General features: G+C 35.5%; 1 pseudogene; it reads right to left on the bottom strand.

The window, feature by feature from the left end:
• Nucleotides 1-53,911: 53,911 nt before the first annotated feature.
• Nucleotides 53,912-57,794, bottom strand: LOC123637475 (annotated as a pseudogene).
• Between the last annotated feature and the right edge of the window lie 14,295 nt (nt 57,795-72,089).

The following is a 72,089-nucleotide window of genomic DNA, read 5'->3' as shown; positions in this document are numbered from 1 at the left end:
TTGTGTATTCCCTCAGATCAGGGATCATGTCATGGATTTATTTTTAATTTCTATTTGTCCTTTATTTCTTGGAACAATTTGCAGCATTACTGGAACAAAAAAAATGCTTTATTGTCTGACCAAATATTCTAAGCTGGGTGGGAGGTAGGAAAATGGCTGACTAAAGCATGATTTGTTTATTGTCTCAAAGCCACAAAAATTTTTCATCACTCTTCTATTTCCATTTTCCCCCACATTTTCCTTTCAATGGATGGAATTCATTCAGAAATGCCAAAATACAAAGTTGATGTGGTATAGTAGAATGAGCAGGAGTGTTAGGCCCCGACAGCAGGTTTTATTTATCCCTATGTAACCTTGGGCATGTCACTTAATTTCTCTGAGTCTGAATCTCCTCATTTTAAAATGAAAATATTAATATCTAATCTACACACTCTTTCACAGTCTTATTTGTCCATTCAGATCCTAGCTTCATCATATTTCCATATACATACTAGTAACCCACATAAATATATTCACAATCTAAATATGAATTTCTAAATATGAACTTGATGTTGCTTTCTTCTTTTGTCTGTATTTGCAAAAAGCAAAATTCTAAACAAAGTTTAACTCAAAGATGTTGAGAAATAACTCAAACATGATAGATAGCTTTTTCAAAACCTTCTACAAAGGTCAAATATGCACTTTCAATGCCAAAATAGTCTAGAATTGGAAAGTGACACACACATTAGAACACCCACAGAGAAACCTGTTTTCACTTTGGAGTAAATATTTTCTTCTCATGAAAAGATTGCTGCATTGAATAATAGAAAACTGCCAAAACTTAGAGGAAGTTAAGCAATATCAGTATGCAATTAAAAATAAATTAGTCATAGCTGTGATCAAGGGGATTTCCATACTGCACATGAGAAGTTCAGAAAAACTAACATTAAACTGCCATTGCAAAGCAAAAATTAATTATACCATTTTAAATAAGAGCTTAAAAATTCAGTAAAGATATGGGATGATATTTCTCAATAGCAAATTAACCAGTCTATAAATCAGGATATTCTGTATTCAGCAACATTGGAAAGTCTAGAATATTTTAAAGTAAATAAATCATGAAACTTTTAATATTTTACTGACAAGGCAATAAAATGATCCAAACAAGATTTCTTTAACCCTACAAGTAGCAATTTCTGCCATATTAATATTATTTTCCAAATGTACTTTAGAGCCCTAAGGAAAAATTTAAAGGGTGAGAATTGGATTTTAACTTGGAAAAACAGCTGAAACTTATCACTTGGGTGAAGTCTGTTGAAATCCAAGAGATTTTAAAGGAGTTCCTCTTGTGGACCATTCTCTAACTTCCAGTTAAGCCGTTTTGTGCTTTTATCTGGCAGACACCCTAATTCCATAGTTATAAGGAATGCTGGCTGAGCCTGCCTTTCCTGACTGCCAGACTTTTCTGAAGCCACATCACCTTAGGGCATATCCTGGACAGGTAAACCATTTCACTTCTTGCACTGCCTCAGCCCCTGAAGACAATGCCCCATGCCAGATTCTACTCATTCTGCCTTTATCTTTCCCTGAAACTCACTACTGCATCATTGTCTGAACTCCTTTCATTCTTCAGAAATTTCACCTTAGCTGCTGTTGGAGACAATGTGGAGTGACTGTCAAGACAACAGTGTTGAAGTTACATTATCTCAATTTGAGTCGTATTATATTAGTCAGAGTCTCCAGAGAAAGCTGGTAGTGAAGCTAACGGCCTGAAAGCTGGAGAGTCAATGATGTAGATTCTACTCTAAGTCTGAAGGTTTAAGAACTAGGAACACCCAGAGCAGAAGAAGATGATATGTCAGCTCAAGTAGTCAGGTAAAGAGAGAATTCACCCTCCCTCCATCCTCCCTCCATGTTTTTGCTCTACTCAGTTGGTGCCTGCCCACATTGGGGAGGGCCATCTGCTTTACTAAGTTCACTGATCCAAATGCTAATCTCTTCTGGAAATACTCTCACAGACACACTGAGAATAATGTTTAACCAGCTATCTGGGCATCCTGTGGCCTAGTCAAGCTGACATATAAAATTAACCATCACGCCTGACTCCTTCACCTTCTGATGCTGGATCCTTGGGAAAGTTGTTCAGATTGACCCTGGTCTTATTCATCTGTTAAAAATTCAGGTGATAATGAAAGTACCTAAGTGTCAGGGCTATTGAGAAGTAAAGGAGATATTTGATGACCATTGTGTGAGCTCAATCCACATTGTAAAATTAATATCTACTGAAGTAAGTGTATGTTTTGAGCAGTCAGTTTTCTTTTGACCTCCTCCCCAAAATGCACCCATTCTGCATACCATTTCACCTGGGTCCCTCAACCTAGTAAAATAATTGGATCTAAGATATTAATGTCATATTTCCTTTAACATTTTCATTTTAAAACTCCTTTTCCTTAGATGACAGATTACCTCACCCAAGAGGCCTCCAGAGCCAATTTAGGAGTATTTCTGCCTTTATCTGGGCGTCCTTTCATCAGCTGTTGCCTATGCTGTGTATTTCTCACCAAATGATAATAAATACTTGCTTTTCTCTCATATAAAGAGTACAGTGGTCGGCTGGGCGCGGTGGCTCACGCTTGTAATCCTAGCACTCTGGGAGGCCGAGGCGGGTGGATCGCTCAAGGTCAGGAGTTCAAGACCAGCCTGAGCAAGAGTGAGACCCTGTCTCCTCTAAAAAAAATAGAAAGAAATTATCTGGTCAACTAAAATATATAGAAAAAAATTAGCCGGGCATGGTGGCGCATGTCTGTAGTCCCAGCTACTCGGGAGGCTGAGGCAGTAGGATGCTTAAGCCCAGGAGTTTGAGGTTGCTGTGAGCTATGCTGATGCCACAGCACTCACTCTAGCCAGGGCAACAGAGCGAGACTCTGTCTTAAAAAAAAAAAAAAAAGAGTACAGTGGTCTCCCCCTCCATCCATGATTTCACTTTCCATGCTTTTAGTTACCCATGGTCAACTATGGTCTAAAATGATTAAATAAGACATTCCAGAAATAAATAATCCATAAGTTTTAAATGCTACTTCACAATGCCTACCTCATTCACCTTGATTAATCTTATTACATGGAATATACTATTTGAGGAAGGGAAGAAGAGAGAAGACATGGAGAAATACTTGAGAAATCTAGAGAAACAATTATAGATCTACCTCCTCTTCTTCCTCCTCTATCCTTAAAGGAAAACACTAAAGTGTTTTTATCCAGATAGATAATTCAGCAGAAAGGGGAAAGTTAAACATATAAGCAGAGGGATAACCAAAGAGATAAAATTTTGGAGGTGGCAACAGAAAAGTTGATACCAACCTGAGTAATCAAAGGATTCATCTTTGAAAGGTGGAGGGACATCTTTGCAATTGAAATCAGAGAGAGAGAGAGAGAGAGAGAGAGAGACGAAGTTGGAGGTGGAAAGCTCAAGAGGGGTTAAGATGAAAGCTATAAAGAAAGACTTCCTTTCTTTTTTTTATTTCAGAATAGTATAGGGGTACAAATGTTTTGGTTACATGAATTACTTTTGTATAGTTTGAATCAAAATTATAAGTGTGTCCATCACCCAGATAGTGTGCATTGTATCCATTAGGTGTGAATTTACCCATCCCCTCTGCTCTCCTCCCACCTGCTTGATTTCCATTGAATTTTGCTACCATATGTACACATGAGTGTTGATCATTTAGCTCCAATTTAATAGTGAGTACATGTGGTGTTTGTTTTTCCATTCTTGTGATACTTCACTTAGAAGAATGGTCTTCAGTTCCATCCAGGTTGTTACAAAAGGTATTAGTTCACCATTTTGTATGGCTGAGTAATACTCCAGGGTATGCATATACCACATTTTATTAATCCACTCATGTATTGATGGGCACTTGGGTTGCTTCCACGTCTTTGGCATTGTGAATTGTGCTGCTATGAACATTCAAGTGCATGTGTCCTTTTTATAAAATGTCTTTTTTTCCTTTGGTTAAATACCCAGTAGTGGAATTGCTGGATCAAATGGTAGGTCTACTTTTAGTTCTTTGAGGTATCTCTGTACTGCTTTCCATAGAGGTTGAACTAGTTTGCAGTCCTACCAGTAGTGTGTAAGTGTTCCTTTCTTTCTACATCCATGCCAGCATCTGTTGTTTGGGGGATTTTTGATAAAAAATATTCCCACTAGAATTAGGTGATATCTCATTGTGGTTTTGATTTGTATTTCCCTGATGATAAGAGATGTTGAGATTTTTTTCATATGCTTATTGGCCATTAGTCTGTCTTCTTTTGAAAAGTTTCTGTTCATATCTTTTGCCCACTTTTTGATGGGGTTGTTTGATGTTCTCTTGCTGATTTGCTTGAATTTTATGTAGATTCTGTTATTAGCCCTTTATTGGATGCATAACATGCAAATATTTTCTACCATTCTGTAGGTTGTCTATTTGCTCTACTGATTGTTTCCTTGGCTGTGCAGAAGGTTTTTCATTTAACCAGGACCCGTTTCTTTATTTTTGTTCTTGCTGTGATTGCCTTTGGGGGTCTTCTTCATAAATTCTTTGCCTAGGCTGACATCTATAAGAATTTTTCCAACCTCTTCTTCTAGAATTCTTATGGTTTCATGCCTTAGGTTTAAGTTTATTATGCAATCCCCATTAAAATGCCAATGTCTTTTTTTTTTTTTTTTTGCAAATCTAGAAAAATAATTCTATGCTTCATATGAAACCAGAAAAGACCCCAAATAGACAAAGCAACCTTAAGCAAAATGAACAAATTGGGAAGCATCACTTTACCAGACTTCAAGCTATAATACAAGGCTATAGTAACCAAAACAACATAGCACTGGCACAAGGACAGAGACATAGACCAATGGATCAGAACAGAGAACTCAGGTCTAAAACCATCCTAATTTAGCCATCTGATCTTTGATAAAGCAGACAAAAACATAAAATGGGGAAAAGAATCCCTATTCAATAAATCATGCTGGGAAAATTGGTTAGCCACATGTAGAAGAATAAACAGGATCCTCACCTCTCACCTCTCACAAAAATAACTCACGATGGATGACAGACTTAAACATAAGGCAAGACTTCCTTTCTGATGACTTCTGTTTCCACCATAAATGTGAGAGGAGCTTTCCAGCAGGGAATTGGCTGGGGAAGTGAGGTGCTGTGAAAAGATAAGGTGTGTGATTTTAAGGGAAAGAAGAAGAAGTTGTGAAATATTGAGAGCTCTAGGAGAAAATGAAAGTGCCAACAAAATAGAATAGGTTTCAGAGAAGATTTGAAGACCCCGTTAAGAATTGAGAACAGGAATTTAAAATGAGGCTTACCTCTCTGGCCTATAAAAAGTTGGTATCACCTACAAAACCATTTCCATGGCTACAGATGCAGACAAGGGAGAGGAAACCTTTGCCCCAGAATTCAGGAATTCACTACCAACTGCTACAGGCATTTTGCAATATTTGAGGAGAGCTGCAACTACATTATAAACACAACAGGGACAGCCAAGGAAGTCTTCAGATTCCTCTCTGTTTTGGCCCCAGCCTAGTTCAGTGTTACATGACCTTCACCCATAAAATTGCATAAGTCTCCAGAGATCAAGGCTAAATGTCTCCAATCCAACCTACACAAACATATTTAATGCTTTTCCATTGCACTCAAAATAAAGATGAAAAATCCATGCCACTGTCTTAGGGTAATGGATATTTGGCTCCTGACTTCTTCTGCATGCTTCACTTACACTACTTGCCCCTCAGGCTATCACAGTGACCCTTACTTAGAACCTTGTACAAACTGTGATGTCTGTGGCCTCAGGGCCTTTGTCCAACTGTGTTACTCAAGGTTCACAAGAAAAGAATTGGCTCACGTGATTGTGGGAATTGTCAAATCCAGAATCTGCAGAGCAGGCCAGCAGACTGGAGGTACAGGGGAGAGTTGATGCTGCATTCTGAAGTTCAAGGCAATCTGCAGGCAGAATTTCTTCTTTTGGGGGGGACTTTAGTATTTTCTCTCCAGGTCTTCAACTGATTAGATGAGATTTTCCCACACTAGGGAAGGTAATCTGCTTTACTCAAAGTCTAATCATTTAAACCTTAGTCTTTTCAAAAAAAAAAAAAAAAGAGAGAAATTACTTTAACAATAACATTGGGACTAGTGTTTGACCAAAAACTAGAGACAGCAGCCTAGCCAAGTTAACACAAAATTAACCTTCACATCCATGCTGCTGTCTCTGCCCACAATGCCCCTTTTCTCCCCTGCCTCTTGGCTAAATTGTCACTTATGTGCACTTTCTTGATTATATTCTCCCCAAAATAGGTAAAATCTCTCCTTTATGTGCTCTAAGGGGACAGAATATTTCTCCAGACATGATTTAATTCATAATCATGTACTTGATTCAAGTTTAACTCTACCTTCTCATGAGGATAGAGGACATGTTTGATTGTTCACCACTGTGCTTTCTGGCCACATGATGCTGTCTTCCAAAAAGCATATGCTTGATAAACACTGGTGAATTAATGAACACTAATTATGAATACAAGAAGCCTTCATGTGTCTACTGAGTGGTATTTATAATGTGTTTATAACCATCACTTCCTTGTTTCAAATGTTTTTATTTAATAATAATAATTTAGTAATAGATTGATAACATTTATTGGGTGCTGCTAATATGACAGGCTTGCGTCTAGGCACTCAATGTTAACTTATTCTATCAGAAAACTTTTTTGTACCATTTTAGATCTTCTTAGCCTCACTGTATCCAAGGCTGCTTTTAACCACAAACTCCACCTTAATTCTGAACCCTGCAAAACAAATGGCTCTGAGTACAACTCAGGTGCACTTTGCCTCATGCCTCACTGTTACATCTCTCCCTCTCCATCACTGTGGTTTCTTCTCTTTCTGTGGCTGCAGATATATAGTTATTCCAGAACCCATGAGGCTCCCCTACGTGCCCAACCTGGAAGTGAAAGGGAGATAAACAGAGCAGCAAAACTTTGACCAATGAAAGAAGATATAAGATAAAAGTCTTCTCACCCTGCTGCCCCCACTGTCATCCGCAGATTGTCCTGAGACACAGTAGTACACGGGGGCCTTTGGGAGATGAACAGTCAAGGGTCATGACACCCAGGAGTGGCCAGTTGTCAGTAACACATCTCCCATTTCCTCTCCCTCATTCCCTGCTTCACTCTCCTTTTCCTTCATGTTTTCTTTCCTGGCATTGAATTCTTCTGTATAGTCTTAACAAATAAGCTTTTACCATAATCTGTTTCCAAGAGCACCTGGGTTTAGACATTTATTTCATCCTCACAACAGGCGGATAAGATCCACTTTGGATTTTGAATGGGCATGTTGGCTGCAGTGTGCTAACAGATAGAAAGGGGAGAAAAGAAGAGATGGGGAACCTACTTAGGAATTAATGCAATGTTTGCCATAAAAGATAAAGGCAAAGAATGCCAGCTGTAGAAATGGAAGTAAGTGAACAAATTTGAGATCTAGTTTCCTTTTCCCTCCCAGTTCTTTTCCTGTGTACTGCTGTGGGTTATTTACACACTTGCCTATTCACCTATGAATGCTCTGTGTATAGGAATTGCTAGCATGCTGCAGAAAAGTAGTATATTTCTGTAGTATGAATGAGGCAGAATAACAATTCTAAGCAATTAAAGAAACATGCCAATAGGTTGCTTATAAGGTTATGTGGATTAACTTTAGGAAGGAATATATATATATATATACATATATATATGTGTATATATATATATATATATACACATATATATGTGTATATATATATATATATATATATATATATGAGGATATTTTAGAGTAAAAGGAGTGCTATTCATTGCTACACCAGAACAATACCAGAAATAAATCAGGATTGTCCCAGGGAAATATGGATATATGCTCACACTGGGTATATAGCCACTGCATACGCCTCACGAGCAACTTAAAAAGTATAGCAGTCCAGTAAATTTTTCTACTTACCAAGGCTACATCTAATAGAATCTGTGCTTGGCAAGAGTTCATTAGTATATTATTCAGTGTTCTCTAGAGAAACAGAACCAATAGAATATACATAGAAAGAGATTTATTATGAGGAATTGGCTCAGGCAATTATGGAGGCTGAGAAGTCCCATGACATACCATCTGTCAGTTGGAGACCCTGGAAAGCTGGAGGTATAATTCCAGCCCATGCCCAAAAGCTTATGTACCAGGGGGTGCCAATGGTGTAAATCCCAGTCAGGGGAAGATTTATGTTCAGCTTAAGCAGGCAGGCAGGAAGCAGAAGAGGTGCATTTCTCCTTCCTCTGCCTTTTGTTTTATTCAGGATCCTAAGGGATTGAATGATGTCCACCCACTTTGGGGGGGACTATCTACTTTACTCAGTCTATGGATTCAAATGGTAATCTCATCCTTAAACATCTTCATAGACACATCCGGAGAAAAATGTTAATCTGGGCACTCCTTGTTCCAGTCAAAGTAACACATATAATTAATCATCAAAATTAGCCATTAGCTTTTATCACTGAATACAAAATAATATGAGATTTTATTAAATTATTTTATTATCTATTAGAAGAAGAAAACATGGAAATAATCAGAAGAGAAACATTTTTTAACCCTTCTTTGATAGACTAAGCAATTTGGAAAGCAGTGGAAACTAGCTTTTAAGGACTCTGGAGGAGGGCAGAACTTGGCTTTGAAATCTCTCTCTCCATTTACTTTTTACTTAACCATTTAAGCCTCAATTTCTGTATTGTGAAAACTAGCATAATACTACTTGAAAACAGATTGAGTGTCCCTTAGCCAAAATGCTTGGAACCAGAAGTGTTTTGGATTTTGAACTTTTTCAGATTTTGGAATACTTAAACACACATAATGAGATATCTTGGGGTTGGGACCCAAGGCTAAACACAAAATTCATTTATATTTCATATACACTTGATACACATAGCCTGAAGATAATATAATTTTATACAATATTTAAAATAATTTTTTGTACGAAACAAAGTTTTTACTTTATTATGCTTTGTGGATCTGCTTGCATGAAGGAATCTGCATGTAAAGATATATCACAGTGGAAGGAGGCTGGGATGGTCTTTTTTCCCTTGAGAATGCTGAATAAATAAATGTTGTGCCTCTGCATTTTAACTATTACCCATTGCATGAGATCAGGTGTAGAATTTTCCACTTGTGGCATCATGTTGCTGTTCAAAAAGTTTTGGATTTTAGAGCATTTTAAATTTCAAATTTTTGGATTAGTGATGCTCAATCTGTAGTAACAATTCTTTTGGTTGTGACAGAAAATCTACTACTGGATTAGCCATGAGTGCCCATTTTGTGATAGGTATGATTCTAGATATTAGGGTGAGGCAGTGATAAGGCAGATAAACCTACTCTCCACCAGAAGCCCCTTGTGGAAGAAGCAGAGAAGTTATAAATAAGAACCAACTACGTTATATAATGGCAGATATCACTGAATTCAGTGAGGAAACAGGCAGAGGAAAGTGGTCGAGAATGACCCAACACACTTCTTTTTTTTTTTTTTTTTGAGACAGAGTCTCACTTTGTTGCCTGGGCTAAAGTGAGTGCCATGGCATCAGCCTAGCTCACAGCAACCTCAAACTCCTGGGCTTAAGTGATCCTACTGCCTCAGCCTCCCGAGTAGCTGGGCCTACAGGCATGCGCCACCATGCCCGGCTCATTTTTTCTATATATATTTTTAGTTGGCCAGATAATTTGTTTCTATTTTTTTTAGTAGAGACAGGGTCTCACTCTTGCTCAGGCTGGTCTCAAACTCCTGACCTCGAGCGATCCACGCGCCTCGGCCTCCCAGAGTGCTAGGATTACAGGCGTGAGCCACCGCGCCCAGCCCCAACACATTCTTTAGAAGAGTGTCAGGCAGGGATTCCCTGAGCAGTTGATATTTGAGCAGAGAACTGAAGGAAGTGAGGAAGGACGTGATGCAGATGGAGATAGAAGAGAAAAGCAAATTCTATGGGCCGAGTGAGAATGAGTTTGGCCTCTTTAAAGCAAACCAGGAGATGCAAAGGAGTGAGCAAAAGGAAAAGAAGCCTCATATGACTGGGGAGAATGAATGGGATAGTCCAGGAGTAGGATTGGCTTCAGGAAAGACTTGGCTCAGGGTTCAAATGATGTTGCTCAGACTTGTCTTTTCTTTGTCTCTTGGCCCCATTTGCCACTCGTGGGCATGGGATTAATAATATTTTTCTCTCTTGGAAAATATAAAAACCATATTGTAATATGCTTAATCAAGATTAACCAGACAAAAAATAGCTTTTACTCTATAAAGTAGGTATTAGAAACATTTAATTAAAAATAAAAATTTGTACCAAAGGTCTTAAGGTCAGGGAAACTATTGACAGTTTTAGCATTTGATTTAGTTAAGATATACTATGAGAAAAATATCAACCACATAATTCTGTTATATAAAATCTGAAATATTGGAGTACTATTTATCAATTTAGCACTCCTCACAAGTTGGACTAAGCCTGGTTTTCAGATAAAGTTAGCATATTTTCAACCTTATAATATTCATGTATGCGTAAGGCTTACCAATATTTTAAAAAACAAGTTCATTTTTCTCAAAATAATTAAAACATTTTATCCTGAATAAGCACATACTGTAAGCAGTTGAACATTTTAAACCATATCTGTAGTTTGGAAAATTGGCTTTTATACAGTGGTTTGGCTCAAAAATCACATTTTCAGATTCAAGTTTTAAAATGGCTATTTGTGTATATGTATTTGCTAAGTCTCACTTCCCAAATACCATTAAAATTATCCAAGCGGTCTAAAAACAAGAATATATCTATCATGACATTGAAATACAGAATTTCAAATTCAGAAATTTCAAATACAAAACATATTTGAAAAGTTGTTGGAAAATATCAAGCAGATGGAGGCAAAAGAGAAAAATGCCTATTAGGTAGGTGGACAGTTGTCGTCACTAGAATACTGGAAAAATCATAAGAATAGCAGGTGATAGCTAGTTATATAATCTTGAAATGAGTAGTATATGTCAAATTCTTTGTACTTACGTGAATAGCCACAGCAATTTTCTTGAAACTCCTATTGGCATTCAACAAACATGGATGAAAAGGGATATTCCTAAAAGGGATTCCTAAGGGATATTTCTAAAAGCTTAGCTTCAGAGTAGTGTTTACCTTTCCATTTGAAAATTCAATTTAAAACTAATTATTGACCAACTTATAGGCTAGGGTGGTGGGCCAGAAATCAGTCACCTGCTTTAGTGGCTGGAAGGACCTGCTAGCAAAAGAAAAAAATATCCATCCCCATATGCCTTGTGACCATCTGGATTCCTAGTCTAGCACATTCAAACGACAGAAAACATAAACTTTCTCTTCTATTTTGGCAGGAGAACAAAACTTTTAACACAATCTCTAAAAAATAAACCACAAGTCATATTACTAGACAAACAGAACACTCTGTTTAAGAATGTGCAGGTAGAGAAAAATCACCAGGTATGTGAAAAGACTTAATAGTTCAAAAGAAGATGTACTGAAAAATCAGTACAATTCAATCCTGTGAAATAGACTTACTTCATGAAATAGGAAAACAAAGCAAAAAGACCATCTTTTATTCACAAGAAAATTTGAAAATACATTATGTGCATTAACATAGAACAATCTGAGATTAGGAACTCTTGTTTCTGAGGAAAAACATTATTACCAAATATTTGAAAACAAAACTTACATACATGAGAAATGTAAGTGGCAATCTGAATTTATGACTTAGAAAACAAGTAAAGAGAGGAAAGATCAGTTATTGAGAGTAGAGTGCTAAGAAAGCCAATATATTTATAATACAAATGCCAGAGAGTAAAAGCAGAGTAAATGGAAGAGAAATAATAATCAAAGACATCATAGAAGAAAATTTTCCTGAGAGAAAGTACAGCTGTACGGATGGCCGCTGACCTAGGAAGTTTTGACTTGACAATTTTTCTATATTACAATGGGCTTATAGAGATGTAATTCCATTGTAAGTCAAGGAGCATCTATACTTTTAGGATTTCAAGAGTCTAGTGATTATTAAATAAATTAATAAGGAGAAAAATGAAAAATATGTTAAGATATATGTTTGTTTTTATAATTTTGGAGGTAAATAAATTCCACAAGCATCTAATGTAGAGAAAAGGAAGATAAGATATTACCTACAAAAAATAAAAATCTAGAAAATTACATACAATTTTTAAAAGAAGAAAGGCAATCAACAATGGCATAATATTTACAGAGATTTTAGAAAAACGTTTAATCCCCCAAATTTTGTATATTCAATAAAAACAGTGCTCAGTTATATGGCCAGAACTTATAGGTACCTTCTAGTTTCTATTTGCTTCTTCAATTTTATCTTTGCATGTGTCTACATGATAATTTTCTTCCTAATAGTACAATGAGAAATGACTGGAAGTAGTTTGTAAAGTTCAGTAATTCTTCTTATAAGAGAAGAACAACATCGTTTTCTTATCTCTCTCTTCCTTCATTGCCCTGCTTGGAAAGTGACCATGATGACTGGCACTTAAGAACGATCTTGGATCATGAATAGGGATGTATGCTTTAGGGATGGCAGAACAGAAAGCCAAGATCATCAAGAAAATTAATAGCGTACCATATCTGGCCTTGACTTCCTATGCTCAAATTTCTTTTGTGTATGAGAGAAATAAAGTTTACTGTTTTGAAAAGCATTGTTTACTTGAGATTTTCTGATTCTAACTAATATGACAAATAGAATAGAAACGTGATTCTAACTAATTTAACATATGAAATGGCAAACAAATGCATGTAAGGATTCACAAAATAGAGAATCCAAACATCTTTTCTGAAAAAAAATTTTTAGAAGAATACTTTGGCCATCTGAGAAATGAATAAAAATAATGATCTCAAATATGGGCAAAATAGGTTGTAAGAGAAGTAAGTGGCCATAGGCACAGAAAAACTTGAGTTGATTTCTAAACAATTGCTAAAAGGATATAATGCAGATGCTAAATGCATACTGTAACAATTAAATTAATACCAATAATCTGATTCTAAAATCTGGATTGTGCTACATGTGATAATTATGGGATCTCAGAGGAAATACAGCAAACAAACTGCTCATGTAATGGGGAGTAAAAAGTGATCCATTCTAAAATGAATCATTACATTAAAGAAAAATAGAAGTTCAAATGTTTAAATATATAGGCATCTACTACTAGAATAAAAGTAACTAAAGGTTTTATATTTTTGGAGACACTATATAGTAATAGGAACATTGGAGATATAGCAAAAATATGAAAAGAAAAGAGAAAACAGCCAGGCACTATAAATATCAAGAAGTCTATTATAAGATGACAGAAGTAAGACTTCATGAGTCAGGATTATTTGAGATGCAAGGGAGATTAATTTGGCTTCAATTACATAAACACAGTTAAGATTTAGGTCAAAGTGAGGAATTTACTGCCTCATGTTTCTGAAAATCCTAGAAGTCCCTGGGTGCCTATTTTCGAATGAGGAATCTCTTACTCTTCATTTATTCTATCCTCTCTGTAGAATTTATAAATGTTCCCTATAAAAGCTAAAGGGTCTGGATTGAGTCAAAAAATAGCATTTGGCTATTTGTTATATATGAAACAAATTCACTAAAATAACAAAACATAGTATGTAAATAAAGAAGAAAATATATTGAATAAATTCAAATTAAAAGAAAGAACCAGTAATACTAACATATAAAAGAAAGATGAATTTAAGGGTAAAATAATTTAATGAGTAAAATAGACATGATTTCTATAAAATAAAGGTAAAGTCAACAATGATTATATACTGGCTAATGTTTATATGCCAAACAACATAGTATGTGATTATAAAATAAGTCATTAAAGTTAACGAAAAATTGTCAAAACTTTAACTTTAGTAGGAAACATTAAAATTCCTCTCTTGATCTTTGATGGATAAAGTTGGAAAAATATAAATGGAAAGCTGAATTGCATAATTCATACACTAAGTTAATATGTTTGCTATACTTTTAAAGGCAAATATCACAGAACATAAACACTATTTTAAAGTATATTGGACATTTGCAAAGAGATTACACTTTAGTTCTCAGAATATCTATACAATAAATACACTAAATTATAAATTGCACACCAGATGTTGTTTTGTTCTGAAATCCAATAAAATTGGAGACTAATAATAAAAGCATAAATATACTCACAATCTTACAAATCAGACCATTTGTAAACAAACTGAGGTTTTCCTAAATAGAATTTTTTAAAGTAAAGGGAAAATAAAAACTTCACATACATATATATAAACATACAAATTTATAAGATATTAAGTTATTTTAAAATGATAATTTTATCTACATATCTAAACTTGAGGGATGTAGTCACAGCTGTACTCAGAAGAAACTAAATGGGTTTACATGCTTTTTATAGTGAATAATAAAGAAAATAGATAAGTAAACTAAGTATATAACTTAAGCTAGGAAAAGTAATAAAATCAAAGATTGATAAAGTTGGAAAAAAGACATGAGTAATATGGAAAAACACAATAATAAAACTTATTTTTGGAAACAATAATAAAATACACAAATCTACAAGTTGAAATATACACCCTTGCAATAAGAGAGTAGATAGACATAATGACAGATCAAAAAGGCACACAGAATGTATGAAAATAAATGTGCAAAAATAGCAATAAAGTTTGAAAGGTTGATTTTGCAAAAAACTAGAATGCACTGAAAGAGACTTAAAGTAGTAAATCAGATTAGATATACAGATTTTGAAAAATTAGAAAAGTTTTCTAAAATCTAATGCCCAAACAAGGGCATGCCCTCAGTTCTATACATGAATTTTTTCAAGATTTCAACAAACAAATATATACCTTTAAAGGCATTCCAAAACAAAGGAGGGGACAGATTATCAATTCATTAGATAAAACTAGAATAATAATTAAACTATTATTTGAATAAGAAAGTCCAATCAAACCTCTTGTAATCTTCCATATGTATCCATATGTGTGTATATTGAAAAATCCTAGATAAAATAGTATATGATTTAATACAGTAATCCCATTACCCATGGTTTTGCTTTCTGTATTTTCAGTTACCCTTGGTCATTAATGGTCCGAAAATATTACATCACTACTCTTGCACTTTAGTACCATTATGAAGTAAAATAGGGAGTACAATACAATATGATATACAAGTATAAATAAATGACATGGATACATTATATCACTGGATGGGAGAGTCAATATTTCAATGATGTAAAATTCCCTTCAAATGGGCAAAAGTACAAAAGTGTATATAGAAAATACCATAAAGTTAAAAGACCAATTATGAATTGTGCATCATATTAATATATTAGTGGGAAATATATATTGTAGTATATGTAATATATAGTATATATATTAATATTAATTTTATAATTTACTTATTAAGTAATAAAATATATAATATAACAAATCAATATAATATTATATATGATACTTAACTCATGAAGAGATCCTATAACTTAATAATAAAAATATCCAAGTTGAAAAAATAGATTATGAATATGAGAAGATAATTCTCAAAAGAAAAAAGGTCTCATAAACATATAACCTAAAAAGCAAATAAAGGAATGTATATAAATAAGTGCATGAATAAAATTTTTTAATGGAAAAATCCCACCATTACCTCCACCCTGTATTCACTATTGCCTACATCTTGTTTCATTTTTCCTCAAAGCAAAACCAACTTCTAACATACTATATTTTTTAGCGTACTATATTATCTATTCTACATGTATTTCTTTTTCTTGTTTATCTGGTTCCCTCTACTTGACTGTAAGCTCTTGGAAAGCAGGGATTGTTGTTTATAATTATAGCTGATTCTCAGCTCTTAGAACAGAGACTGGATTATAGTAGGCTCTCAATAAATGTTTTTAAAATAAATATCAGATTGTCACACAACGTAAAAGAATGGCAAGGCCTGACTGCACTCCCCATAGCTTCTCACACCAGCTGCTCCACCTGAGAGAGGCCACACTCTCCCTGGTCTCAGCCCACAGCAGCTCAGGCTGGCTCAGGCTGACATTGCTGCAGTGGCTGCCAGGCCAAGGCGGCAGAGGAGAGACTGGCCATGCCCACGCACCCTTAGGACAGTTCCCACTGCTCTGCTACAGATTGCTATGACAACAAGTTGTGAGCAGACTGCACTCCGCCAGATTCTTACCCATGTTGCTCCACCTGAATAGAGCCCTGATCTCCCTGGTTTTGGGCCCACAGCTGGTGCCATTTTGAGCTTTTAGCTGCCAGGGGTCTGCACTGCACCCCTGGGCTGGGCTTGGACTGATACTGATACAGCTGTCACCGGGCTGATGAGGAAGAGGAGAGACCAGGCAGTACCACGCACTCATAGGACAAATCCCACCATCCTGCTACAGGCTGCTGTGAGACTAAGAGTGGACAGTCTGCACTCCCCACAGCTACCTGCCCACACTGCTCCAGCTGACACATAGACAATGGAAAAGAATAGAGAACCCAGAAGTAAGCCACATATTTATAGACAATTGATCTTTGACAAGGCCCAGAAGAACATACACCGGGGAAAGGATGCCCTTCTTAATAAATGATGCTAGGAAAATTGGATTGCCATATGCAAAAGTGAAACGGGACCTCCATCTTTCACTATATATATATATAAAAAAATCAACTCAAGATGGATTAAAGACTTAAATGTAAAACCCAAAACTCTAAAAATACTATTAGAAAAACTAGGGAAAACTCTTCTGTCTATTGGTCTAGGAAAAGAATTTGAGACTAAGAACACAAAAGCCAGACAACAAAAACAAAAATAGAAAAATGGGACTTAATTAAGCTAAAAAGCTTTTGCACAGCAAAAGAAATAATCAGCAGGGTGAACAGACAACCCTCAGAAGGGGAGAAAATATTTGCAAACTATTCATTTGACAGAGGACTAATATTCAGAATATGTAAAGAACTCAAAGAACTCAACTAAACAATAATCCTGTTAAAAAGTGGGCAAAGACAATGAATAGATATTTTTCTAAAGAAAAACATACAAATCGCCTACAGATATATGAAAAAGTTCTCAATATCACTAATCATCAAAAAATGCAAACTAAAACTACAATGAAAGATCATCTTATCCCAGTCAGAATGGCTATTAATAAAACAACAGAAAATAACACATGTTGGCAAGGCTACGGAGAAAAAGGGAACTCTTGTACACTGTTGGTGGGAATGTAAATTAGTGCAACTTCTATGGAAAACAATATGGAGATTTTCACAGAACTAAAAACAGAATTGCCATCTGATACAGCAATCCCATTGCTTGGTATTTACCCAAATGAAAAGAAATCAATGTATCAAAAAGACACCTGCACTTGTATGTTTATTGCAGCACCATTCACAATAGCAAAGATATGGAATCAACTTTATTGTCCATCAACATATGAATGGATAAAGAAAATATGGTATATATGCACAAAGAAATACAATTCAGACATAAAAAAATATGAAACCATGTCTTTTGCAGCAACATGGATGGAACTGAAGGTCATTAAGTGAAACAAGCCAGATACAGAAAGTCAAATATCATATGTTCTTACTCATAACTGGGTTCTAAAATATGTGTATACATGGATGTAGAAAGTGGAATGATAGATAATGGAGACTCAGAAGGGTGAGAGGATGGGAGGGGCTTGATGATGAGAGTTACCTAATGGGTACACTGTATTTTTGGGTGTGATGGATACCCTAAAAGCTCTGACAACTATGCAATAATCTATGCATGTAACAAAATTGTACATGTACCCCATGAATTTGTACAAGTCAAACAAAACAAAAAAAAAGAAAGATAATGCCTAATATTGCTAAGGTTTTGTAGAACTGGATACTCTCATATAATATTTTGCAGAAAAACTATTAAACATTTTGCATGACAGATGATATATAAATATACATATATACACACATGATTGAAGCAATTATCACCTATGAGTTTATTATGAAGGAATCCTAGAATAAAGCAATTTGATATTTGTTTAAAATTTTTCATTGTAGGATTGCTTGTAAAAGCAAAACGTGGGAAGCAATCCTATATATAGCATATCCAGCTCTGTGTGTGTATATGTGTTTGTGTGTGTGTATGGTAGATGCATGGGAAAGAAAGATTTAGGGAAGGTTATTCAACAATGTTAACAATAGTTACATCTGGGTGACACTGGATTTAATATTTGATGAGATAAAGATAATAGTTTTAAAAAACAAAATAAAAATTCTAAAATTTTGTTCAAGGGATGTTATGTAATTTTTTTAATCCTAAAAATTTGCTGCATAGGTATGGGTTGAGCTTATGATAGGTTCATACATTTTCAGGTGTTTATTGTATTTTTAGAAGGGCTACAGGAGTAATTATATATTTTACTTTTCAAAAATAACATAATTTATTTATTTTATCCTTACACTATTTAGATCTGCTCACCACGGAAAATGGAAGTATTGCTTGTGCCCATAACGATATGTATAATATCTTTTAATGTATAAGGACTTTGTCCCAAAGAACCAAGTTTCCTATACTTTTAATTAAACAAATCTTTTTAGACAATAATGCATTCCTTTATTAAAATCCCATGCTCATTAATACACTCTCTTACTTATCACAGATGGACCCAGTTGCCTACCTTGCCTCTAGGTCTGTTCCATCCTTTTGCAATGATGTCAGTGCAGTGTTACCTTGTCCACAAAGCTTTTCCAGATTTTCCCATCTATGAACATGCATAGGATTTTGTCTTTATCTGTGTCATGTCATCCACTACTCTTCATATGGGAGCAATACTAGATGTGTAAATGCCATCTACTGTGTTAGATTATAAAGTTATTGAGGGTGCAATTGAAGTCTGATTTATGATTTTCTCTCTCAGATCTCCTAGTGAAGAGGCTTATTTTGTTAGGGTGTAGAGCAGAAGTGTGCTGGAGTCTTCAGCTTGGGGTTCACATTTTGATTCCTCATAGCTACTGTGGCCTTTGGCAAGAACCTGTTGTCCACAAAGCAGTGTTGCCATTAGGATTATATGATGAGGTGGAATGATTTAAGTGAAAAGAAGAAGAAGAATTGGCAAAGTTCAAAGGAAACAGATTTACAGAGACCAGACATAGCTGCCACTGTGCATGGTCAATGAATAAATTGATACAGTTAGATTTACATGTCTTGGAGATACAGAAAGAAGAAACTCATAGCAGAAAGAGAAGCAGACTTCTAATTAACATTCAAATAATATTCATAATATGAAGGCCATTCTCCCCCATCTGACTTATTTTCTTTACTTACATAATTTCTCTTCAAACATTTGTACACTCAATTATCTTACCAAAATCTCACACTCACCTGTACCACAGCTTTCTTTTATTTTTTTGTATCACATTGCCCATTCCGAATTCTGAATGCATTCCTTTTCTATTCCCTGTAATCATATGAAAAAATTCACATAGGAGAAACCATAACTTACTCTACATTAATTGTTGCTGTATGGAGACACCCATATGGTTCTGCATTGTTCTTCCTGGTTATGTGTTGTTTGTCTGCTACCACGTGATCCAAATTACAGACTTACTCGCAAGTGTGGTCCACAGCCCTCTTGACATCATGACCCAGAGGGGATTAGAACTGACAACACCATAGCATCCTTCTGTTCCAGAGCACTGAGGATGCCATGCAGGCCTTGGAATTGCTAAATGAAGATTTCAAAAAGAAACCACAAGTTACACTAAAAACACAGTAAGCAGAGCAATTTCAATTGCAAAATGGGCCCTGTTTTTTCTCCTCCTCCTTCCTTGCCTCCTAGTAGTCTTTTTCCTCCTCCTTTTCCTTCTCTTCTTCCTCTTTTATAATGACCTAGGGAATTTACTCAAAATTTAACTTCTGTTACACTTTGGTTTGTCATAAAAGATCACATGGTAAAAATCACATAAGTTTTTGGGGGGGCGTTTCTGACAGCTACGCTTAGGAGGATGACAAGAAACAATGACTTCTCCCTTTTGATGGTCATAAGAAAAATTTAAGTTCATTCTTTAAGACCATTGTTTGAGTGCCCCAAAAGCATTTGTAGTTAAAGGCAAATAATTTTAGGTAGGAAACTGTTGAATGAGCTACTTAGGTTCCTGAGTAATTATTTGTAATCTGTCTTCTCATTACGGAATTCAATGACTGTATTAAGAATGAGAATCTTAATGCTTGTTGGAACTATATTTTGGCCGAATATTTGCTTAATTTTATACTGCCTTCATAGAATAGATGTTAAAAAAATCCTAAATGAAATACAGCCCAGTCATCAAGTGTTTTATACCAGGCTCTTCATGATGTGTCCAAAAATAATCTTTCCCAGCTCACCTTGCCTCATTCTGCCACCTTAACCTCAAACTCAAGCACCACAGAAGAGTTTAAAGTTCTGAAGAAATGTTGTATGACTTTACACTTCTGTGCCTTTGCTAAAGCAACACAATAGCTAAGTAATAAGGGTCTTATGTTATCCCATCAGGACATTAGGACATTATCCTGAAGATACTGAGAGGTAACTGAGAAGGTTAAACTGAAAAGTGAAGCATCATTATTGAAAATCAATTTTAATATGATCTTTTCATCTACAGTTTATAGAATGTAAAGTAAGCTGATCACTAGAGAAAACAGTGCACAGTTGTCTTAATCTGTGTGAGAAATTACGGAATCCTGAACTATGGGACTTCATTAAAATTGAAGAAAAAAATGATAAATTACAAATGCATTAGGGAAGACTCATAGGACTGAATGCTAAATTATGTATGGGGCTAGGTAAGAGGAGCTGTCAGAGTAGTGCGTAGATTTCTGGCTTCGAAAATGTGATTGGAGGCTTCCTTGCTGTACTAAGGTATATGAAAATAGGAAAATGTTTGAAGGTTCGTAATTACATTAGAATTTTTTGGCAAGTATTTGTAGTTTCCAATAATTATACATAGATGAGGACTATTGGTGTCCTTCGCTCAATCTTATTCCTAGGTTAAAAGAAAGTACTCTCAGACAAATGCCACCATAACCATAGGTACTTATCAGCAGTCAGGCAATAAAAAAAACTAGACATACAACCTGTTCTGTCAGTGCAAACAATTCTCTTTTGTTTTAGGGACTCCTACAGCAGCTTTTATAAAAGGTTCACTTAAGGCAAATATGCTGTTATTCCAGTGGCAGGATTTAACCAACCATCTAGTTGGAGGAAGGTATCTAAGAATTTTTTTGAAGAGCTTTTGGATTTAAGCCAAGAGCACTCTTTCTAAAAGTACATACTACTGTTCCCTCTAGCTTCCTAAAATTTGTTCTAGCCTATTTATATATCTCACATATCATTAGTTTCATCAATAAAATCTCCCTCCTAATGTCCATCATGCTTATTAACAAAACCTCTGGTCTGATTTGGAAAGAAAGGTACATAGTTGAATCGCTTGAAGCAACCACTTCTGGAATGTAGCCTTTTAATTAAATGCCAATGACCCGTCCTTGGAGTCTTTTCCAGATCAGAGCAACTGACCACCCCTAGGGTGTGGATGAACACTAACACACACATATGTATCACACTGACAATGCTAAAGTGATTTAAGCAGATTGCAGATGCTTAACAGAGGAAAAATGATGTGTTCACTTTGGAACATGTTTAATTGGAGGTGGCAAGAGGAGATAGATCAGTAAATGTTCAATTACACAGATCCGCTCTCCGGAACAACGATATGGCTACAAATTCAATTTGAAAATTGCTGGTGTGTGGTGTGTTTGCTATTTTTGTTCATAAAAAGGTATAATACAGTGATATCATTTATTCATTCATTTATTCTTTTATTCATCAATTGTTTATTAAATGTCTGGTATGTGCCCCATGGGGTGTTTGGCCTAGGAATGGGCAAAGTCTCAGGCTCTTCTTTTGAGAAGTTCACATTTTAGGGAGAGACAGGAGTATAGAGGTATAATATAAATAAACAGCTTAGGAAGGTTAACATAGGGTAGTCTTTCCCCATCCCAACAGACAACTGCACTTGAGAACTGACTCATTTTTTAGACTATAACCCTTTAAAAATGGTGAATGATATTGGTAAGCTTGAAAAGACAATTCTACAAGCTGCATTCAAAATATGACTTAGGACACTTTGTAGGGAAGCTGTCTCAAGAATGGGTTAGAGCTGTCCGTAAATGGGGGAATCTGAAGAGCCTTAGTAAGAATCTGTGGGATTGGCCATGGAATGTAGCCTGCAGGAGTTTCACCATGCAGATAGTATTTGTCACGCAAAGATTTCACTTCCTAAGGAAGTAACATTTAAAGATGAGCCTGTAGGTGCTATCATATAGCAGTAGTTGGGTAATTTTTCCATATTTTAAAAATTCTAACAAAACTTAATTGATCTATGTTTTATAGCAATGGGATCAGGAAATGCATATTGGGTTCTCACCAGAGGGGAAAATTGAAGTGTACATTTTTGACTTGAAATTGTAGAATTAAGAAAACAAATGATCATATATATATTATATGTACACACAGACACATACATTTTTACTCCACATGTGTGTATATTTATTAAGTTTTTTAATTGTGAATGAAAGAACCTAGCCTGTTTTAAGTTCTGAAAAACATCTTGAACGCCTTTACAAATGTTACAAAATTTCCAAAACTGTTTTGCCAATCACTGTTTTTTAATTTTATAGCTTAAGTGGATGTCAACGGAAATTTATTCCTTATGTTTCTGATTCTTTTGTATTTGGCCTATCCAAGTGTTTCATAAGAACCATTTGATGTCTAAAAGGTCTTAGAGGCTTTCTGGTTCAAGCATGTTTAAGATTATTTATTCAGTCAAGTAGCATTTTATCATTATCCAATGGAAATGAAACTCAAGAGCCTTAAATTATTTTGCAGATTTAAAGACCGATAAACATAATTAATGTCTACTTAGCATCTGAAGGTGGACTCTGATCAAAATGTATATATATCAAAGACATGTTAGGTCACTTTACTATATTTTAAAAAAATTATACATTTTTTTCTTTATGAGAAAACAGCAGAAATTAGGACAAACAAGCACTGGAACAAAAACCAAATTGGACCTCATATGGTATGAGCTGAATGGTCCTGATTGTCTAAATATTATGAGTGAAGATTTTTATCCTGGTATCCAAGATCACCTGATCTTTTTTTAACCAATAACTTCTACCCAAGACGTACCTAAGGGAAACACAGGTAGCAGAACCACACCTACCAAATGACCCGTGTGCTAAATATTGTCCTTAAATTCAACATGACTCTATGACCTAAGCTGAATCCTAAGAATGATGCTTTTTATCTAGAGAGGCAGTTTTGCATTGCATGGGCTTGGGTCACTATTGTTGGGTTTGAATTTTGACATTGCCATTATTAGCTATGTGATATTAAGTGAGTTATGTCATCTCTGGAATCCCTTGGATTCTTCAACTGTAACAGAGGGATGATCACAGTTCCTATTTATTATGATGTCTGCAATTATCTTAAAGCATTTTGGTATAACAGTAATTAATATTATATTCAGAAATGATGCATCCCGGACAGCTGCAATGGAAAGTGGCTATTTGAATTGCTTCTATTGCTGATAGCTTAACCAACATAACATATTTTGTTTAATTAGCATGGTGGATGTCAGAAATAAGTTATTATTTGTGAAACTGGTGGCTTGATAATTAGGAAGATAAATGTTAGAAATGTGATTTAGTAGTAAAATTAAAGTTTTATAAGATATGTGGATTTACTTAAATATTTTAAAATCTACTAGTGTTCTCAGTCTTTGCATGAATGAGGAAGGAGAATCTACGGAGCAGTTTTATCCTTGGAATTAATGTCCATGTGGTCTGTACTTGGTTTGGAGAATTTTTTAAATTAATGCTGACTTTAATATTAATGAATAACTGCTTTTAAAATATTGTCACCATCTGTGCTAAGTAATCTATTCCCTCAGGTTGGAGGTAAGAGAAACTAGAAGGACAGACAAATGTGATTCATCAAACTTACAGAATAGGTTGTACTAGCTGTTCTGTGCCTCCTTGCTAAAATAAGCGTATTTAATTAATGACTTTATTATGTGACAGAATTTGATCTGATGTTTACCTTCATTATAGTCTACTAGAGAGTTTGTAAGAATGTAGCTAACTCACCCATCTCAAACTTCTGCTGTGGATATTATCTACCAAAATGAATAAGAGAGTTTTGCATTATCAAATTAGCTTATTCAGTTCATTACACAACTTTGCAAGATTGACATGGGAAAGAAAGTGAGCCATGTGAACACTCAGGACAGCCACCTGCATGGAATCAGACCTTAGGAAATGCTTGCCATTGTTACGCTAAAATGACCTGGAACCCAAACAAGCTGTATGCTTCCTATTTCCTCTAATACATACCTGAGTGTTGGATTTTACCACCAACTGCAGAGAAAGCCATATATTTTTCAGAAAGAAGAACAGAACAGTGTGCCAATGCATAGGCAAAATTGGTCCAAGGCAACAATCTTGGGCTGCCTTACCTCAGGCACAGATGCAGCCCATGGACTTACCTTACTTTGTAATACATTTGGAAGGCAGAGCTTTCTCAGAATCGTAAAGGAGGCAGGCAGGGAAAGGTATTATTTCTCTACCTCTGAGAAACTAAGAAGTCCTACAGGTCCCTACAACATACCCTGTGATTTCCTGAGCCTCTGGAAGTTAGGCCCCATAAGGCATCATGAAATTTAAGCAATCCACCTTTTTTGAACGTCTTTTTGAATGAGAAGCGAAGTGTAGGGGAGAGAGGAAGAAGATGGGTCTTTGTCTTCTTTTTCCAAAACGAAAGAGGACATCAAATATCCTTGCATGCTCTATACTCCAAACAGTGGCTTGCCTGATGTGATGTGTTAAACACATACACACACACACACACACACACACACACACACACACAAATACCATATAAAATACCATATAAAATACAAATACCATATAAAATACATGAGAAGGTGGACAATGAAGGGTTATTATTCAATTTTTGGCTTTTTAATTGTTTTATTTCTTTGTGCAAATAGTTGTATTTTCCCAAAGGCCATATATAGTTAAAAATGATGATAATACATTCACAAATAAAATTAGTTTTGTTGTATTGTATTCCCCCTCTTGACTGTATTTTAAAAGTACATATTCTCCTGAGAAGACCAAATTAAGGCCAGGTCAAGGTTTTGTGAATGCATTTGTCAAAATGACATGTTCTTTTATATAATTAGTAGCATTGAATGTGATCTGTGTTGACTAAGAATTGTGACTTGGGAGGTAGGGGAAGAATATCTCAAAAAATGAAGGCAAACACTGTGAAATAAAGACGTCTTTCCTGTATTGAAAATCTGGCCCAATACAGGAACTGTCTCGGTTAATTGGGAAAAGTTTGATAGGCTCAACTTTTATTCACTACTAAAGTTTAACCCTGGGCCATTTTACCTAAATCAAGAAGCTATTTTTAGGTTCAGATCATGTTTGCTTTTCATAAGCAGAAGAGGTTTTGCATATCTGTTCCAACTCAAATTTTGGAAGCAGTTATTCTTCTTTAAAGTTATTCTTTTTTCCTGTGGCATTTCATGGAAAACACTTGTTCCAGCCAAGAAGTTATGGATATATTTTCTTAGACTGAAAAAAAAATTCTTATTATGAGTAAGTTAATTGAAGCCATGGGAATAGTACAATTAGAGACTTTTTGGTTTATAATACAATCATGAACTTGGAAAGAATCTTGAGAAGTCATCTACTTCTACTCTTCTGTTTAGGCTAAGAAACACTCCCCACCCCCGGCTTCCAACAAATGGGTACCTGTTTTATTTCCACAGCTATGTAGGAAATATCATATGAGCCCACAAGGTAAATTCTGCCTTCTAGCTTTTCTTATTACTGGGATGTTATTTTTTAGAGCTTATTTAAATATTTTTTGGGGGGAATTAAACTATGAAACACAGTAGAAATATAAGCCACTTTTTAATTCTTATTTCTGTGTTATCATTTGGGATCTGATTCTGGGGCCTCCACACATCGTGTGTGTTTCATTTTCCACAGTTCTCATTTGAATTCTGCATAAGTTGGGAATTTGTGGTGATAGTGGTAGTGGTTGTGTACAAGCAACTAAGACTCATCTGACTTACCATCACAGTGTGATGCCTTTGTAAAGTATCGATGTGGCTATGCTGAATCACATTTCCCAGAATGCTCTCTTTTGGTATGTTGTATTAGGGTGAGATACAAGGAAGACTCTCCCCAGAGTTTGGAGGGAGAATACAGGTGGCACTATGTTGTAGGATACTTGTGTTGTTACTGACCTGGTGACTTACCTCCTTGGCATGAAGCAGTAGCTACTTTCCTTTATCCTTAGATCTTCAATTTCTATGACTCCTGGGCTAGATGTGTGTGTGTGTGTGTGTGTGTGTGTGTGTGTGTGTGTGTGTGTATGTGTGTGTTCATTATCTTGAGGAAGGGCCCTGGCCTTTGCAGGCTACCCTCTACTAGGTCAGGAGCAACAACAATGAACATGGGCTTTAGTCTGTTTTTGTGGTGCTCCAGCTTGTGCTTGTGGGGTTCTGTCTGCTTCTTCCAGCCTGCCTGTCCTGGGCTCTAGCATTAGATGTGGAAGCAGCCATGTGGAGACTTCTTAGTCAACCTTTATAATTGGGTTAGTAAATTCTCTATGATAAATCCTTAAATATATGTCTATATATCTTATTGGTTCTGTTTCTCTTGTTGAACTCTAACAGCTACATGCAGGAAACAGAACTAGGAACCAAGAGGAAGGATAGTTGGAAATCAAGCTGTCCCTCATTTCTGCCCTTTCTCAGGCTAGCTTTAAGCCTTTGTTTCTCTTTAAACAGTATTCCTTTGCGTCTCCAGAAAACTTCTTGGAAAATATGGCTCTGACATTTCTGGAGTCACTTAAATGTCCAACCACCTGAAGAGACACTAATTCCATTATTCGGTATATATCTTTCTCCCATGACAAACTCTAAATCCTCAGGAAACAGACCCTGTTGGACTCATTTAAATCATATATTATTACCTTGAACAATCTGCAGTGGTCAGGGAGGTAGACTTTAAGGAAAGAATTGGGCTATGTCTGGTGTCCACCACTACTCCAAACAACTGTGTCAAACGCAGCAGGGATAGGTTGAACAAAGTGACTTTTGGGATTACAATGGCATTTTCGTGTGAACGGCAGCAAACCACTCTTTGCCAGGGCTGATAATTATCAGCACACGCTGATATGGGTATGAAGTTTGTTCAGACTGGTGCCTGTTCTGATTAGCTGGAACCTATGCCATGGAGGTTGTTAAACATTTTCAATATCACCCAGACCACAGATTCTACTCGAAATGTTCATTTATTCATAAAAAAACATATGCATGGAGTTTGTAATAGATTGCAAACACAACACTGATATCAGGAAAAATAAAGATGAGTAGCAGGGCCAAGCTGTAGTCTAAGAGTACATAATCTAGCAGGAGAGACAGAAATTTCCAACTTTGAGTGAAGGAATCAATGGACTCAGAGAAAGATACATTTTGATTTATTCTTTGCTTTATTATTTACTATCTTTTTGACCATGTAATTTCACGAAGCAGTAAGTCTGTAAGAAAACAGATTGTATGTACTCTAACTTCATCAATTAAATATCTGTATGACCTTGGTCCCATTGTTTTAGCAGGGTAAATTTTTATCTTTAAAAAATACGGATAGGACTGTTAGAATAAAACAAGATCATATGTGAAAGTACTTAGTGCAACAGGGGCACATATCTTTTTATTTTGAATTCCATTAGATTTTTTAAAATCAAGAATGTCAAATTTTTCAAATTCTTTTTCAGCATCATAATATTTAAAATTTGACCATTAATATCACCAATTATATGAATAAATCAAAATTTAACCATTCCGATATGTGTGTGATTAATCCTGCTTGAATTTAACTTATTCTCCTGAATCTAATTTTCCAAAAATGTATTTAAATTTTTTAAAATATCTATATGTTGGGAGGTCAAGGAGGGAGGATCGCTTTAGCCCAGGAGTTTGAGGTTGCTGTGAGCGGGCTGATGTCACGGCACTCCAGCCTGGGCGACAGAGCAAAAGTCTGTCTCAAAACAAATAAGTAAATAATAAATAAATAAATTAATTAAATAAATAAAATATCTACATGTAGTAGGTATGAATCTTGATGCACAAACTCAGTTGTGAAACAAATATCACAGTTTTTATTATTTTTAAATTAATTTAATTTTAGCTTCAAGCACATATGCACCTAGGTGGGCAGGATATTTAATGCCAGTTATTCTTGAGTCTCTTTCCTCTTACTAAGACAGTATCAAGATTCTAGGTACTTCTCACAAAGTACCAAGACAATGGCTGGAACCCCTTGTCATCAATCACCTCTGTTCCTCAGTTACTCCCAGGTCACCTGTATTTTAGTACTAGATCCCCAAGCTGCCGTAGCACAGAGTGCATGTCCCAGTTGGTTTAGGATATTACAAATTTATCCTTCTCACTAGTTTGGTGGAATTTCTTCATTTCTTCCCAGTCTAAGCTGATCTCCACGACAGAAAATTAATCTAACCTCTTCAATGGAGTTTTTGCAAAAGTGAAGAGAGCATCAGTTCAAAAATCTTTGAAATGATGAATTACGAATCCAACATGTCTTGGGGCTGAGTGTGGGGAGTGGATACGGAGAACAGCAACATAATTTGATAACATGAATTGTGACACTTTCCATTTCTTGCATGCTTTGTAAAAGTTTAAACAGCAACAAAAATATCAATTCCTTCTCAGGGTTTGACAGAATTTCTTGCTAAAACCATCTGCGCCTCATACCTTTTCTGAGACTAGCTCTTTTATGAGTGTTTCAATTCTTACATGGTTATTGGTATATTCAGATTTCCTACTTTTTTTTAAGTCAACTTTGATAATTTCAATTTTTTAGAAACAATATTCATCTCATTGGGATTATTATGTGTAGCAGAGACTTATGTATAATACTGTAATTTAAATGTCTTACCTATTTGTAGAATTTTTTTTTTTTTAAATAGAGATAGGGTCTCACTCTGTTGGCTAGGCTAGAGCACAGTGGCCTGATCATAGCTTATTGTAACCTTGAACTACTGAGCTCAAGCGATCTTCCCATGACAGCCTCACAAGTAGCTCAGCCTACAGGCTTGTGCTACCAGATCCAGCTAAATTTTTTGTATTTTTTGTGGAAATAGGGTCTCGCTACATTGCCCAGTCTGGTCTCGAACCCCAGGCCTCAAGTGATCCTCTTATCTTGGCCTCCAAAAGTGCTGGTATTACCTGTGTGAACTACCATGACCAGGGTATATTGTTCTTATTTCTAAAATTTAATGATTTTAATTTTTATTTGATTGGATTACCTAGAAGTTTGTGTCCTTGCTGTTAGTTTCTAAAAGTTCAGATTTTGAGTTTATTAATTGTTCTTTAATTTTTCTAGTTTGAAATATATTGATTTCTGCCTTTTACTTCGATCTTTTTTTCTACATATTTTTTTCTGACTCATTGAGTTAAATATTTAGTAAATTTATTTCTTATCACTCTTGTTAAATAAGAAATGCACTGTGTTGTGCTTATGACTCTGATTCTGGTATTAGTCACCTCTTAGATGTGGTGTGACTTATTATCATTGTAATTATTTCATAATCCGATAGTAGTTTTGTTTTCATTGACCAAAGGCTTCCTTCGTTTTGTTGAATTATGATCTGCAAATATATCCTCTGAAGTTTCAGTTTTGAAGAGTTTATATTAATCGTATTATAGTTTTAATATTAATAGACTATTTTAATCTATAATTCCCAGCATTTACCTTATTTTAGGTAGTGTAGATTCTGGGTCAGAAGTGTCAAGGGCAGGAGAAGATCTTGCCTCAGCACAAGCAATCTAGCAGAGCTAATTCAACTGTCCTGTACCTTTTTGTTCTATTCTGGCCTTCAACAGATCAAATGATGCCCACCCACATTAAGGAGGCCATCTGCTTTACTCGTTCCAGTAATTTAAATGTTAATTTCTTCCAGGAGCACCCTCACAAACACAACCAGAAATGTTTAACCAGATATCCAGGGATCCCATGGCCCAGTCAAGTTGACATATAGAATTAACCATCACAAGTTTATCCCTTGTCAACTTGGCTGTCACATACGTCTTCTTAAACTGTACTTAATCTACAAATAAAGACAATAACAGAGTCATAATTTTGCCTAATGTGATATAACTATCCTGTGTAGAACCCAAAACACACTAACTTTTTTCCCAGAAGAGGATGTAAAGTCCTTAGTAATGTATCTTCCCCTTGATATCTTGTAACTAAATACTGTAATGTAAAATTAACAATACTTAAATATCATGACATAAAGTCAATATATCTTATGTTACATGGTAAGGGACTGAGAGGGGAACAAAAAATTATGTATGTGTATGAGTGTTTATAAAAAAGAAAAGGCAGGATAATTACAGTCCTCACTTCTGTAACTAGTCATGTGGTTGTTACAGGTATTTATAACTATCTTCTTCCACTACCCGGTCTATATTCTCTTTACTTTCAGCAAGCACCTTAGCTGGTCATGGTTTGTTACCTGGTGGAGTTACTCAAATCTTTATTTCAAAAGGGTCTGCTCATTAGTACTGTAGCCTGGATTGGGTTATTATGGTTTTCCATGAACTTCAATCATGCTAATACTCATACACACCTTAGCAGATCTCTCGTATTCCAGATACGCTCTTCCTTACCTCTACTGTGGAGCGGCAGCCCAGTTATCACTTGGTAATCAGAATCAATCACTGCAGCCAGCATAGTAACTCTTATCTTTGCCTAATGATTTAGAGGCATGAGGAGCCCAAAGTAGCTGGGTGGAAGTCTTATCTTCTAGTTCAGTGTAATCATAGTTGTGTCTTCTGGTGGATGCATTTCTCCTTCTGAGACTAAGATCTCTAGGCCTGCAATGCATAAAATCACAGGAGCAGGAAACAAAATTTTTCTAGAGGGTCACTGGGAGTGATAGTGAATGATGCCACTCCCATTTGCACCCGTTTATTCCTGGATCTGTGAATCCTGTTATGAGAGAAACAGTACCATATGTTGGATGCTGATTCAGAGCATGTATAAGTCTTCTGGAAAACCTTGCCCCAGCCCTGCAAGGTATTCTCACTTAGCTGGCTCTGTAACTAAGTCTTCAAAGGCCATTCCATTATTCTACCCAGATAGCTGCTTCAGGATGGTGGAAAACATGGTAAGACCAGTGAATTTCACGATCATTGGCCCATTGCCTCACTTCTTTTGCTGTGAAGTGAGTTCTTTGCTAAGAAGAAATGCTGTGCAGAACACCATGATTGTGGACAAGCATTCAAACAGCATTTCTATGTGCTACTTACATGTCAAGCACCATTGGATCTGCTGGGTCATGTGACCCAAGTGGCAGGACAGCGCAACATAGATCTGTTGCAGAGCCTACTATTGTTCCTGACCTCACTCAAAACTAGTACATGTTTGGGTAACTCAAAAAATGGGCTGGATAACACACCCAAATGAGGAATACATTGCCTTTAAAATCCGAAGAGGCCCACTAGATATCGTGCCTCTTTCTTAGTTGCAGAAAGTACCAATGCAACAACTTCTCCTTCACCTTAGAACAGGTTCCATGTTCTTCTGTTCACTTGACCTAGAACATTTCTGCTTATACAGATCAAGTAGAAGTAGGATAGTAAGCTTCCTATGCATTTCCCTTCTAGGAACACTATGATCAATTAACCAATACCATAGACCCTTTAGTCAGTCTACTCTGATTACTGCTTTGACTCTGCTGTCTGTTATGGTAACTACACCCACCTTACCTATGTTGGCTGAGTGCTGCCACTTAGTCGTTGCCATCTGGGATGCAATTGACTCCCACTGCATTTAAATTTCTCAACTGAGTGACTATCGTTCTCATTGTGAGGTCTGGTCTACAGAGAAGAGTGATCACAGAGCTCCTCAAAGATGCAGTGGCTCCCCTTATAAATATAATTCTCATGATATTCATGAAAGATATGTCTTCTGGATCCTCCCAGTGTGGTGAGTAGGCCTTAAATGATAAATCCACATCCCTGAACCTTTAAATTTCTTTCTCCACATTAAACCAAGACTTGTCTGGCACTTCCAATTTGCTCACAGTGGACCACCTTTTGGTGCAACCAAACTGGTAAAGTCTTTTCTATCTTCCGGTTATATTTAGAACAACCAGCCACTGTCATTATAGTCATTAGTTTTCCAGATTTATTCAAAAGTATCATATACGGTCAGCCAGCTCCTTTCTTCTCATAAGTGGTTGATTAGGTACATCTAATGCAGATATTTTTCATATCTCTATTGCCAGATCACACCAAGGACTATCAGTGATCTCTTTACTGAAAATAGAGCCATTAGCATCTTTAAATCTAATGAGATTAGAGAGCCAATTCCAGAAACCCCAGAACCAATTAAAAAAACTCATCCATAACATTCCACTCCTGTGGATTCTCTTGGTACTAAAATATGTATTACTTAGGATTCTTCAGAGAAACAGACTCAGTAGGACACACACACACACTCACACACACACACACACACACACACACACACACACACACACACATTATGAAGACATTTATTATAAAGTATTGGCCCTCACAGTTATGGAAGCGAGAAGTCCCACAGTCTGCTGCTGTCAGTAAGCTGGAGCCCCAGGAAAGCTGGGGGTGTACTTCTAAGGCCTGAGAGCCAGAGAGCTGATGGTATAGATTCCAGTCTAGGTCTAAAGACCCAAGAACCAGATGCACCAACAGCAGGAGAAGATCGAAGTTTCAGCTCAACCGTCTGGCAGAGCTAATTCTGCCTTCCTCTGCCTTTTTGTTCTATCCAGACCCTGAACGATTGGACGATATCCACCCACACTGGGGAGGACCATCTGCTTTACTCCGTCCATCAATTCAAGGGCTAATCTCTTCCAGAAATACCCTCACACATGTCCTCAGAAATAATATTTAACCACCTATCCAGGCATCCTGTGGCCCAGTCAAATTGACACATAAAATTAACCATCACACTGTTACTTCTCAAACATTTTATTAGCTGTTCTTTCTCTGTCCATCCCTTTATAGCAGTTTTCACCAGAATTTTCATCTTTGGTTCTCTGTCTTTCCTCTTGCAAATCAAAATTTTTTGGACAGGATTTTCCATTTCTGTGCTATCAGCTATTTCTTTTATATTTCCTTATCTGTACTTTCAGTCCAACTTTTTTCCACCAACTGCCTACTGAACAGAATCACCAGAACATGTTGTCTCCTTGAAATTAATACACCAAATATTAGTGAATAAAAATGATTTATGTCTCAATGGAATTAAAATATTCTTAAGGACTTCAATCATACATGAATGAAACATAAATTATAATAAAAGAACACAAGATACCTTTCACGCAAAAAGTGTAATAAAATTTCAGAGGAGTGATGCCCTTAAATTCACTTAGACGTATTACCATTTATTCTTCATATTGTATTTGTATGGCTTTCTCATAAGATAAATTTTGGTTTTTTATAAACTTTTCTTAAACCTTAATATTATTATTATCATGAAGCCTAATTTGTCCATTTATGGAACATTCTGGTTTTATTTGAAAATATGCTCCAGACCATGGAGAAAAGAGATAAATGCCATTGAGTCTTCCATATCAACCTCTGAGAAATGCTGGTATTTATCTTTCTCACTTCTAAGTCAGTGCTGAGCAAAAAACTTGTGACCATTCTTCACCAACTAGTTACATATCAGCCTAATAGGTATATGATATCCAAACCTGATTGTCCTCGTTAATTAGCATGTATTGTATGACATATAATATTGTATGACAAAATAAATATCTTACTACAATCAAGGTAATTTACATCTTTTGTCCTTTCCTCAATCTTCCAAGCCTATCCACCTTCAACATAATTAAATTAGACTAGTCTGACAGAAGTGTTCTTTGGTAAGCTACACTGATATTTACCTAGTTTCCTGTTTGCACTTGACATTGTCAAATTTACCTTATAAAGCAGTTTAATCTGAGTGTTTTTGGATTCCAGATCCTTCTTTTTATGTTAACATAAGCAAAACATACACTTTAATTAAAGTGGAAGATATTAAGTGTGTTGATATGGTTAATTGATGGATTATTTAAAGGACAAACATGAATTATTCTTAAAATAAAGTACTTCTGACTCCCAGTTTCTTCTCTCAACATCCCCCTTTCTGGCCAAATACATTCACAGTCACATTCAATATTTGACAACTTGGAAAAAGCTGAATTAAATAAAAATAATTCAGCTGGATCTGATGAAAACCTTGATGACAGTTTATTACAATAAACATATGACCCACTTTAATGATGGAATTTGATATAATGACATGACCTTTTTATTAACATTGCACATCTGCTTACTAAAAGCACCATTTTAATATCTGCTCTTTAGGCTGTTTGCCAAATGACCAAGTTTCTATTTGGCATTTCAATCTTAAATTAAGTTGAGGTATCTAAATGAGAAAATTCCCCAGTCCCCTTTGCCTTTACTTTGGAAATCTTTTTAAAGCTTTTAAAGTTTTATTTATCTTACATAGCTGTGGCTCAACATGCAGCCAGTCTTTGTTCATAATGGTCCAGAAATAAAAATGATCTTTTGGCAAATATTTCAATGAGGGGACATTCAAATTCTGCATGCATCTATTTAATGGCTTGTTTTATTTATAGTTTTGTTTTTATTATTTAATTCCCATAGACAGGTGCTGTCTGAGGCTAAGAGAACATTACTATTCCTCCAATCCTGGTGAGATGACCAGGTGTGCAGATTCAGTAAATGATGCCCTAAGAATAAGATCAAGAGCCAAGAAAATATTCAATCCATGGACCTAGAAGAATTTTTTTTCCAGTTTTTATTTCTGTTGCTATATATGTAAGGGTTAATATTCACTCTCTTCAGAGCCATTATCTCATTAAGTAAATAATCACATATAAATAGATGGGATGCGAGAGAAGAAACACTGAACCAAATTTCATGGAACATTGATGAAAAACCCCTTCAAGAGAATCTAATATGATCCCCTATATGTGTGTTATACCCTATATACATTTCCCACACCAACTCTTAATGATGAAAAGTGAGAACCAAGATAAAAAGCAAAACTAGGAAGACTAGGGGAAAGAATGATTGAGGAGTATCAAAGATCAAAGGATATGGGATGGAAGCCTGGAGCATCCTAGTGCTTGGGTGTTTTGGGAGTTCCCAGCTAAACTGGGGTTCCAGTAACACAGCAGCTAGTAACCCTGCCCTAATGGGAAATGAAGAAGAGCTGGACCTGGTGTTTGCAATACACTTTTCACAGGATACTTCTTTTACCTGGCGGACGGTGTAATGCCTGCCAGTCGTTTGATCCATGACCAGGGGTACCTCACACGGGAAACGTGTTTATACTGGCAGATGTCCTTGTGGCTCTTGTCTGACCCATGTCCAGTTTATATGTCTGCCTGGTTATCATTCTGGAGCTGGGAGTCTGACCTTGTGTTCCCCTTGGTATCCTGGTGAAAACTTGGCCTGGAGTAGCCCCTGGTTCTTCAGAGGGAAGGCACAAATTCAATATACCACCAAAATAGAAAACAAGTTAAAAAATTTTTCCTTACAGATCCTTGGGAAGTAGGGCACAATGAGTTGGGAAGGCAGTCCTCCCTCCCCAGGCAGTAATGAAGGGCGAGACGGGGAGAAAGAGAGAGATAGAACTAACAGGATATATATGGGAATAGGGTTGGAGTCACTTTAAGATCACAGGTAAATGCTTTAATGGTTTGTTTAAAGGAAGCACAGGGAGCCCAGTCTGCTAGGTGGAGAGAAGCCTCCAAGTTCTTATCTCTGGCCTCAGGCTTGATCCATTTGGATGTGGTATAGAACTGGAAACTAGATCAAAGCCCTGCTTTGACTGAGCCCTGCTTCTGATATGAGAAAGTTAAATTTCTATTCAAGACAGATGCCAAGGCAACATAAAATTATAAGAATTCAATACATTAGGTTAACTTTTATGAGATTTTCATAAAAAGAGCTAAAACTGAATAGTTGGTGTTTCTGCTAACTAGTTCTGTGTAGCACATCACCCTAAATCTTAAAGTCTTAAAATAAGTATTTATAATTTCTCAAAATTGTGTAGGCTAACTGGGAGATTCCTCTGCTTCATGTGGTGTCAGTGGGAATCACTCATAAATCTTGGAGCTCAGCGGGCTCTCTCAGATCTCCTCTGTATGTGCTCTCTTATCTTGGAGGATCTCTTCTCATGGCCTCTTCCTCCTGCTTCTTTAAGTACAGTGGCTGGGTACTAAGAGCTCCAAGTAAAAAAGCTCTAAGTGCAAGTGTGCTTCAAGGCTCTGCTTGCATCACACTTGCTGTTGTGCCATTGGCTTGGATTAAATGTAGGAGGGGATTAATTATAAAAAGATGTGACTATTGAGAGGTATGGCTCTTTGCATACACCAATGGAACAGTCTACCATATGCATTGATGTCCAAATATTATACTGAGTACTATAATAGTAATATCCACATATTCCCATGTTCCAATAGGTTTTTTATTGAGAAAATGTTACTTTTACCTTTTCATGGAGCTATAACTCATCTGTATTCTACTTACTCCATTCACCTCCCTGGGTACAAGAGATGACATAGAAGTATGGGAAATAATCTTTGCACATCACATCTGATTCTTTCTCAGGTCTATAAAGAGTCCATACTGTTTTCTTGGTCTACAGTGGGTTTACTTGAAGCTGCACAAATAGATGATCTGCAATTTTGCACAACATAGCAAAATTTGTGCCTCAGTGTAAACCTTCTTGAGGCATGAAGTTCATTGTCCTGAAAAATACTATTGTAAACCTGGCCTCAGTGGTCTGGTTTTGCAACAGGTACCACAAGAAGGTTTTTTTTTTTTAAGTTTATGCATAAATTTCTAACTTACCGAAGAAGAAAAATATTAATTGCTCTGCTTCTGCTTTCTAGTGCATGATTTGTTTTGCTTTCTTTTTTGCAGCAGGTCCTTTATTATCATAAAGGTTCCATCTCATAATTAAATATTCATCTAGTACTTAATATTTTCAATATACCTGGCAGACTTCGCTAGTTATTCCTTTGGACAACACTGTGAAGTAAGCTAGTATGAAGTTGAGAATATCATTTTTTAGATGAAGGTGATGAGGCTTGAGAGATTGCCCAAGGTCATGTAGTATATTAATGATAGAGAATGATTAGAATTCTCAGTTTTCAGTGTCTCAGCTTTCTTACAATCATAGGAATCTGAGCTGAATGTTGCTTTAAATGAAGACAGTAGTTACAAGCAAAAGGCATGTGTCTCTAGCCTGAGGAATGGCAATTTAGCAATTTAGTGAACAATGATTTTAAGAATACATTTGTGTTCTGTTTGGACATGGATTACTTTATTACTCCTCAGAATTTCTTTTCTCATGGTGTTACCAAGAAGCAATCTGATGTTATACATAAGAGATGTACATAGCCTAATATGATAATGAGGCTGCCTCTTGCAAGTAAAAGATGAGTGAAACATGGAAGCATTTAAAATGTTGGTGTATTGAGTACAGATTCACTTCTCTCTTTAGTTTTTGTTAGTGACAAACACCCTTTCCCCAAATTATATAGTTCTACATCTACAGTACATATGGGGTACATATCAAATCTTTGCTAATATACTATCTATAAAACTTATTAAAAGATATCAATTTACTACATTAATTTCTACTTGGTTGGGACCAATGTATAAAGCATAATATAAAATAAAATAAAATACTACTAGCATCTGTACTGCTATTTTTGCTCAATATTTTGTTTATTTTCACTGCTTCATTTTGGTAATGTGCTCTAAATTAATTAGCTGCAACAGAAACTTTGAATAATTCAAAAAGACACTTTAGGAAAATTGCATTTTTTTCCAATTGGCTACATCATAAGTTTGTTATGATGAATAATGGTGAGGCAGCTGTTTGGGTGATTTATTGTTCTTACATAAAAATTTTATTTTATAATTTTTAGCAGAAATGGGACTATTCATAGTAATTAACTTTTTCAAAGACATCATTGCAGAGATGCAAAGAATCCACAATGGTATTCATTATTCTGAACCTTAAAAGATAACATGTAGTACATGATCAAGAGGAAGCAAGAATCAAAGCTCTGCTGTTCGATCCAGCATTTTGGAACTGTTATAAATATGTTGAATCCAAGAAAAAATATTTGTTTGTCTTCTTGCTTTTACTATTATTTTAGACTCAAAGCATTCCTTTTAAAAATGTTAAGTTTCTTAATGTACTTCTATTCAGTTTTTTGTTTTGAACTTTGCTCATTAACAAAATCAGTGGAAAAACCATTTCTTGTTATGCTGGTTTTTAGTTTGCTCTCGTCCTCAACCCACCCACTCCTGGTCCTAACCACGTGCTCATCAGTTCTCTCTTCTCTGCTGGTCTCTGCATTACTCTTTGCCCTGGAATTCTGACTTCTGTAGATGGCATCACTTGGTTCCTTAGTGCTTTGGCTTCTAGATTGTTTTCAGCCAATGGGAGGCACAGCAGGAAATGGGAAGGTGAGACAGAGGGGTTGAGATATCAGTTTCTATTCTCCCTGACCCTGGTTCGGTCGCAGCTCTTAATGGCTTGCCCCCCTTCCATGGAATCAGCTCTCACTTACTCTGAGTGCTGATTATATAATTTCCTCTGCTTTGGCCCTAGGGGTAGTAATGGTTCCTCATTGTTGCCAATGTCTGGATGCTTCCCTAACCCTTATTGGTTTACTTATTTCTGCCCACATCTCTGTAAATAGTCCTTTCATTAAACCTCAGTTAAACACTTTTGAGTGGGCCATCTGTTTTTCATTGGGATACTGAATGATATAATTGGTTCATATAAAAATGAAATCTCCTATAAAGCAGAATAAAGAAAATATGCTTTTACTATATCATCCTATTTCTGAATGCTTTTCATACTTTGTGTCCTTCATTTTCCTCAATAACAATGTCAAGCCGTGGCACGACAGAGGGAAAACAGGAGGAATAAATACCCCAGTGACACTCTCCTTCTGCCTCATGCTCTTCAGCTGGTGCCGGCCATTGACTGAACCCCAGAAGCTGGAGGGATGCAGGGAAGAGAGGAGTAGATCTTGGATCTGGAACTTCTGCACTTCAATATCCACTTGTGGTCTTGGATGAGATGAAAATAAAAATACATGTCTCCAACATAGGGGACACAAAAATCCATTAACAACTTTGTTATTGACTCATGATAATCCAGCTATATCATGAGCTCAAATCTAAACTGTTTTCCAGCAATGCTTTTCATATAAGTTAGTGAGGGATGCGGGAGGGTGGAAGAGATTTAAAATAAAAGAAAAAGTTAAACATAGATGCTTCCGTTCCTTCTTTAGAAGCAGGTCCTGAGGCCTCTCTTTCTTTCTTCCATAACCCGTTTCAAATTCTCCTTTAAAATATCTAAATTACTAGAAAAAATATTTTATATATAACAATATAAAAACCTACAGTTACCATTTCCGATGTCCTTCATTTCTTTATATTGATTCATATTTTCATTTGGCATAATTTTTTTGTAGTGAATGTCTCACAGTGCAAATTGTAGTTATGAATTCTTTCTACTTTTTTTGTCTGAAAACATCTTTATTTCCTCTTTGTTTTTGAAAAATATTTTCACTGTAGATAGAATGCTGGGTTGGCAGTTTATTTTCTTTCAGTACTGTAAACCTATTTCTCTACTATCTTATGGTATGAATTTTTGTTTTCAGAAGAGAAATCTACTTTATCTTTGATCCTGTCCATGTGTCTTATTCCACTGGAAGCATTTAAGATTGTTTTTCATTGATTTACCCATATTGGTTATTATATTCCATAAATTACTTTTCTTCAGGTTTCTTGTTCTTGAGGCTTACTGAAATTCTTGTATCATAGGTTCTTAGTTTTTTATCAATTATAGAAATTTTTGGCCATTATTTTTCAATACTTTTGTCCTTTTTTTTTCCCTTCCTCTGAAGACGTCAATTAATCACATGTTGCCCTCTTCATGTTGTACCACTGTGAAATGGTGTTATGTTGAGTTTTTCAGTCCTTTTTCCTCTCTCTTTCATTTTGGATAGTTTTTGTTGCTACTCTTCAAATTTACTAATTCTTTCATGTGCAATTTGTAATCTGCTATTAACCCTATCCAATTATTTTCATCTCAGACACTGTAGTTTTCATCTGTGGAATATAAATTTCAGCCCTTTTTATGCAGTTCATGTCTCTACTTAAACCACTTAATCATTTCATTAGCTTTTTGAACATGTGAAATATAATTATAACACAGTTTTAAAGTAACTGCTATTTCAACCAATTGTACCATTTTTCAGGGTTTTCAACAAACTATTTTTTCTCTCATTATTGGCCACGTTTTCCTGCTTCTTTAAGTGGCTGGTGATCTCTTATTTGATGGCAGACATTTTGAATTTTATTTTGTTGAGTTATAGATATTTTTATAGTTCCATAATTTTATTTCTCTAAATATTATTAACCTCTATTCTGGTATGCAGTAAGGTTATTCATAAACAACAGGATTCTTTTTGCACTTGTTTTTCAGCTCAGCTAGGAACAGCATTTAGTTTAGAATTCTAGCTCATCCCCAAGGTCAAACCATTCTGGGAATTCTACCTGATAGTTCTTTAATTATGAGGTCTTCTAATCTGGCTGGTGTCAACAGGAACTATTCTAAACCCTCTGTGATCCCCACCTGAAGATTATTCTATGTATTTCTTTGCAGTGATTTCTTCTTGAGCTTTCTGTATATACTAGTTAGTACTCAGCTGAGTTCTCCAGCGGATTCTCTGTAGATCTCTCAACCATCTCTTACATCTCACCTTTATGGTACTCTACCAAGTAAACTCTAGATGCTTTTTTCTTTCCAAACTCCCAGCACAATCTTGTCAACTCAGGGAGATCTCTGGGCTCTATATAGATTCCTCCTCCCTTAACCACAGCCTGGAAACTCTTTTTTTGTCAGTGAGCTGGGACAATAATGGGGCTTGACTCATTTGCTTTCCTCTTTCAGGGATGACTATCTTTCATTGCTGACGTCCAATATTTTGAACACTATCATTTCATATATTTTGTACAGTTTGAGCTGTTTTAGATATGAGAATAAACTAGTTCCTGTTAATGTTTAACGTCTAATTTTAATTGAATGACATCATAACCAAGTCGTAATTACAAGTTCATTTCTCATAAAGCAGTTGCCCAATATTTGATATTTAAATGGGCCCAAATGCACACATGAAGCTGATTTTTATAGAGAGAGACATTGTTGGAAGAAAAGCATAAACTGGTCTTACACCAAAACTCTAGTATTCTGCACAGTTATGCTCCTTTCTGGAATTTACCAGAAGCTCCATACAACTTCTTTGTCTTCTCAGACAACTGCTTCTGCTGGGTCATAAGACTCAAGTGGTAGCACATTTTGCATTGTAGAGCACCGACCTACTGCAGAGCCTGTTATAATTCAGGCCCCAATCTAAACTGGATGGCTTATGGATTAGTCAGTGAATGAGTCAGATCATCATGTCTAAATGTAGTATATTTTGCCTCCATAATTTGAAAAGGCCCAACAAGTCTTTTGCCTCTTAAAATTAGGATTGCAAGTTTCAGTAATTTATGTCTCACTTTAGATAAAATATTCTGTCCTATTCCAAACCACTGAAACCTCATAAATCTATCAGTCTGGCAGGCTCAGGCTCTTGAACTTTCAAAGGGTTCATCTCTCAACCCTTGACACCATTATGTCTTAATAAGGCATCCAGTGCTTGCAACCTCCCACTTACAGACTCAATTAACATAAGTCATCAATGTCAAGATCAATGTGATATTTTATGAGACACAAAGATGATTAAGTTCTCTCCAGTTTATATTATAAAAGAGGGCATAAGAGTTGACTGGACAGTGCAGATGAGTTACTTTCCTTGCCTTGTCAGTATTTTTCCTGACAGCAATTGGGGGAAAAAAGTAGTATCTAAATCAGTATTTCTTTAACAGAAAAGTACAAATAATCACCTTGAGGGCTTGGTTAAAAACAGATTTCTGGGACCCACCTCTAAAGTTTCTGATTTTTATCTATCTGGAGTTGGACCCACGACTTTTCATTTCCAGTAAGTTTTTAGGTGATGTTGATGCTTCTGGTTGTAGAATCACACTTGGAAAACCCATTCAAGTGGCAGGGGTAAGCCTGATTTTTCCCAATGAAGATACTGCATATGAAAACACAGCTGGTATAGGCATCAATGCCTGATTTTGTTTGTAATCATCTGCATATTCATTCTCCAAGTCTAACCTGACTTTCCGGGAAATGTGAGTTAATTGAGCAAGTGTTAAAAATGGCACCTGACTTTCACCACGCACATCTCTATAGTGTCTCCTGGTGATACTGCTCTGTATTTTCTCCAGGGATGGAGCATTGCTTTTGGTTTAATATCTTGGCACTGGGTTCAGACTTAGAAGCTTTCACTTGCTTTATCCTACCCTAATGATCCATACATACCCATAGGATAAATCATTGGTCCCATTAAACTCACTCTGAGACGAATTCAAGTCAAGATTCCATCTATCACTTGATTGCCATAAATGTCCACTATTAGTGGGCCAGGCTGGCATTTAGAGTCTCTAGTGAATAGTAGTAGTTCATATCCTGCAACTAATTATTCTCCAGGAGTTCTGGGTCTTTCTCTTTCACCAGTGCACAGCCATCCTGGTAAATGGCTATAGGTCACATAGAGATGGTTTTGGGAATACATACACTGGCTATGTTGCAGAATACACACACTGGCTGTGTTGCAGATCATTTCTCAATGGGAACCAGCCTCGCCTTCGATTGAGGAGCTCTAGGCCTGTGCATTGGCTTAGGTCTTGGAAGTGGATAAGAATCTATGAATTCCCATTATGATGACTTGAGTTACATTTTTAGCACTAGATAGACCTACAGATTTTCTGTGGCTGCTCATCTATTTCATTCTGAGGGTCCCAAGGATGGATCAGGAAGCCACTGACACACGTTATGCAGGTCAGAACACTGATTACCAGTTCAACACTTGCCTTATTAATGTGATTTTAAGCACCTTCTCTCTGATGGCTAAGCCCTTTGATCCAGCCTCTGCTGTACTGGCATACCATTATTCCCACTGAAATACGGAGCTGACTTCTAGTACAGCATCACCCACCATTAGTCATCTGTCACCTACGGAAGACATTTACCACAGAAATTTTCAAAGATACCTTGGTAGGGGGAATGTCCTTCAGGCCCTCTCAGGGTGACTGGCAATAGGTAGCTGAGCAGGTTACACATAATAAATCTGCTATAATATTCCCATCTCCCTAAATCTTCAGATTCTTCCTTTGTCAGCAGCGATGCTCAACCCTGGCTGCACAGCAGAATCACCTGTGGAGCTTTAAATCCCAATGCCCAAGAAGTATTCTAGAATGATAAAATCAGATACTCTATGTCCAGACATCAATGTTTTTCAATCAACTCCTTGGTAATTACAATGTACAGCCAAGGTTAAGAGCCACTGAACTATGTCATATTAACAGTAGAACATTGTTGAGCCCAGACTTTAATTAGCCTTTTGGATGTGACCACCACTACTCAGGTACTTAAGCCCATTTGTTACCTTTCAAATCTCAGGTGAGTCCACCTGAAATTTGGGCATTCAAAAGTCTCATCCTTTCCCCTGTATGCCATGGTATCTTAGGGTTCTATTCTCTTCCCACAAATGCCACTAGCATGAGATACCCGGCTGTGTTTTTCAGTTAGTGGGCCTTAGCTGTGCAATTACATTCAGTCCTTGGATTTGACTCATCTCATTCATACCTGCCCTGTGGCTAGTGGAGATAAGAGATTCTTTTAAAGTTTCCATAGAAATTTTCTGATGTTTTCATCGACGTTCTAAGGCAGACCTTCAATCTTTCTCTTTCTTGCTACGGTCTTTATCCGTGGTTCCCATAGTGACTAAGTGCCACCGCCACTTGATCTCCCAATACCTTCATGGCATCTGCACTTCATCTTATGCCACTACCAGTGATTATTTGACTAATCATGATGTCACAGCATGCCAAAGATTAGCAGTGTCCCATTTCTCAAAGCAAAAAAGCTATCTGTGAGTGCCTCAAATATGGTAGCTACCCAATTCCAGAAACCTATTTAAGGGTGTTTTCTGGTACCACTTCTTTTGCCAATTACTGAATGACTCAAGATCCTGACAGGAAACAGATGGCACACTCTAATGGACCAATTAAGCAGAGTTTAATAAAAAACTATTGACAGAAGTGTGAATAGGGATAAGAGAAACCCAAAGGAGACAGTAAAGCACCCTGCAGCTAGCAAAGGCTGGGAGCTTTTATCACCCCTAAGCATGAGCTTTACTATTCTTCCACCGCTGATCTTCTGGTACCTCCCATGGGACACACTCAAACAGAACAACCTTGCCCAGAGGTCAAGAGATACAGTTTAGGAATGCCATAAAGAATAGGCCTTAAGCTATCCACTCACCCTCAGCCTCCCAAAGTGCTGGGACTTTGCTCTATTTTTTTCTAAAGCACATATCATGTTCTATCATTCTCCATAATTTACGCATTTGTTGTGTTTATTATCTACTTACGTTACTAGATTGTAAGCTTCTGAAGGGGAGGGATATTTATCTGTTTTAGTCACTGAACAGCCTATCTCAATGGCTAGCACATTGTAGATGATCAACAAATATTTATTAAATGAGAGAATATTGGCATAAACAACCCCAGGGAAAGTTTATCTGAGGCCCCACATGTTAGAAAGCACAGAACTACCTCTCCTCCTGTTAATTATTAAGCTTCACAAGTGTAAAAAGCTCATTTCCATTTTACCCTTCAGCCAACAAAGCAATAAAGGCCCTTGAACTAAAATAAATAAATAAAAAGAAATGCCTCCTTTGGCCATGCAGAGAGGGGAGAGAAGATTGCAAGGTAGATCTAGAGGCACAAATGAAGAAAATCCAGCAGAATGTTTAAACCCAAGGTCTCCTCTGAGCAGTAACATATACATAACCTCTTATTTGACACCTTTAATTGGACGTTTTTAAGACCTCTCAGACCCGATATGTTGAAAACCGTGTCCATTGTCACCCACCTAAATCCAGTGCTTGCTGTTAAAAAATAAGTCTGCCCGACAGTAAGAAAGCTGAAAGTCATCCTTAGTACCACTCTCTTTTTTGTCTCCCAATTTACCTCAAATTCTTATTGAATTTCAACTTATTAAATGTTTTATGTTTCTTTACTTCTTTATTCATATTGAATTTCAACTTCTTAAATGTTTTATATGTTTCTTTACTTCTTTCTAGCTCCCCATCACTATTGTAACACTTCCAAACTACTGTTACTTCTTTTTGCCATGGACAGAAACACATTTATTATTATCTTAAAAAAATTACTTAGACCTTTTATTTTTTGAAATATAACATAGATATAGAAAAGTGCATAAATCTTAAATGTACAGCTCAACACATGTAAACACTTATGTAAGACCATTTGGTCAAGAAATAAAACATTGTCAATGCACCACCAGCCCCTCCTAGAACACCTTCTGACCATTCCTCCTTTCTCCCCTAGGGGAGACCTGCTATACGACCAATAACATATACAATAATTCAGGTTTGTCAGATAACTTCTTTTATAACAGCTCAATAATTCAGGTTTGTCAGACAGACTTCTTTTATAACAGCTTTATTGAGATATAATTCATATGTTTTAGAATATTTTCATTACCCCTCAAAGAAACTGCATATCCATTTTCCCCCAGCTCTCCACCTCCAAACCATAGGCAATGACAAACCCAAACAATCTGTAGTTAACTCTTGAACAACATGGATTTGAACTTCATGAGTGCACTCATACGCAGATTTTTTCGACTAAAGGCAGATAGAAAATACAGTATTCCTAGGATGCAAAACCTGCCAAAAGGTTGAATTTTTGCATATGTGAGTTCTGCAGGGCCAACTGGGGGACTTGTGAGTATGTGTGAATTGGGGTATGGTCAGGGTGGGGGTCCTGGAACCAATCCCCTGCAGATATCTAGGGATGACTACACTTTCTGTCTCTGCATATTTGCCTTTTCTAGATATTTCATAAAAGAGAATCATGTAACATGTGTTTTTGTGACTGGCTTTTTTCACTTAGTTCGTATTCAAGGTTCATCCGTGTTGTAGCATGTATCAGTACTTCACTCCTTCTTACTGCTTAACAATATTGCATTGTATGGATATACCACACTTTATTCATTTATCAGGTATTGTGTACATTTATGCTATTTCCACTTTGATTCTATCATGAATAATGCTGCCATGAACATTTTTGTACCAGTTTCTTTGTGTGTCTGGTACAGTTATAATTTAACTGGTATCATATCAAAAGAATCATTTAACAGAAAGTGGCAGAGAAAATTATGGCCCCACAAAAATGTCCATGCCTTAATCCCCAGATTCTATGAATGTTATCTTTCATGACAAAAGGAACTTTATAGATGTGACTAAGGTTATGAACTTTGAAGTGGGAAGATTAGCCTGGATTATTAGGATGGGACCAATCTAATCTAATTTAAGATCCCAACTTTATTCATTTGTTTCTCTGTATCAATGCTGAACTCTGTTTTTCATACTGTAAGTACAAAGGAGGCTATTCTTTATGCGTGTCAATTATATTCCTGGAACTCAAGTAGGTTGTCTGGTTAGATTTGAGGGATCATAGGATACTAGTGATGTAAAAGGATGGGAGGATAGTGAAGTTAGATTATTTTTACTTTTGCTTCCTTTCTTTTCTGGCTATGAGTTGGAAGTGGCTATATCCTTCTATGGCCTTCTCCGATGGCACAATTTGTTGAAAAGACTATTCTTTCTCCATAGCACTATTTTGTTCAAAATATTTGAATGAAATGTGAACTATTTGTGGAATGTCAATTGACCATAAACTTAAGGGTTTTTTTCCCCTGGGCTTTCAATTCATTTACATATTTATGTATCTATCCAGCACTACCTCGTCTTGATTACTGTAGCCTTGAAATCAGGAAGTGTGAGTCCTCCAGTTTTGTTCTTCCTTTTCAAGATTGTGTTGGCCATTTGGGGCCCCTTGCATTCCCTTGAGAATTTTAGAACCAGCTTGTCATTTTCTGCAAAGACATCAGATGGAATTTTGATAAGGATTGCACTGAATCTGTGGAACAAGTTGGGTAGTGTTGCCATTTTAAGAATATTTAAGGTTCTTATCCCTCACCAGGGACTATCTTTTCATTTATTTGGTTTTCTTTAATTTCTTACATTAATGTTTTCTAGTTCTCAAGGTACAAATCTTGAACTTCTTTTGTTAAATTTATTCATAAGTATTTTTTTTATTATTGGTTCAATGGCAAATGGGATTGCTTTCATAATTTTTAAGGTTCATTGCTAATGTATTAAAAGTTGATTTTTATGTATTAAATTTGTATTCTGCAACCTCGCTGTACTCATTTATTAGTTCTAATAGCTTTTTTTGTGGATTCCTCAGAGAGTTGTCATCTCTAAGTAGAGGTAGTTTTACTTCTTCCAATATGGGTGCTTTCTGTCACCACCTCTCATCCCTGCTGCCACTTCTCTTTCTCTCTTTATGTTTCATTATCCTGGCTAGAATTTTTTGTAAATATGTTAAACACAGGTAGTGAGAGTGGACATCACTATCTTATTCCTGATCTCAAGATGAAATCATTCAGTTCTTTCCCATTAATTATGTGGTTAGGTGTGGGGTTTTTGTACATCAACTTTTTATTAAGTGGGGAAGTTCCCTCATTACTGCTTTGGTGAGTATTTTTATCATAGATGTCTTGAATTTTATCAATTTTTTTCTGTGTTTATTGAGATGATCATGCGGTTTTTATTCTTTATTCTATAAATGATGCATATTATATTGATTCTTTTATGCAATTTTGCATTCCTGGGATAAATCCAACCTGGTCATGGTACTTACTGTTTTATAATATGTTGCCAGATTTGATTTGCTAGTTTTTTGTTAAGGATTTTAATGTCTATGTTCATAAAGAATATTGGTTTGTAATTTTCTTATGATATCTTTATATAGTTTTGGTGTCAGGGTAATACTGGCCTTGTAGAATAAGTCGGAAAATGTTTCCTTCTCTTCTATTTTTTGGAAAAGTTTTGTGATGGATTAGTGTTAATTCTTCTTTAAATATTTGGTAGAATTCAACAGTGAGGCCATGCAAGCTTGGGTAATTCAAAGTATTTGCTTGCTATAGGGTCTATACAGATTAACTATTTATTTAGTCAATGTGTTAGTTTGTGTCTTTCTAAGAATTTGCCATTTTGTCTAAGTTACCTAATTTGTAGATATCCTTTGCTCTTAACCTGTCTGTGTCTTTATTTTTAAAGTAGGTTTTTTGGGGGATAATATATACTACATACGATACAATAAGCAATTGAGTCTTGCTTTTATATTTGATCTGAAATACTCTATCTCTTAATTGAGGTGTTCATACCATTTGTGTTTAATGTGATTGATAAGTTTGGGTATGTACTTATTTATCATTTTTCCATTTTTTTTCTTTTTGTTATATGTGTTGTGCTCCTTCTCATGCCTTCCTTTATGTTAATTGTGTACTTTATATGATTCAATTTTATTTGTGCTTTATTAGCTATAAATGTTGTCCCTTTGTTTTAGTGTTTCCTCTAAAGTTTATAGTATACATATTTACCTTGCAGTTTATAAACAGTAAAGTACACTCTGTGGTTTATCTCCAAGTACTATCATACCATTTCACATATATTAATAGCATAAGAATCATACAACAGTATAATTCCATTTCTCTTGTCCTGGTCTTTGTGTTATTGTTCTCACACATTTTATATCTGCACGTGATATAAGCCCTTCAATGCATTGACAATTCACTTTGCTTTAAAAAGCCAAATATCTTTAAAAAGTTCTTTAAATCACTAAAATAAATTCATTTTATATACAACCACATAGACCACATAGTTACCATTTCTGAGTCTCTTTGGTCCTTTGTATAAATCTCTATTTCCATCTGATACAATATTTTTTCTGCCTTAAGGACTTTCTTTCACATTTCATATAACTATATATTACTAGTTATAACTATAGTTGTAATTACTAGTTATAAATTCTGAAAGTTTATGTTTGAAGAAAATATTTCACTTTTTTGTTGAGAAATATTTTTGCTAGTCTAGATTTCTAGGTTAAAAATTATTTTACTTATTACTTTAAAGTTTTGCTCCAACATCTAGCTTACATATTTTTTAGTGAGGAATCTTTCACCGTTTTTTGGTTTGTTTGTTTTTTTGACACAGAGTCTCATTCTGTTCCCTAGGCCAGAGTGTAGTGATGTGATCATAGCTCACTGCAACCTCAAACTCCTGGATTCCCACAATCCTCTTGCTTCAGCCTTCTGAGTAGCTGGGGCTGCAGGCATGTGCCACTATGCCCAGCTAATTCTTTCTATTTTTGGTAGAGACTTGGTCTTGGTCTTGTTCAGGCTGATCTTGAACTCCTGACCTCAAGTGATCCTCCCACCTTGGCCTCCCAGAGTGCTAGGATTATAGGTGTGAGACATCACGCCCAGCCTCTTTAGCCATTGTTATCTTTTGCTAAGTCTATAAGTAAAGTGTCTTTTTTCCATAGGCTGATTTTAAGGTTCTTTCTTTATTACAGCTTTTAAGCTACTTAATTATGATGCAACTTAATGTACTTTATGTTTCTTATACTCCAGTTACATTGAGCTTCATGGATCTGAGGATTTATATTTTTCATTAAATTTAGAAAACGTAAACTTTTTTTTCTGCTTTTTAAAAATTTACTCCCTCCGGAGACTTTAATTAAATGTATACTAGGCCACTGAAAGTTGTCTCATGACTCACTGATCCTTTTTTTATTTTTGAAATATTTTTCTTTCTGTGTTTTGTTTTAGATAGTTTCTATTACTTTGGTCTTAAATTCAATCATCTTTCCTTTTATAAAGACTAATCAATCAGCTGTTAATCAGCATATATATATATATATATACACACACACATATATACACATATACATAATCTTAAACATCACAGTTTTTAATCTCTATATATTTCATGTTTCCATTTAACATGCTGAATTTTCTTCTGGCTCCTTGAACATATGGTATACAGTTATAACTGTTTTAATGCCCTTTTACTAATTCAATCATCTGTATCATTTGGTGGTCAGTTTGGGGTGACTAATTTTTCTCCTCATCATGAGTTGTATTTTCATGCTTTTTGGCATATCTATTAACATTTTTTTTAAATGGCAGATATCATGAAGTTTACTTTTATGGGTCCTAAATATTGCTACAGTATTCTTGGTCATTTTTTCTTTTCGGAGATGCATTGCAAACAGCTTGATCTTTTCAGGTTCTTGCCTTTAAGCTTTGTTCTGCAACACCAGAGCACACTTATCCTAGTGCTACTTTTGCCCCAACACTGTTCTGTGTACTCTACCCAATGTCCCATGAATGATGAGATTTTCCATTCTGGCTAGTAGGAATTGGAACTAGTTTCTGCCCTATGAGATTTAAGTACTATTTCTACTGATTATTTAGGACTATTCTTTTCTTGGCCTCTTAATGTATGTGGTAATCAGTACTTATCTGAAGACTGAAGAGTTCCCCTCTGCAGATCTCTGCAATTCTCTCTGTATAGGTTCTTTCCTTTCCTTTCCTATTCCCTACAAACTCTAGCTATCTTGGCATCCCTGGTCTTTCGACTTTGTCTCTTCAATGTAGGAAGACTGCCAGACTCCACTGGTTTCTTCCTTGCTGTGCTGTGGCCTGGAAAGTTTCTCTAGGAAAACAGTAGAGCTTACTTTAATTTTTTGCTTTCTCTCAGGACACTACCTGATGTTTCATGTACTTACAATTTATGTTGCGTATTATTTTCCTCTAGTTTTTTAGTTGTTTTAGGTAGGAGAATAAATCTGGTCTCTGTTACTCTATCTTTGCTGGAAGTGGAAGTACAATGCTACCTTGATTTAATTAATTTTTGTTTTTTATACTGATATCTCCTTTTCTTAATTTAATGCAACTTTGAGACATGAAATCAGATAGTACAATTGTCTTGACCATGTTCTTTTTCTGTATTGTTTTCAGCTCTTTTGAATTCCTTGCATATCCACATAATTGTTAGAATTATTTCATCAATTTCTACTCCCCAAAAGAGCTTTTAGGAATTTTGATAAGAATTGCATTAATTTATAGTTCAATTTGCAAAGAATTTCTAACTTAACAACATTGAATCTTCCAAACTATGAAATCAATATAGCTGTTCACTAACTTAGGTCCTTTTAAATTTATCTCTGCAATGTTTTGTAGTTTTCATTGTTGAGATCTTAATTGTCTTTCATTAAATTTTTGGCTATTTTGATTTTTATGATATTGTAAATGGTGTTTTATATTTTATTTTTCATTTGTCTATTGTTAGTATGTCAAAACAATTGATTTTTATATCATCCTTGCATACTACAAACATGATAAATTTGTATGTAAGTTCTAAAACACTTTTAAATAGCCTTTACATTTTCAATATACACATTTATATCATTTGTAAATTAAAACAGTCTTATTTCTTAGTTTCCATTTTGTTTGTTTAGTAAATTTATTTATTTCACTAGCTAGGACCACCAGTATTGTGCATGTTACATGAGATGAATATGTGTATTTTGCCTATTCCTGAGATTTGAAAGAAAATAGTATTTTACCATTAACTATGACAATTGCTATAGGCATTTCACAGATGCTTTTTATGAAATTAAGTAAAATCTCTTCTATTCTTCATTAGTTAAGAGATATTTTTCTTTTTTAAAATCTAAACTGATGTTAAATTTTATCAAATCATTTTCTATTGGGATCACCATATGGTTTTCGGAATTAGGAAGATTTGCCTTATGAACTAGAATTTAATTCATCTTGGTGAATGTTCCAAGTATACTTAAAAAGAATGTGTAGTCCAAATTTAGGGATAGTGTTTTATAAATATAGTTTGCAACAAGTTAAAATGTTTTGAATCCCTACAGATTTTTTTGCCTACTTATATCCTTAGTTTAGGAGAAATGACTATCAAGGTCTCTATACATGAGTGTGAATTTGTTTATTTCTCCCTTTAGTTATGTCAATTTTTGTGTCATGTATTTTAAAGCTCTGTAATTTGGTGGATACTCATTGAGAAATATTACAATATTTGGGCGTTTATTTTTTATTATTATAAAACTCATTTTATCTTTAGTAATATTATTTATATTTAATATATTTTGCCTAATATTAAAACCATATAAGCTTTCTTATGGTGAGGATTGTGCATGGTGTATTATTTTTCATCTTTTACTTTCAGAGTATTTAAGTCTTCATATGTAAAGTGTATCTTTTTTGGGGGGAGGGAAAGACAAAGCACATTTATGTCATGTCAGGTTTTAAAATATACACTGCACCATACCCTGTTATTATCAGCACCAATGAAGGAAGAATGTGCCTTACCGGCTGCTCTGCCCAAAGCTCACCAAATAGCTGAGAATTGCCTTGACCCATGCAGTCTTCTTCCTCACTGGTGCAGTCAGTGAAGTCTTCTACCCTTTGCTAAGGGCTCCAAAATAAATTCATTAGGTTCAGACAAAAGGAAAGAATCTGATACGTTGATTATTCCCCATTGAAACCATGACTTAATCCTATCTTAGGATCTAACTATCTTTATTTTCTCATTAAAATTTTTAAAAAGGAGGGGGGTAAGGGGCAATAGAGATTATATCGTGTTGGCATAGAGACATTAAGTTCTAGTCAGAGCTAAGACCCATATTAAAGGGCAATCAATGGTTTAAAGGAAATAACTACATGGGGTATAATCTATTTGAGACTTACCTGAGTCGAGTTTCATGATTAGCCTCAATAATGTAAGAAAATAATTCACAACTAAATTGGAGTCCATGGTTGTCAGGTATGCTCTCTTGGGCATGGGCAGGTAAAAGCCTGGAGAAATGGGTTCTCTCCAGGCCCACTGACAAAGAAAGACGGCCCCTGGTTTGATGTTCAGAGAAAGTCCTGTTGCCGGGTAGTGTCTGCAACTCACAGTGACGCAGGAAAGTAATTCCCAATACTGGGAATCACTTGAAGTCCAAGTGAGTCCTTGGCTTCCGGTAAGAAGGAATTCAGGAGCGAGCCAACAGTATAAAGTGAAAGCGAGTTTTATTCAGAAAGTATAGAAAACCTACTCCACAGACAGAGTAGAGGCTGGCTCTCCCTGCGGCAGAGAACTGGCCCCATGTTTCCTTTAGTCCCTCTATTTAAGCAACAGCTTAATAATAGGCTAAACAAGGTAAGGAATAGTCATGTTATTTCTTGGAAAGTGAAGTGTTTTCCTGGAATTACAGTGATGCCTTCCTTTTGACTAAATGTGTTCAAACAGAAATGTTATGGAGTCAGGTGTATGATGGGAGTGGGAAGTTTCCTTAGAAACATTTATGGTAATGAAATATGTAATGAAGCTGCAAGGTCAAGAAGCAGTCAATTCCTCTACCATTTTGGTTCCAACTGGTTGGAGCTTTTCCTACCTCCATCTTATTTTGATCAGGATAGCTCAAAACTTTGTTTCCAGACTTCCTGACTCAGTTAGTCAGTGCCTGCACAATTAAGCAATGCCTGCAGCAGTGCCTGCCAGTTCCCTGTCTCTACACTGAGTTTAGCAGCGCAATCAAGTGAAGAACTTGGGAGATCCAGGCGCAAGGCTGTGCACTTGACTTTACCTCCACACCTTGGTACTTGCATATTGGATTTGCCTTATGGACCAGTTCTTTCTGTAGCCTGGCCAGCTCCTCCTTTTTCTGTTCTTTCTCCTGTTGCCTGGCCTCCTCCAACTGCTGGACTCCATGTGCTTCAACCTCAGCCATTCTTTTCTCCAACTCCTGCTGTTCCTTGGCTCTCTTCTCAGTAGGTGGCTGAAAAGGTTCCTGAACTAGAGAACCAGAATGGCCCTCAGCAACTGATTTTTACTCTGTCTTGGGAACAAAGGGCTCCTGGGAGATGACAGCATTTGGACGAGCCTCGAAGCAATCTGCTTCTTTCTGCTGTTTCTATTCTTCCTCCACCTGGTGCTTCTAAGTCTGCACTTTCAGAGATCATCTTTTGTCAGTCTCTGAGTAGAAAGGCTCAATCTTGGTCCCATTCGTTACCGTCTTCTTTGACAGGTTAATAGTGTCATAATGAGGCAAGGGAAGTGCCTTGAACTTAGGCACTTCCCACTTTCTTCAGTTCTTTTATTTTCTTCTCCTTTTGTAACTGACATTCTTTGTCTCAAGATTTAAAGGAGAATGGGCATATTTCCACAGTTCTTACCTCTGGGATTTGGGGCTTAAAAGGTACCCCATGATGTGACACGGGTTGAGCTTTTATCACTACCAGTTCATCCTCTTCCTCATCTTCTTTGGCAGGCATTTGGATTCTGTTCTTCAGTGCAAAGGCTGGTGACATGGGGATGGTGGTTAGAAGAATCTTCTTTTCAGGAACACTCACAACATCTTCCAAGGTCTTAGCAGGATAAGATTGAGAATGACATTCAAGGTGTTTATCCTCTGATTTCTCTTTGACTCTCACTGCTGGATTCTTTTCTCGGTTTCCAAATCTAAGCCCATTGGCAAAGGTCATAGTTTCACAGGAAGTTTCTTGAGCAAGTTGGGCCCACCTTTGAGAATTCTAGGACCAACATCCCATGCTTTGAATTTGTATTGTTGCAGTTTCTCAAGTTCCTTAGCCTCCTGATCTATTGTACTTTTGCAGGTTACGAGCCTTGCACACTGTTTGGTCTGCAGTAAAGGTCTCTGGAGATCTTGGCCACGGAAGATTTAGAGGGTAGCAGACTAGTATCATCCTTCTTGCACTGCAAATAATATCTGTTAGGGGTTCATTTATGGAAGGCTTTGACTACCTTGTAAGGGATGCATACATAGAAGCTGTTTCATCAATTTTTTTCCTTTCCTTAGGACAGGTTGAAAAGCTTAATAATGATACATCCCTTGGTGACCTGGGCAGAAGATGAAGGATGCTTTTGAAGTTTAGATGTGAAGTTCACTTCCTTATACTCCTCCTGGTTCTTAGGGTGTTGTTTGATTCGCTCATTTGTGCAGATGTAGAAGTCAACTGATTTGGTTACCTGGCTCACTGATTTCTTCCTAGGTTGCCCTGCTCCTGCAAGAGCAAGTTTCTTGAATTCTTCATTCTTTTCCACATCTGCATCACCTCCTGCTGCATTTTTATTCTCTTCTCCATCTCTTGCTCCTCAGTGTCTTTTAGAACCTTCTGCCGCACAGGTGGTATGCAAGGCACAGTCTGTCTGCCCTTGGCTTTTTCTGGGAAAGATTCATTCTTTTCAGAAGTTATCTTGATGAACATTGCCTTCTTCCTCTGGTTTCTTTTTGTTGTTAGAAACTTCCTTTTTTTTAGAGGATGAAATTTCATTGATGATTACAAGAGTGCCACATTTCTTGGCTTTCATCTTTACATGGTGTTTTTCTTTCTGCTCCAAATTTTTCAGAGCAGAGAGTCTAATAGATCTTCTCTGAGGCTGGGCTGGAGTATTTTTCAATATGCCTCCCTTAACTGCCAGGAAAGAACAAGCATTTGATGGAATGAATTGTTCCACAAGATTACCTTTTTCTGCTTCTTTGTAATAAGTATTGTCAACTAGTATCAAAGGTGTGATAATAACTTTCTGAATATTAGCCTTTCTCATAGTAGTTTTGCTCTGGGAAAGTCCTCCTGTCCCATTCTTCCCAAGAAACTTATTCTCAAAGTTGGCCTTCTCCTCAAACCATGAATCTATGATATGTTTTGAGTATCTCCCTCATCATCCAAAGATGTAAAATGGATGAAGTCTGTGGAGGTATCATAGGAATGAGAGGTTTTAACTTGTGATATTGTCCCCCTCTTAGTGCAAAAGAACAGCTTTTTCCCCCATATTTGTATCACTTTTCTTAACAAGGCACCTTCTGTGATTTAATCAGTCTGTCAGTCACTTGCCTACAGACTTGATGCCAAGTTATAACACACTCTTTCACCTCTTTTCTGAATTCTTGAAATTTGGCAAATACTTATTTGGAATCTCGCCTTATCTCAGGTCTGACTACCTAAAGTACATCTTTTTAAACATCATGCAATTGTTTAGTTTTGTTATTTTTTATATTGTCTTGTGAAATTGTTATCTCTACCTTTTAATAATGTACTTTGTCCATTTACAATGGAGATAAATTTTGGCACAGTTAGGTTTAATTTTATCATCTTGCCATTTATTTATTTACTTTTTGTTTGTCCTGTGTGTTTTTAGTACTTTTACTTTTTTTCATTCCTGCCTTCTTTGGATTTTTTAAAAAAAGTCTAAATAATCTTTTTATTTTGGAACAGTTTCAGATTTACAGAAAAATTGTCAGGGTAGTATACTGAGTTAGTTTCCTTTATAATTAAAATTTTGTATTGGTATGGGAAATTTGTTACAATTAATAAAACCATATTGATATATTATTATTAAATAAAACTCATACTCTATTCATAATAGCTTACTTTTTTAAACCTAATTTCTGGTTTTTATTCCAGCATTTCACCTAGGAAACTAGTTTATATTTAGGAGTCGTGTCTCCTTAGGTTGCTCTAGATTATGACATTTTCTCAGATTTTTCTTGTTTTTTATGACCTTGATAGTTTTGAGGAGTGCTTGTCATTTTGTAGAATCCTCTGAATTGGAATTTTTCTGTTGTTTTCTCATGCTTAGAGTCAAGTTATGGTTTTGGGAGAAAAATCAATGAGACAAAGTGCCATTTTCATCATGTCATATTAAAGGTTCATCCTGTGAATATGACTTATCACTGCTGATGTTAATTTTGACCACCTGGCTGAGGTAGTATTTGTGAGTTTTCTCCATTGTAAATTACTCTTTTGTCCATCTTTTCATACTCTATTGTTTGCCAGAAAGTCACTTTGTGCCATCCACACTTAAGGAAGGTGGAGTTAGGCTCCACCTCCTTGAGGGGGAAGAATAAATTATTTGAATTTCTTCTGGACAGATTTGTCTATTTCTTCCCCCAATTATTAATTTATTGAAGCATGTCTTTATGTCATGTATCAGTATGGAGTCATACAAATTTATTTTATACTTTGGGTAATAATTCAATACAATTTTATTTATGATATTGTTCCAGCTTCAGCCATTGGGAGCTCTTTCAGTTGGCTCCTGTGTTCCTTTGATATACCTCTAATTATTAGAGGTGTAGTAGATATATCTCTAATTATTGTTTCCCCAGAAACTTATTCTCCAAGTTGGCCTTCTCCTCAAACCATGAATCTATGATACGTTTTGAGTATCTCTGTCATCATCCAAAGATGTAAAATGGATGAAGTCTGTGGGGGTATCATAGGAATGAGAGGTTTTAACTTGTGATATTGTCCTCCACTTAGTGCAGAAGATCAGTTTTGTTTTATTTTGTTTTTGGAGCACTTACTTCTTTGTACTACAAGATACTCTGGCTCCTCTTGTATATCCCCTGACTTGGTGTTATAATCAACCATTTCTGCAAGGATCCTTGTTCCCTTTTCATAGCAGAATGAACGGCATTAGAAACCAAAGTGTGGGTGCTAGGTGTGCTGCTTTCTACCACAGTGTTGATGATTCTAGGCCGTCTCAGGTAACAAAGCAAGGGAATATATGTGTGTTTACTAATCCATCTACATACACACGTTTATAAATATTTCCATATGGGACCATCTAAGCTAAACATGAGTTTTTACTGATGTCTCCATCTCTAATGCACTGTCTCATGGAACACTGTAGCCTCTTTCCCTTGCTTGTCTGTAAACTCCCTCTCACTCCCACAGTGAAAAACCTGGCTCCTACCATCTACCATCCATTTACTTAATTGTTCAATTCCAATATATACTTATAGCAGTATTAGAATTCTAGTTTTTAATTTATATCCCCATGGGAAATAACTTTATTAATTAGAGTACAGTGGTTATGTATAGGTTTTTTTTTCGGGGGGGTATTGTTTTTAGTCTTACAGATTCCATTCATTTCTAAAGTTACTTAGGTCAGCACCTTTCCCCTATCCTCTTCAGAGAGGTTGTTTCATTTTGAATTGACATAATGACAATTCACAAATAATGTGGGAACCTTATGACAATATAATTCTATTTACCCCCTTATTCTTTGTTCTATTGGCATCATGTATTTTATTTCTGTGTTATAAACTGCAATACATATGTGTGTGTATATATATATATATATATATATATACTTTTTTTACTTTAAAAGTCAACAGTTTTTCTAAAGATTTAACTAAAAAATAGTATTTACATTTCATCCCATATTAACCATTATTGATTCTCATTATTCTAGATATTAGTTTTCATTTGCTATCATTTACTTAATCTTTATTATGTCTTCATTTTGAAATATATTTTCACTGGGTATAGAATTTTAAGTTGGTATTTCTTTTCTTTCAACACCTTAAAAGATGTTCCATTGCCATCTGGCTCCTCCTCCCTTCCTATGTGTGATATCTGATTTATCTGGTGGCTGCTTTTAGACTTTCATATTTGTTTTCAGAAGTTTGACTCTGATGTACCTAGGTATGAATTTCTTTGTTCTTATTTTCTTTTGTGTTTCCTTGCTTTTGGGATTTGTAAGTTGAGGTTTTTTGTCAAATTTTTCAAGTTTTTGGCCATTATTTCTTCAAATATTTTTCTTCAATATTCTTCAAATATATCCCCTTTTTCTAGAGCTCTAATTAAGTGTATGTTTGTTAGCTTAATATTTTCCCATAAGACTTTTATCTCATGTTCATTTTCTTTTCCAAGCTTATATTCTTTAATGTGCTTTTATTTGGATAATTACTATTGACCCCCTTTCATTTTCACCAGTTATGCCTTCTGCCGTGTTGATCTGTTTTTAAAGCAATCTCACATGTTTTTATTTTCTATATTATACTTTTCAGTTCAAAAACGTCAATTTTATTTTCTATTATCTATTTGATATCTCTCCTAAATCTTCATATCTTCAGGCATTCTTTCCATCTTATAGTATAAATTATTTAACAATTTTATAATAGTTTTCTTAAAGTCTTTGATGACTAATTGTACAATATGAACTATCTGTGATTTTACTTCTATTGAGTAATTTTGCTCTAGATTATAGGCCACAATATCCTACTTCTGTATATCTCTTCGCATGGCAGCATGACATGCAGTATTTCTAAAAGAATAGCAGCGGATATTAAATTACTACATCTCTGTCTCTATCTCATAGAGTGTGTAAACCCTCTCTTTAATCAGGTAGCTAAGGTGAGGGGTTGCTCTATTAGATTCCACCAAGGCCAGACCTGAAGTTTTATATTGGGTTCATCACTGATTTCAGTTGAGATTGAAGAGATTGCTCTTTGCCCTTTAACTGGACCCCTAACTTCCAGAGCAGTAGCCACAGAGGGCTAGTCCCTTCATCTTTTGAGGATTTGAGCTAGGAGCAGTTTGAGTTCCAGTTTTAGTTGTTTTTGCCTTACTTTTGTATTATTCTTCAGCAGGGCCTTGGAATCTGAACACTGTGAAACTATGCAAACACTGCTTTCCAGCCCATATCCATTGCCAATTCTGCCACTTTCTTTGCTATTCCTCATCAAAATTTCTAGGAGAAGGGATTGCCAAGATGAAGTATTTACTTTTGCATCTGGGGCTTTTATAGTTTTTTAAATCTATCTTGCTACTCATAATGTTATTAAAAGCTCACTTGGTTTTTCTTTGTCACTGTAAACTCTCTCTATCTAAGGTGGGTCTCTCTTCTGCACATCTACACTCACATCAGCCACTTGTCCCTAGGTCTTGAAGCATCTGCACTTTTTTATCTACCTGTGGAGGTTTCAGCCCTCTTTGGTATTAATGGGTTAAGGCTTCTTTGAATCAACTGCTCTTCAATAAATTTCTAGAAATGTATAGTATATATTTTATTAGTGCCATGATCTTCCATATCCTACTATCCTTCCATGTCTTAATAAGAAGTGGAAGTCTCCAGAATTGCTTATTACCTGTGTTTCTCCAATAATCTCCTAAATTGTCTCATCTCATCTATTGTTTCCTTTCCCTCCATAAAATAATCCATCTATAACAATATAACCAAAGCTATCATAAAAAATAGCATGAAGCCTATCTATGTCTCCCTTGTGAGTAAAATGCTTTATTTTGGTGTGAGAATCATGAGACATCCCTTCTCTGGGATTCTTCAATCAAATGCCATTTTGTAATGAGAATTTCTTTGGTCATCAGTTTATCTCCTGAAGTAGCTGAGACTTCTAGGCATTAGATTTAAATCTGGTTAATGGATTTCACTATGCTTCAGTTGCTTGAAGGTTGATGTATTAGTTAACTTCGAGCTGCTGTAACAAAATATCACATACTAGGTGGCATAAAATACAGAAATTTACTTTTCAGAGTACTGGAGGCTAGAAGTCCACAGTCAGGTTGACAGAAAATTCAATTTCTGGTAAGTGCTCTCTTTCTAGCTTATAAATCGTTACCTTCTTGCATTGTCCTCGAATGGCCTTTGCTTTGTACTCAAGCAGAGGGAGAAAAAGAGAGCGACAAGAGAGTGAGAGAGTAAGCCCTAATGTCTCTTTCTTGTCTCATAAGACCGCTGGCCCTATTGAATTAGGGCTCCATCCTATGTCTTAATTTAGCCTTAATTACTTTCATAAAGGCCTTATGTCCAAATACAGTCACATTAGAAGTTGGGATTTCAATATATGAACTTTGGGGGACACAGTTCAGCCCATAACAATTGGTACCAATATTGTGAACAAAATGCAAGTATATATTTCATTTTTTATATGTGTATTTTTAAATTACTTTTGCATTACTTGTGCCTGGTCAGCCAGGTTCCTAAAGGCTTGGCCATGCTCAGTTTTCTAAATTAGTCAATATTCTATCAACCCACAAAGAAAGGGTATGAATGCTTTTTCTCCAAACCCTCTTGAAGCAACAGGATGCGCATTCAGGGTGCTCCATTACTTACTGAGACTCAGTAGGATTTCTCATGTAACTAAATGGAGCAGAACAGATCTCCTTCTGATCTCTAGATGGTAGAAATGAATCAACTCATCCATTTCTGTTATTGGTGTATGAGAGAGTCTGCTTGGGATGAGGAGAAACTCTCACCCTTACGTAATTCCTTTTACCAAGTCCCTGCATTTGCTTTCCACTGTGTCTCTGTAGTGATAGGTGGTCTTAAGGCTTATTTGTATTTTACCCATATAGGTGGTAGTCACTGTGGTAGACTCTGAACATCCATTCCACCCTTAGTGATTTGTCTAAGCCAATTATAAGTCTACCTCTCTCCCTGATTGGGTTAGGGACATTCATGTGACTCAACTCTGGGCTCTGGGATGTAAGAAGTCTCCTGAGAGACTTCTGAGAATTATTCCATCACTCCCAAGAGAAGGCTTGAAAGATAGGTGCATGGAGTGTGGACTGTATGTGAGACCAGCAACCACCTTTTTGCTAGCTTAATTGCAAAACTAACACTGAGGGTGGCAAAACAGAATGATAGAATGAACCTTGTTTCCTGGTAAAATTTTGACCCATTGAGTTAATTAATCTTATAGCTCACTCTACCTCTATGAATGACACAATAAATTTGAGGGTTTTTGTTACTTGCAGCCAAATGTATTGAAATGATGCTCTCTACTTACTGATTCTGTCGTGTATATCTGGCAATGTATTGGAAGGATTAAAAAATCTGCCTCTAGAGCCAGAACATTGTTCCTTTATCAGACTATAGCAGTCCACCCCCCTTATCCGTGGAGGAAACATTCCAAGATGCCCAGTAGATGCCTGAAACCTCAGATAGTACTGAGCCCTGTGTATACTATATTTTTCCTATACATGCATACCTATGATATAGTGTAATTTATAAATTAGGCACAGTGAAAGATTAGCAGTACAAGATTATTTGGGTAACAATTAATACCAAAATAGAACCTTTATAACAATATACTGTAATAAAAGTCATGCGAATGTGCTCTCTCTCTCTCTTTCTCTCTCAAAATATCCTATTGTACTATACTGAAATAGTTTCAGATGAATTTGACCATGGGTAACTGAAACTGTGGAAAGCAAAACCATGGGTAAAAGGACCTATACTCTATGTATTTCAAGGGCTTCCTGCTGCTCTTAAGATGCTCTTACTGTGTGGCCCACAAAGCCTAGAATTACTCTGAAACTGTAAACCTATTTTTCATATGTGCTCAAGAAATACATAATTCCTCCAATGAGTCTGGCTACCTTTGCACAAATTGTTTCTTCCCCTCTCCCAGCTCTGCCACCTAATTCATCTAGTTAGCTCTTAGTTTTATCTCTCTTTAATTCTCAATGACAATGTTGCTTTCTAGATGAAAACATTCCTAATTCCCCAGACAGGGTCAGATTTCCCTACTCTGGTGTCTTCAAAGAGTTGTGGATTTTCTCCCTCTTTGCCTTCTCTGAATTTGTAATCATGGATCCACATTATTATTTATCTACATATTTTTCTTAATAATTAGCTTTGAAGGGTGAAGTGACTGCTACTTCACTTAATAATATATCCTCAATGCCTAATATACTGCTCCATAGAAAAAGCTAATTAAATAACTGGTTATTGAATGAATGAATACATGAATGAAGTTTTTATTGTGTAACATAATTTAAAGCCCACTGCCATGCTGATTGCTTACTTTTGAATTCAGTCTGGTGTGTGTGCATTCTTCTTAGAGTGGGAGAGTTACTCTGAGTGTAATAGGAGACAGAGGAAGATTTTGGGAAAGGGAATGACATGCTTTGATTTGTGTTTTAAAAGACTAATTCTTGTGATTGTGAAAATCATAGATTGTAGATAAATAAGGAAGTAGACAGATCAATTTAGAGACTATTAACATAATCCAGGCAAGAGATCATTTTGACAAATAACACCTTTTCCTAGAGTGTTATTGGTAGAGGTGTGGAAAAGTGGTCTGATACGGAATATATTTTGAAAGCAGAGCTCACAAGGACTTGCTGACAGATATAAGGTATATGTGTTGAAAGAGGAGTTAAGGATGATTCCAAGGTTTTTTTTCCATAGCCAACTGGAAGAATGGGATTGCTGTTTACTGAGATGGGCAATATTGTCAGAAAGGCAGGCTTTGAGGAGAAGATCAGGAGCCTAATTTTAGATAGGATAATTTTAAAATGATATTGACAATTCAAGTGGAGATGTCAAGTGAGATTGTTAAATGTATTAGTCTGGATTACATGGCAGAGAATATGGTAGAGTGAAAAATTTGTGCATCATTAGCAGATAGATGTTAATTAAGCCAGGAGACAGGGTAAGATCTGTTAGACAGTGAATATAGATAGAAAAGAGAGGAAGAATGAGAAATGAAGCCTAGAATCTCTAACAGTAAGAATTCAGGTTAATGAGAAGGAACAAAGGACACAAAGAGGGAGTGGCTTGCAGTGCAGAACATGAAGCAAGAAAGCTTGATATCTCAGAGATAAGGATGAAGACTGACCACTGGATTTATCAATGTGTAGGTCATTGGTAATGATGAACAAATAATTTCAGTAGAATTGTAGGAATAAAATCACATTTTTAGGGATTTCAGGGAGCAATCAGAGAAAGGAATTCAGATATGCATATAGACCATAGTTTTAAGGAGTTTTTTGTAAAGAGGTGCACAGAATTGTGGTAGTTGGAGATAAAAGGAGTGTCATGAGGCTTCTGTTTTTTAAAAAATGGTCAAAATAATTAGTCTTATGCTTATGAAAATAATCCAGTAAGGAGGGAAGATTTGATAATTCTAAGAGAGAGGAATAATTAATAGAGCACTGTCTTCAAGAAGACAAAAGTAAATGGGATAGATACAAGGAGTTGGCCTTAGATAAGAGTATGGACAGTTTCTGGGTAACATGCAAGAAGGACAGGCAGGGGATATGGGTGCAGATGTAGACAGGGGAGTTCATGTGTGGTTGGGAGCCTGGAAGTTTTATTTTGGTTGCTTCTGAATTTATACTGCTGTAGGAAACATGGTCATTAAGTGATAATGAGGATGAAGCAATATAAGCTAGAGGTTGTATAAAAGGACGTACAAAATTGTTAATTGGGAGACAAGGAGAATGATTGATTCTGACAAATATAACAATATTGTTGGGAATCTGTACGAGCCCTCTTGAGATTAGTTATCAGAAATACATCAAAGAGCACTGTTGATTTTTTGTTTTCCCTCAGGCACTTTGAGCTAGGAGAATAGAGTGGATAGGATTGGATTTATCCAACAGTGAGTTTTTCAGAGGTCAGTGGGGACAGGTAGGTGCATGCAAATGAATAATAGCAGTCCATGGAATACAAAGTGAGTAAAGAGGAAAGGGAGGAGAAGAAAGAGACATGTATTTTTGGAAGAACAGAAACAAATTTCTACTACAAAATTGGCCTTTAATAGCCATAACCAATGTTATGATATGATAGTAAAGTTTGGCATTGGACTGACACCCATATATATGTTATATCTGATCTGAATATCTCTAAATTATGTAAAAAATTGAATTCTATAATGCCTAAGAACAATTGAGAAGACCATCTAAACATCCATCTGTTCATTCGCTTATTCTTTCAAACTCATAGGAATATAAATATTAAGAATGTAAAAATTGCTTGCATTTTTGGAGAAATAGATTTTTGGGAACAAGCATCTTCTTTTGCAAAGAATTAAAATTTGGGAATTTACAATAAATCAGATTGAAAGGATTACATGGAATTTTCTAGAATAGTAGGAAAGTTAAGTGACATGCAGAGAACATGGTAAAAAGCAAAGCATGCCGATAACGAGGCTCAGATTAAGTGATTTGATAACTCAGAGGAATGAGAAATTACTTCATTGGGAAAGGTAGTATTGATCAGCAAAGAAGAGAAAGTGGTATGTGGTATGAAATGTAACATTCTGATGAATAATCTTGTTTCAAGCTAATTAAATTTGGATTTGACTACAGAACCTGGAGACTGTATTATAACCAGCAGTTATAATAATTTGGCTTATTCATTATTTTTCCCAACTTCTTCTAGTGTTCTTTCTTGGACTGAAGAGGCTAGAAATCTAAATTTTTCTTAGACTAATTTTCACCAAGTTTCTGGATATCATTAAAATTCCACTAATCCAAAGCAATTACACAATATTCAAAAATAGAACTGAGTTGACAGGGAGAAGAAGAGAAGTGGACCACGAGACATTCATCTTGCTCATGTGGATTGTGACATGAATAGTTATAATTGTTTCGAGAGTTGGAAGCTGTCATGTTAGCGTCCTGTTTTAGCAGCTTCCTTCTCTCACAGCCCTTAATGTTGGGAGGGGCAGGAACCTTCGTGTTGTTCTAGATTTGTAACGTCACTTTGAGAGTTGTATCTAGCTGCTCAGCCTCTTATCTGTTTCCTCTTGCTTCCCAAGAATTCTGAAAGTCATTTAATGTCTAGTAATAAATTGTCTGTTCAACCTAGTTAGAATGGAGTCTGTTCTCTGCAACCAAACTTCTGATGAAAACAGAGAAATAATAATCTTATAAATGTGTAGATATTGGATCTGACCAATGAATTCCCCACACATTACAATCACCTTGAATCAATGCTAGAAATACACATTCCTGGGACACATTTTCTAACTGATGCAAAGGGACCAAGGACTGTCCTCCATTTTTAGCAAATGCCCCTATGTGATTCTGATGTGGTTAGTTTCTAGAGCAGAGCCATTTGGTATCCCTTCATCCAGAGAAATTATTCAGATGTCCTAATGAAATTTGTTACTAAAAATATGCTTGCCATTACCCTGTGGTGTGATTTTAGTGAATTCCTGGGTGAAAAAGAAACATTTATTGCCAATACCCAAATTTCTGGCAATATAAGTGTAGATGATTCCCAATTCAGTGACAGTGTAAGTACCTATGCAGATACATACTTGCATACAAACCTCAGACACCTCTTAATGTATCTTTTTGAGATAAAGTTAGTTTTATGGATTCAAAAAAAGTCATAATACAGGGCTGTGGAAAGTAAAAATTCTAATAGTTACAATTATAGATGTCACCGGAAATCCAAGGAAAAGAACATAAACATTTGCCATAAAATGATTACCAAATGAACTGAATTTTCATCTCCTTGCTCATGTGTATTTCTGTAATATCTTTGATCACAGTATTGATCATATTTTCTATTCTTTGTCTTATCTCTATATAATTAAAAAATCCCACAACACCTAGCATTTACTGAGTGTTTATTATGTTGTAGGCAGTGATCTAAATATTTTATGTATCTTAAATAATTTTTGTTGGCATCAGTCCTACAGTGCTATTTCTATTGCTATTTCCACCTTACAAACGGGGAAACTGCATTTCAGAAATTAAACAGAACTTTTTAAAGAAAGAATACAGACAGATACAATAGTCCCTGCTATTATGTCTCATCCCTGTTGCTATATTTTTAACATTTTTTGATATATATGGCTTACATCAAGAAAATTGTTAAATATATATTATAAAATAGGATTTAACTGTCTTTTTCTTAAGATTATTTACCATATTATCTTTTGTCTTCTGAGGTATATTCTGCTTCAGAGAAAGCTTCCAGCAATTTAAGAGTCTTAATATTTTAAATTATTTTATTAAAATAGAAACTTCAGAAGATGGAGTAATGGATCAAAAACTATGAAAATTTTTGGAATGTTGATTGTTATTTCCAAAACACATTATATGTGCACAACCAGATTTTAAGTATATTATGTTAGCCGTTTCTATAACTTTAGACAAGACTAATAATTAAACTTTAAAAAATTCAGATTGATAAATAGAAATTGGTATTTCACTATGATTTCAATTTATATTATAATTATTAGTGCAGTTGATCTTTATCTTCTTTCAACAATCAACAAATATTTTATGTCTGATTACGAATGGCATTTTCTCACATAAGGAGCCAGCATCATGTAGTAGACAGAAGATGACTCTTTAAGCAGATACTGATAATTACAGTTCCTGTGATCTTAGGCTTATTACTTAACATCATTAAACACATTTTTTTCTGAACTTTAACTAGGGGAAAATTATAGTTTGGGAGGGTATTTTCAACAGTCAATTTCCCTCACTTATAAATCTCCTAAATATCTGCTATATAGAGAATATTCTAAAACGGTAGTTATCATTTTTATTATTATCATCATCATTATTGAATATTTGTTTTCAATCTCTATTCACTGGAGTTTTGCACTTTGTATAATTTTGTAAATATAGATACTGAGCCTCTGTCATATTAGGAGAAAGAAAAGAGAAACTCTATTTTGAATTTGTTCTGAATTAGCAATGGAAAAAAGGTAATATTAATCAGAATTTATTCAAATTGCTTGTGATCAAAGAGTTAATTGCAAGTAAGCAAAACACAATTTCCTTCTAAGTGTATGGTAATTTTAAAAATATAACTATTTAGTGCTTTTATAATAAAAAATAAAATATATTTCCAGTTACATGTTTTGAAATGCAAAGTTGATTATAAATAAGAACATTTATATGTAGTGAAAAAGAAGAAAATAATACCAGATAAATTTTTTGAAGTTTTTGAAAAATTAAGGGACAAAAATTTATCTTTTGTATACATTTTTTAATAAAATAAATCTGATAGTTGGGATTTGAAGAAATTAAAATACTAAATTAGTAACTTTATAGGGTACTTTATAGAGTAAAATTGAATATATAAAAACACTTAAATTTGGTGATCTGACCATTTTACACTAATAGTTTTGTCTGCCATGGGAGAAAAAAACAACAATTTCAAAATTACAATTATTTTCATTATCATAATGGAATTTCAATGGACAGATTTTCTTTCTTTTTACCCACCCAAATATACGAAAACTGTATGCATATAAACATGCTGATTCTATCCTTAGCAAACTTACAATATTCATGAGTCTAAAATCACTCCTCTTCATGTTTAGTCCAATAATGCCTCTTGTTCTCTCAAAGAAAGCGCCATATCCCCCAGATGTAAACATTGCTTTAAGAGCCAAAGCCATATGCTGACAGATGGCATCCCATCTGTGGTTCAGTTATTAAAAATAAATTTCTTGGCCATGTTCAATAAATGTAAGATATTCTTATCCATTTTTTTCCAAAAATGTTTAGTTTTCAACCATGGGGTTTAGCAAACCAAACCACAAAACTCAATTCTATATAATACCTTCAGTAACAAAATAAGCTTTATGTCAGGCTAAAACTATATATTTAGGCTAAGATATTCAGAAGAGAAAATTTAGATAAAGATAAATGTAGATTAACTTATCTAAGTAATATACTGTTTGTTTGGCTCAGCTATAACTATTAGGAAATGACAAAAAAAAATTGGATTCAGTGCTAGGAGTTAAGCAATGGTGGATGGGAACATCAAATCCAAAACATTTAAAGTATTTTGCACATTGCTCAAACTCTAAAATGCTTGTCAGTAGTCCTTTTTTTGCTACATCTTCAATCCTCGAAATCAGTGTTTTTTTTTTCCATATCTTCAGTGTTAAACAAGACTTTGAAGAGAATGGGAAATATCAGTAATAAATCTCTGCTCAGCATAAAGTGATAGAGTTTCACTGAAAGGATAGAAGAAAAGTGACTCACATTATAACAGTATTTAATACCATAGGTTTCACACGTATAACGATAACTCGTGACCTCAGGATAAGAAAGTTTCCAGGAAAAGCAACTGAGAAAAAAAGAAAATCATATTGAAAGGATCTTTAAAAAAGTCAAGAGACCTTGTGTGTGAAGGGCTTCAATATCCATGTCCATGGTTCTCTTTTCTCTTGGCATCTTGGTCCTGATAATTGAAAGTGGAAATATTTTTCTTCTTCTCTTTCTTCCTCTTTTTTTTCTTTCTGTTTTCCTTCTTTACTGTCTTCTTTCCTTTCCACAAATAGTTATAGATGGTCAGTCATGAGGCTAGGTTGTGAGTGATCAAGAGAAATGTAGCCCCTACTTTCCTGGGTTTTACAGTCTTTTGGTGAACATAGGTAAGTGAACAGATAAGTAAAATAATAATCAAAGTGCCAAAATTATGGAGGTATCTTGAGGGGAGGCAAGGGGTAACAAGGGAAGAATTCCTGGACAGCAATATCCAAATTATGAGTTATTCTCTATTCACCCTGTTCCCTTCTAAAACCCTCTTTAGCTTCTGGAGTAAGTGATAAACTGTGAGCTTAATTTTAGTTATATTTTATTTATTTGTTTTGTTTTGGTTGAGGTCTGCATGGACTTTCTTCTTTCCCCTTTTACTATCTAGTTTTTTCTATATAGCAAGACTATAAACTAAATTGGAGTAAGGAGCTCTTTACTTCCATTTTGGTCTCTGTATCCTATAGGCATACAATGGTTCAGGTGGGTACCCATTATTTTAAAAGAAAAGAAAGTATGTAGATAACCACATTTGAGTAATTGATACCTACCACCCAAAATATTGTCTAGCCACTAGGCATATAAAAACAATCCCTATCTTTCTACCTTTGAGTTGCATATCTTTTCTTAACTTTGTAAAAACTCTTTTATCATCATAAACATAACCTAGTCTGTTTCAATAAGAAAACCGTATGTGGTGGGCTGGACTATAACAGCTCTCCTACCCCAAAAAGAGCCTGAGAATTCTCAAAGTTTATATATTTAGTCATATTCTGACATAAGATCTCTGGAGGAAAGAACAGACTGATTATTACTCAGAGTATCTCAGCACCTGTTCCCCATGACCTCAATCCCACAAGGTAAGTGGGGTTGCACCACATAAGAGGAACCTTAAAATAATGGGACTCAGAGATAGTATTAAAAGGCTGTCACTTTTGTTCATCCTCCTCTACAGAGAGGTCTTTACTAGAATGTAAGTAAATCCTCTTTGGGGAGAGAGAGGAAAAGATCTCTACCCTGGAATGTAAGCAAATGGCTCTGGTCTCCATGTCTCTCTGGAGCAATACTCTACTTAAAACTTCCAAGGAATGGTTGTTATTGAATCATTATTTAACCAAAGTTGCCAGTCTTTTTTCCTTTGAAATATCATAGCATGCAGCAACATGAAAATATTCATCAAAAATTATCTCTCAATAGGAATTAGAAAGGGATTTAATTAACACCAATATAACAGTGGACAAGGGTAAATTTGAAACCAAGTTCCCAACCACTGGCTCCATGATCTCTACACTACAGCACATATGAATCATGTTTCCTTAACAGGAGACAGAGAAAGGCAGCAACTGATGAAACTGAGAGCTTTAGAACAATATTTCCATCATTCCTTCCAGTTTGGATCTGATGTTCAGAGAGCTGGAAGAATCAATGAAGGGAAGAAAGTTGATTCATTGAAGCTAAAGTGGTAGTTTTGAAATGTTAAACATAAATACTTATATTAAAGAATAAATCCAGAGAATACAATAAGGAGTAATTCTCTTCAACACAATAATGAAAAGGATTAAGTTTATACTCAAAACACATAAGGTCAGTATAAGATAGAAAATGATATACCAATCTTACTTATGAATATAGTAAGAAAATGTCTAAACAACATTTGGAAACTGTGGTAGGCAGAATTCTAATTTGGTTCCAAAGATGCCCATTTTGTTTCATTTCCTCCCCTTGAATGTGAATAAATCCTGTGATTATGATGGGATATCACTCCTGTGCTTATGCAACATCATATGGCCATGAAGCAGAATTTTGCAGGTATAACTAATGTCCTTAATCAGTTGACATTGAGTTAATCAAAAGCCATATTATTCTGTGTGCCTATTCCAATCATATAAGCTCTTAAATGAGTGTCCTGCTGGCCTGGAGTACCAAACCTCTAAGAGTTGAAAGTGGTCCCCAGCCAACAGCTAGGAAGGAAATGGGACATCAGTCTTATAACCATGTAGAAATGAATTCTGCCAACAGCCAGTGAGAAGGGCAGAGGATGAGCAACTCAGCGGAGATCACACCCATGACCAACATTTTAATTTCAGACTGGTAAGACCCTCAGTAAGGACCCAGCTAACCTGCATCTGGAATGCTGGTTCATGGAAACTGAGAAAATAAATTGGTGTTCTTTTAAGCCACCGTGATTGTGGTAATTTGTTATGTAGTAATAGAAAATTAATGTACCAACCAATTCTAGAAGTATAAACAATAAATAGTATAATTGTTCAGGGTAATAACTAATAAATATTGGAGGGTATGTTAGTATAATTTATCTTACTAAATTAAAAGAAAAAATCATATAATAATCTCTATAAATGCAGAAAAAATTGACAACAATCTATGTATGTCTATGATATAAATTATAACACCAGGAATAGAAGAGAGGATGCCTCCATCACCACTTCTATTCAAATTATAGTAAACAAGTTAGTTACTACATTAACAAAAGACATAGAAATCAAAGATGTAAAGTTTAAAATTAGAAAAGATAAAGTGATGATCATTTAAATAATATGATTGTAAATATCAGAAATCCATAGATTGTATGGACAAACATCTATATTAATAATAAAATAATACATCAGGTTTAGTGGAGACAAGAACAATATACAAAGATCTCTTGTAATCCCATGCACAAGCAATAAACAATTACAAAAAACACAGCATTTATGGTAGCAACAAAACTATAATAAAAACATAAAAAACAAAAGAGAAAATACCTAAATAAGTGGAGAGTTAGATAATTTTCTTGGAAGGAAAATATCAATATTGTAAACATGGCAATTATTCACTAATTATACATTCATTTCAGTTTCAATCAAAATCTTAAAAAGGTTTCTCATGAAAACTGAA

This window comes from Lemur catta, chromosome 4 (assembly GCF_020740605.2).
Source record: "Lemur catta isolate mLemCat1 chromosome 4, mLemCat1.pri, whole genome shotgun sequence".
Taxonomy (NCBI): domain Eukaryota; kingdom Metazoa; phylum Chordata; class Mammalia; order Primates; family Lemuridae; genus Lemur; species Lemur catta.
The sequence above is the reverse complement of the archived record's forward strand: the minus strand, read 5'-3'. Positions and strand labels throughout refer to the sequence as shown.